Source organism: Coenobita brevimanus, chromosome 63 (assembly GCF_032717465.1).
Source record: "Coenobita brevimanus isolate Jiangsu-jjx chromosome 63, ASM3271746v2, whole genome shotgun sequence".
Classification (NCBI taxonomy): Eukaryota; Metazoa; Arthropoda; class Malacostraca; order Decapoda; family Coenobitidae; genus Coenobita; species Coenobita brevimanus.
In genome coordinates, this window is record NC_137016.1 from 5031668 (window position 1) to 5092615 (window position 60948).

At 41.8% G+C, this 60948-nt stretch overlaps 1 protein-coding gene across 1 annotated transcript; it reads left to right on the forward strand.

Moving 5' to 3' along the window:
* The first annotated feature begins 2482 nt into the window (after positions 1 to 2482).
* LOC145404287 (platelet-activating factor acetylhydrolase-like) lies at positions 2483 to 60189 on the forward strand. The gene is made up of 10 exons (XM_080275807.1): positions 2483 to 2560; positions 3959 to 4022; positions 10080 to 10177; positions 12159 to 12276; positions 12521 to 12680; positions 23390 to 23501; positions 46258 to 46460; positions 47803 to 47976; positions 51489 to 51637; positions 59818 to 60189. The coding sequence occupies exons 1-10, from the start codon at positions 2483 to 2485 to the stop codon at positions 59943 to 59945; spliced, it is 1284 nt and encodes a 427-aa protein (XP_080131933.1). The 3' UTR covers positions 59946 to 60189.
* Positions 60190 to 60948: the final 759 nt, after the last annotated feature.

The following is a 60948-nucleotide window of genomic DNA, read 5'->3' on the forward strand; positions in this document are numbered from 1 at the left end:
TTTTGACCCATTTTGGGAATATTGGATCCTGGGACGATTATGTCTGGTTAGTGGGGATGTTCAGATATTGGGCATTCGGATATTAGAGGGATTACTCCTTTCTGACCCTCCGCCTGGCCTCCATGTACAGTGACCCCCCAAATTACATGGGTTTCATTTATGATTTTTACCATTTGCACGGAGAGATAAACCCTACCCTGATTCTTGTTACACAGGAGAGAGTCTTGTTTGCATGGGAAAATCCCAAAATCAGCACCCCCCAAAACATGGTCTACCGAGTGCCGATACTCCCAAGTCCCAAGCAGTGACATGTCAACATGGCCTGGCACCGAGCATCTGCATGCATTATTGTGTAAGCATATTATTTCCTCACAGGGAGCTACATGCAGTAAGAAAATTTCATTACTGTATTTATCAAAATTGAGAGTGAGGTGCATAGATTGATTTGAGTTCAACCAAAAGCAGCCAACTATGTAAGTTTCATAACACAAAGGAGGCAGCCTGGTGGCATCACCCTGGCACCATTTGCATGTATGTTTGTGGAAACAGTTTATTATTTTCCACAAAAGGAACTACAGACACTAAGAATTTTTTTGTTTATTAACCACTAAAAGATGGGTGTCCGCATATGCTGTCTGAGGGTACTAGGGCCAAAAAGACGGGTGCCCACATATGCAGTCAAGTCATTTTTCAAACTAGTGCAAGCATTGAGGTAGCTTCCCGTGTTCTGTGGAGGAGTATGATGACAATAACAAATCCCCACCACCATCCCTGCACCATATACCTCGTAACTCACTCAGTCTTTGTCCGGCATTGTGACAGTGAAGATGTCACATTGTTGTTCGATCTCTCTCTGCTTGGCCCCCAATGAATCACGTGGATCTGGCACATCCACATCCACACCAATCAAGATCATTCCTAGGAGCTGTCCATAGCCACTCTGAAGAATTATTGATAGTGACAGTAATCTAGTGATGCGACAATAATGTGAAATATTGTAATAATAATATATTTTTATATGTGCATATACTGTATATTGGAAACATATTACTCTCCGTAAGTGCCTCTGTGGAATAGATACATTGCGGTAACATGACACACAGTAATGTACAGTGATGTGATGCAACAGTGACATGAAATAGTGTAATAATAATATATTTTATATATGCATATACAGTATATTGGAAATCTATTACTCTCCATAATAGCCTCTGTGTTATAGATACATTGCAGTAACAGTGATGTTTCAGTGACTCACAGCAATGTACAGTGATGCAACAGTGATGTGAAATAGTGTTAGTAATAATGTAATTTTATATGTACATATATATTGACAACATAGTACTCTCCATAAGTGCCTCTATGTAATAGATACATCGTGGTAACAGTGACGTGAAAGTGACGTGATTTGCAATATTACCTTCATTTATTATTATAATATGGAATGTCCAGTTTATTGTAAAAATGTTATAAAATGGTTTTGCAAATGTATTTCACTGCAAGTATGTGGTATGAGTATTGCATTGGCAGTACAGTGAAATATAATTGCATCAGTACACAGTGAATGTCTGTTGTGGATGCAATGTCAAATAGTAATTATAATGTGAAAATCAGAGTGTTGTAAGCTCTGGGTAATGGTCATGGGAGTGAAAAACAGTGATTTTAGTACACCTAAGATCACTGCCAGTCCAGTGAAAGTTCACATAGTCTTCAGCGCCAGTTCATGCAGAACCTGAAGGTATGTGCTTTCCAATGGTACTGTACGTCATTTTTTACTCTGTCATTACTCATTGTTTTCATAAAGATTTAAAGTTTTGTTTACATTTGGCCGATTATGCCCATCCCGAGTGTATCCCCGTAATTTCCAGGCATCTCAAAATGATCGGATCTTGAATTTGGCTCTATATTGTATTTTGTTTTTTAGGGGTTAAAAATGAAAGTGATATGCGAAGGTGGATGTACCGGTAAGTAAAGCTGAAAGCAGACAGTTAGCTACATAAATTATGTAACACAAAGGAGACGGCCTGGGACCTCATGTTTGCGTGCATGTTTACCCAAAGATTTTATTATTTTCCTCAAAAGAAGTTACAGGCACGAAGAATATTTTATTATTTGCTAAAAGTGGCCGTGTTCCTATGCTCCTCATGGGGTGACATAGTATTGGATGATGGATGGATGGATGGGTCTGGGATGCGTAGATGGATGTGCGTAGAACTGTGAGCAGGTGACTAGCTACATACGTTAGGTAACAAAAGAGACAGCCTGGCACAGTGCATTTGCGTGAATGTTCAGGTAAACATTTTATTATTATCCTCACAAGGAGCTACAGGCAATAAGAATATTTTATTATTTATTAAAAGCTTGAGTGGGATGCTTAGATGGATATGAGTTCAACCAAAAGCAGCCGACTAACTACGTAAATTACTTAACACAAAGGAGGTACACCCCTCCCTGACACCCAAACATTGCTCAATCCCTTGTCATGGTAAGTTATAACCACATATTTACCACTTTATACACTCTAATTAACCCATTTTTGTTCCCAGTGATGTTCCTAGAGGTAGTATGTTTACTACAACAATTATTAGATATGATGTGGACGACTGTGGGAAAATGTTTAGATATCAGCCTACCAATTTCTGTGGTACCATTTGTGCGAATTCCATTTCACGGAACAGTTTAGTGATACAGTAGCCGCATAATTGGAGGAGTCACTGTATTCCTTTCTAATACCACCCCTTCTCCACACCCAGAAAAGTCTTCTCTTCTTTTTAATTGTGGCTTCTACACTCATCCCACCTCCACGTTACCTTATGTCTTGAAGGGCCCCTCGTCCATCTGCACACTGAATCAGCAGCTCACAAAAAATTATTGTTGAGACCTTTGTACTGCTCATTAACTCTACTGTCTACATTCCCCGTTCGACCATCACTCTACTCATCTCACCATAGAAAACATCCCCTACTGCTTGTATTTTCAGCTTACAGCGTATTTTCCTCCTGGGTGCACAGGTCCTCTTCGTCACCACCCTCTCCTTCAGCACCATGTCACATATTGATAATTTGTGTTACTGCACACACTTGTCACATAGCTTTGACATCCTTCACCACCTTCCTACTAGCCCTCCTGACCAAGAAATTCTCAACATGGCTACTTTTTCCCCTGGACTCATATGTAATCAGCATATTCTCTCATTTCCTAAAATGTGTGTTGCATATATCCTTTTCCATCTTCCCAAATTTGAGTATCCTTTCTGCACACGTGCATCCCCCATGCATCCCTTCATATCCTCGAGCTACTTCTCTCACATGAGCATTTAAATCCCTACCCAAAACTACTGTCACATCATCCCCCATACCACGAACCACATGCAGCACGTCTTCCTAGAAGCTATCTTTTCTTCATCATTTCAAGCCAGCCTGTGAAGCATACTACAATATTACGGTCATCATATGTTTACCAAATAATATTTTCAATGCTGTAATCCTTCCAGTTACACTCATTACATTCATGACACATTCCACACATTTCTTACTGACTAGCACTTCCACACCACCGTATCTATCTACACTTCCCTGCCACAATAGCTTATACCTGCAGTGCATTGCAACAAACAAACTGACCCAACCATCTCCTACTCAGAGTCTTCACTACTTCCCCCACCACCCCTCTATCTTTCAGACTATCCACATTCCACAATGCCACTCTAAACCCTTTAGGTGATTTTTTTTTTTTTTTTGTCCGACTCTGGGCATAGACTTTACAGCCTGCTTTTGCTTTGTTTCATTTTTGTCATATCAGATAAATAAATTTTTTAATTTATTGTATGCACCAAGCTCTTACAGTTTTGCCTGAACACTAAATTCTTCTGAGTACATGTACTTTCCATTTTTTTTAAGCAGGAGTAAGGGTGGTGCGGGTGGTGGGTGGTGGAACACGGCTCTTGCTATCTACTGAGGCCTCGCGCCGCTCTCCTAGCACTATGGCTGGCAAATTCTCAAACCACACTCCAATCCCACAAGGTTAGCCATGCATAGGTTGATGGTGTACACATTATGTTGAAAGTAGGGTTTGCCCTACTGTCCAGAATATTTAATCTTAAGTTTCATAAAGCAATGTTTAATATTTTTTATTTTTGCTAACACAGGGTAATTTTACTCGCTTTTGGGAGACCATGTGAGGTGCTAAGGCTAAGACCTTTCTTGATTTAACCCTTAAATGTAGAGTACAAAATGATTTATTCTAGCTAATGCCAGATAAGTTTACTTGCCCCTGCAAGACCTTTAGAAGCCTGAGAGTTAATTTTTTGTTTTCATTATTGTTCATTGCTGTTTTTTTGAAAGCAGTGTTAAGGAATAGGGAAGTGAGCATGGAAGTAAAAAAGACACTGCATGATAGTATGGTACAGTATTGTGATACCAACTCTAACACATGGAAGTGAAGCTTGGACCTTGTTGGAGGGACAGAAGTCAAGAGTGAGAGCAGTGGAAATGAGTTAATTGAGAGGAGCATGTGGAGTCACATGGAGAGACAGACTGACAAATGAGTAAGTGAAGGAGTGTTGTGGTGTGGATGTGGACGTGATAGGAAGCTTTAGGAGAACACATTAAGTTGGTTTGGCCATGTGGAGAGGATGAAGAGTGAGAGACTGATGAGAAGAGTGTATGTGAGTGAGGTGGAGGGGGGAAGTGGGAGGGGAGGCCAAGGATGAGATGGAGGGATGGAGTGGAGAGGTATATAAGAGAGGAGGGTGTGAATTGGAAGTAGGGCAGGGAAATGACAGGGGACAGAGTGACATGGAGGCGATTTGTTTGTGGCCACCCTTTACAGGATTGAGGCGTCTGGCAATATATATATATATATATATATATATATATACACACAGTTACCGCAAATTGACTTAGGACCTCCCCCACATGGTTTTAAAAAACATAGAAATCATAGTATATCACAGTGTTTGTTCATGAAATGCCATTCATTAATATGAAGTCATGCTTCCCTTTTTTTTTTTCAGGACCAGTTGGATGCATTTTGGCATGGAATCAGTTAGATCTCTAAAGTAATCTAAGGACATTTCTTTGCACCAAACATTTGTCAGTTCAGTCTTGAGGTTGTCCACGTTGGGTGTCTTCTCTGCCATGATTTTCATCATCTTTTCCCTGCAGCTTTATATCGGATTTAGATCCAAACTGTTGCCAGGCCAGTCGAAGACCTCAGTCTGATTATCCTGAAGCCATTTTGTCACCTTTCTTGACTTGTGACATAGAGCTGAATCATGCTTGAAAAAGTCACACCCATGAATAGGAAAAAAGTTTAACAAATGATCTTTCAGAACTTGAATGTACTGGCCACCATTCATCATCAAGTTCTTAGGAAGAAAGTAGAGGCCTCCCCTTCTCACTTCACCTGAGAAACACCCCCATACCATTACTGATTGTGAGTGCTTAACAGTCTGCACCGTGTAAGTAGGGTCGCATCAATTACTGGAGGCTGGGCGATGAACCTTGGCAGAACGCACCTGGGACACTTGAAATGTGCTTTCATCGAAAAACATAACTTTTCTCCTCACATACGATGTCCAGTGTGCATACTTCTTGGCAAACTGAATGCGCTGCATCTTCATGCAGTCAGTGAGAAGCGGTTTCTTGGCTGCGGTGTGGCTTGGCAAACCCAGCACCTTCTGCAAGTGGTGTTGGACAGTTCGAATTGAGACGTCTTGTAACAGCAGGGGATGCATTCTCTTCAATTCTGCTGCTGTCCATCGAGGATTCTTGATTACTTCCCTCTTCAGAAGCGTAACAGTACCTCTGGAAGTCATCGTCTTCTTTCCACCGCCATGCTTGTGCTCTGGTACGACATCACGTTGTAGGCCACCTGCTGCAGCAAGAATCTTCATGATGGTCATATTTGCACGTCCAGTACATTCACAGTTCATGTTGATAAGGACATTATCCTGCCTCCATGCAATGATATGGACCCTGTCATCCCTTGAGCAGTACTTTCCAGGCATCACAACTCAACTCTTGGAAAATAACAGGGCAAACAGTAATAAATATGAAGAAGAGGGAGGTACAAGCTCGGAGCGACGGGAACATATACTCCCACTCTCTCTTCTGGACAAGCACTGATGTGTTGAGTGTTTCACCACCTCCGGCCAACACCAGAGGAGTTACCAGTTACTTCTTGCCCAAAAAATTCACTTGGTAGAGGTGGAAACACAAAGCAAAGACTGACAATTCTTCCATAGCAATTCTGTGTGTAGGTCCTATGTCAATTTGCAGTGGGTGTGTGTATATATATATATATATATATATATATATATATATGTGTGTGTGTGTGTGTATAGATGGAAGGAAAAAGAATGGACAGGAAAGGACAGACACCTGGAGAGAGAGAGAGTGAGAGAGAGAGAGAGAGAGATGGAAGGAAAAAGAATGGAGAGGAAAGGACAGACACCTGAGAGCAGCACTATATCAGGTGAGTGGATGGATATATATATATATATATATATATACTCTCTCTCTCTCTCTCTCTCTCTCTCTATATATATATATATATATATAATGTATGTATGTATAGATGGAAGGAAAAAGAATGGAGAGGAAAGGACAGACACCTGGAGAGAGAGAGAGAGAGAGAGAGAGATTGTCCAGGTGCTTGAGGGTGCGAAAGTGGATGTATGTGGAATAACTGAAACAAAATGGAGAGGAGAAAGTGTGAGAGAATGAGAGTATGGATGGGGTATATGTGCAGGAGTAGGTGAGAATGAGAGGGCAAAAGAGGGAGTATGTATAGTTGTGAGTAAAAGATGGAAAAAGAAGCCTAAGACAGTATGGATCACTTGGGTCAAGGATTGTGTGGGTAAGGTTGAAAGTTGGAATACAAATGTGGGCGATTGTGTGTGTGTATGCACCAACGCAAGATCGTGCTAGCAGAGTGAGAGAAGAGTTCTGGACAAATGTGGAAGTGTGCATGGAAAAGTTTGGAAGAAATGAGAGTGTTTTTGATCGGTGATATGAATGGTAAAGTAGGGAATGTGAAGGTGGATGGAATAGTCGGTGAGTGGGGTGTGCCTGCTGAGATAGATGAGAATGGCCGTGTGTTAGTGGACATTTGTGCTGGGAGTTTTTTTTTTTTTTTTTTTTTTTTTTTTTTTACACGTCCAACTCTGGGCAAAGGCTTCAAGGCCTATTTCTTGGGGGCAGTGACCTATCTCAAGGCCCAGTAGTCCTCCTACACCTCCACATGTCACCACTTCAGCGCTAACACCCACCGTCGATATTGAATACATGCTAGGGCTGTCTCATACAGGACTGGTGTGTTGGTATTAGCGGGGGTATTTTTACAACATGTCGGCGGGTCATCTGGTAGATCAGGAAAGTCTGCTTTTAGGAAATTCAGATCCTTAAACTGTTCCCTGCTCCAGCTGGGATTCGATCCTGGGTCCATTAGGACTGCAGGCCGCCTCTATACCGATTCAGCCACCGCCTCCCCCAATATCCTCTTCAGGTATAAAATGATCCGCAGGTATACGTGGCGAGTGATGAGAAGAGTGGGTGGTGAACTGAATGAAAGGATGGCAATGATTGACTATGTGTGTGTGAATGAAAGGATGCGAAGATGTGTAATGGATGCAAGAGCTTATAGAGGTTGGGGGAGTGGACTTTCTGACCACTACTTGGTGGTGGCCAAAATTAGGATCCAAGTAAGATGGAGTAATAGAAGAAGGGAAAGATGAGAGGAAGGAGTAGTTGCAAGGAGAGTGGAAAGGTTACAAGAGGATGAGAAAAAGGCAGAGTATAAGAGAGAAGTGGAGGAACGATTGGGCAAATATGAATTGGAGCAGATGGGGGACGTGGAAGGTTTGTGCAGGATATTTACAGAAGAAATATGTGCAGCATGTGATGTGGTGTGTGGGAGGAAGAGAAGACGGAGGGGGGTGCAAGGAACAGCGTAGTGGACTGAAGAGGTGAGACAGGCTGTGGCACAAAAGAAGAAAGCATACAATGAATGGATGAGAAATAGGGGCGTGGAAGAAGTTGAGAGGCGGAAGAGAGAGTTATATGTAGAAAGAAAGAGAGAGGTGAAAAGATTAGTAAGAGAGAGTAAGAAGAGAGTGGATGAGGAATTTGGAAGGAATTTGAGTGTAAAGTGGAGGGACTGTAAGAAAATGTTCTGGAAAGAGGTGAAGAGAGTAAGACAGGGTGGAAGTGAGGTTAGCAGGGGAGTGAAAGATAAAAATGGTAGATTTCTATTGGAGAAGGGAGAAAAAGTGAGCAGATGGAGAGAACACTTTAAGGATTTGTTGAACATACAGGATGGAAGTAATGCGAGTATAAGTGGCTGGGGAATGGCTGGGAGAAGGAGGGAGGTGAGAAGACAGGAAGAAATCAGTAGGATAGAAGTTGTGGAAGCAATGAAGAAAGTTAAATTGGGGAAAGCCCCAGGAATTGATGGAGTGTGTGGTGAAATGCTGAAGCATGGGGGAGAGATAGTAGTAGAATGGATGTGGAAGATGTGCAGATTGGCCTGGGAGGAAGGTAGAGTCCCGGAGGATTGGAAGTCAGGTATAATTATTCCCTTGTACAAAGGAAAAAGGGAAAAAGAAATGTGTGGTAATCATAGGGGCATTTGTCTTCTTAGTATAATAGGAAAAGGGTATGGTAGGATACATATTGACAGAGTTAGAGAAAGAACAGAGGAATTAGTTGGAGAAGAACAGGGAGGCTTTAGGAAGGGAAGAAATTGTGTAGATCAGATATTCATTCTTAGATCTTTAGTGGAAAAGTTTCTAGAGAAGGGAAAGAAGTTGTATGCAGCTTTCATGGATTTGGAGAAAGCATATGACAGGGTGGATAGACAAGGATTGTGGAAAGTATTAAGAATATATGGAGTAGATGGGAAATTGTTGAATGCTGTGAAGAGTATGTATGATGGTGCTAAGGCTGCAGTGTGTGTGGATGGTGAACTGAGTGAATTTTTCTCGTTGAAGGTTGGGTTGAAACAGGGATGTGTCATGTCTCCATGGTTGTTCAATCTGTACATGGATGGGGTAATAAAAAGAGATACAAGGTAGGGCAGTGGATGTTGGAGTGGCCCTGGTGAGAGAGGATAGTGTTTGGAAACTCCCTGTACTGTTGTTTGCAGATGATATTGTGTTATTGAGTGAAGACGAAGGGGAGCTGCAAGGCTTGGTGGATGAGTTTGGGAGAGTGTGTAAGAAACGGAATTTAAAGGTGAATGTAGTGAAGAGTAAAGTGATGGTCTTTGAGAGAGGTGAAGTTAGTGAATTTACAGCGAGGTTGGATGGTGAGGAATTGGAAAATGTGAGTACGTTTATACTTGGGTAGTGTGATGAGTAAGGATGGAAGTTTGGAGGGTGAAGTGCTTGAAAGGGTACAGTAGGGAAGAAAGGTTGCTAGTTCCTTGAAAGCAGTGATAAGAAACAGGGAAGTGAGCATGGAAGTGAAAAAATTACTACATGACAGTATTGTGAAACCAACTCTAATAATGAAAGTGAAGCTTGGACGTTGTTGGAAGGACACAAGTCAAGAGTGAGAGCAGTGGAAATGAGTTATTTAAGAGGAGCCTGTGGAGTCACATGGAGAGACAGGCTGACGAATGAGGATTATAAAGGAGCATTATGGTGTTGATGAGGATGTGATAGGAAGCGTTATGAGAAACACACAGAGGTGGTTTGGCCATGTGGAGAGGATGGAGGGTGAAAGACTGACGAAGAGAGTGTATGTGAGTGAGGTGGAGGGGGGAAGAGGGAGGGGGAGGCCGAGGATGAGATGGAGGGATGGGATGGAGAGGTATATGAGAGAGGGGGGTGTGAGTTGGGAGCAGGGCAGTGAAATGGCAGGGGACAGGGTGATGTGGAGGCGATTTGTTTGTGGCCACCCCAAACGGGATTGAGGCGTCTGGCAATAGATATATATATATATATATACACACACACACACACACACACACACACATATATATTCACTCTGCATTCAAACCATTAAAATTTTTAATTACTCTGTACATTACACTTTACATATAATGGCTGATCTCAAACTGAGTTTGTGTTGCAGGGCCTCATGTGGTGGGATGTACTGATATCATGGTGGGCCGCACAAAGGAAGGCACCCTCATGCGACTCTACTATCCTTCCAGAACATCAGACTTAATGGTGAAGCAGCCTTATTAAAAATATTAAATTAAGAGAAAAATATGGTGGTAATGTTATATTTTCATGTGTTAGTTTAGGATAGCTAATTAAATATGTGAAACTTGGATATTAAAATATTTTAAATTGATTTTTGAAGAAGATTGCACAAACTGTTCGAAACTGCTAGGTTGGTTTTTGTTTGAAGTAAGTGATCCATACATCCATTCATTGATTTATACCGTCATAATTCTTTGCCCCACCTCACCAACAGGAGGTTTCTACACTGTGCACTTGGTTTGTTTAGTATATTCTTTCAACTCTTTTTGGGTCGAGCTATTCCACTTACTAAAATTTTGAAAGGGGAGCAATGCTTTTCATTAAATCAAATCCCAGTACGTACTTCTGTCCATTTGTATTCTCCTTTGGCCATAGCACTAACTGATCAGGGTGTTGCTCCTGAGGAGGATAGGAATTCAGATGGTAAGTAGAGCTGGAGCTCCTGTTTCACTTGCCATCCTTATGTATATGGGTGCTCGGAGATTTAAGTACTGTAATGAGTTTCCCCTGAATGTTGGTGTGCATCAGGGGTCAGTCTTGAGCCCCATATTATTGATCATGGTGCTTGAAACCCTTTCATGTGACTTTAGAAGAGGACTTCCATGGCAGATGTTGTATGCTGATGATTTGGTGTTGACTGCAGAAAGTGAAAGGGAGGCAGAGGAAAGATTTAAGAAGTGGAGAGATGGAATGGGGCATAAGGGCTTGAAGATATGTGTGGATAAAGCAGAAATGATGGTATCTAGGACTGGTGGCCATTTGTGGGAGGGAGAGTGGCCATGTTTGGTTTGCCACAGTGGCATAGGAAGTAATTGCATCTTGTGCAATATTTGTGATATATGGGCACATAAGAGATGTAGTATTATTAGAGGCAGTCTGTGATATAATGCTGATTTCATGTGTGCAGTGAGTCAGAGAGATCATATGGAGATTGTCAGGCATGAAAGGATTGATCTTACTGGTGAATCTGTCAAGTGTGTGGAAGAGTTTTGTTACTTGAGAAACATGTTATGTGCTGAAAGTGGGACTGGAGCTAGCTCTGTAGCTGGAGTGAGGAGTGGCTAGTTGCCTCTCCTGACATTTAGAGGGCTCTCCCTTCATGCTACGGGATCTTTATATACAATGTGTGTTAGGAGTGTAATGTTATATGGTAGTGAGGCCTGGGCAGTAAAGGAAGAGGATATTCATAGGCCCAAGCATACAGAAATGACAATGATGAGGTGGATGTGCAGTGCATTCTTGAATGTGAGGCCTGGAGGGGCTAGGCTTATGATAGAGGACTTGAAAGGAAGGATGGGACTACAGCGTATTGCTGTTGTCATGAGGAGGGATAGATTGAGATGGTTTGGGCATACGGAGAGAATTAGGGATGACAGTTTGGTGCAGAAAGTGAGAAGTGTGTATGTTGATAGGGTTGCAAGAGGCAGATTGAAAAGACCTGCGACAAGGTCATAGAGTGTGACCTCAGGGATAAGAGGCTAAACAGGGAAGCTGCCAGAGTTCGAACAGTGTATAGAGTTGCAGTTAGGTGACCACGGTCAACGCATGCAAGTATGTTGGAACCTTTATAAATGAAACAAAATTGAACGATCTTCCAGTCCTTGCTCTATCACACATTCATGTACTGTATCATATACAATCTTCCACACCTTTCAGACTCAAATTCACTCTCGTATTCCCTTTTCACTACCTGAGTCACTTTCTTTCCTCATTTTCTCATCGTTTACAAATTTGTTTCCTGTCATGTCTATTTAATATAATTCATATTCCTTAGCTGTTCTGTTTCCATTGTTTATTATAACTTTTATAAATACTGTGCTCCACTGTGGTGTCTCACAGTCCTCACATTAATGTCACCTTCAGTCTCTGTACTGTAGTCCTTACAGTCTATAACATTAATGGAGAGTAGGGTTATGATGATAACGACTTTATGGATATTTACTAGAATCATCGTGACAAATGGACTCCATGGTTCCTTGGTGATGAGTACACTCGAGGGATGGCCACATTCATCGCTCCTTCCATACCGTCTTTGTTTGGGATGCTTTTCAACTGGAAAATGCGTGAGTTACCATAATGAACAAGATGTTGAAAGTAGCTACTCTCGGCAGTATAAGTGGCCTGCTAATTTGTATCATTGTATTTCTCAAGTTTCTAAATGGTGGGTATAACAAAAGTACTTTTCGTAATGTGGAAACAAAAATGTTCTAACAGTTCTTAAGTTTCATGCTTTTTGTGGTATAGGTTAATATATGCATGATAAAACTGCTCTGATGTTGATGTGTGAATGGTTTTGTTTCTTTACAGGAGGTATAGCAATCCCAGCCTTGTGGGATGTGGGTATGGCTGAGAAAAAATTCCCTGTTGTTGTCTTTTCTCATGGCCTTAGTGCCAATCGATCCATCTACAGCACTGTGTGCTCAGAAATCGCTTCACATGGCTTTGTGGTGGCAGCTATTGAGCACAGGTAGGTTCCAGTATTCACCAGTTCTTTGCAGTAGACAGAAGGTTGATATGACCAGGTATGTTTTATTTTCTATACAGTACTGTTCTGTACTGTACTGGCAGGCATTTCTACCCTCTTTCTGGTTATAAGAAAATATGTTACCAACATATTCTGTGCATGTTATAAAAGGAACCTAAAAGGAATGGAAGTAAAAGCTAGATATCCTCCTTCCTCATACTGTCATAGAGTTGTGATCCCATCACCCAGCATTTGCACTGCAGGCAGCCTTGTACCTCCTGTTGCATAAGAGGGGAGATTTCGCATGGGTCTTCCTCTACCCTCTGATTCATGTACCAAAATAGAAGAGAGAGAGCCATGCTCTGGATCTCCCCATCCTGTTAATCATGGGAAACTGTATATGGTTAGGATAATAATGTATAATCCCAGACTAAAGAACCTGGTACTGTCAAAGTGGAAGGTGCAAACTTCTTTTCACCCATACAGGACAGCAGATTGTTGTCTAATATTCTCCACCAGTACACAAGGTAAAACTGTTTAATGATCAAGCTGTGATTCTTATGTGGTGTAATGTGAACAAGGAAACTATAATTTTTTCTATGGCATCTGTTGGTTTAGTGGGCAGTTAAGGCGCTCCAGTCAGATTTAGCCAGTGCAGGTTTATATCCAAGGGGTGGTTGGGATTTGTTGCTCACGTAATACCACTCAGGGATGAGTGAGGCTGGTCACTCTCATCTTAAATGTCAGGACCAACTTGCCTAATCTTGGTCTCCTTCATTCCTCATGGGGCAACACTGGATTAGATGATGAGTTATTTAAAAGAATACTTACCCATTCATGTTTTACATTTTTCAAGATAACAGCACAGTTCATAAAGAAATGATCTTTACAAAGATTACTGTAGGCTATACATGAGATGTGATTAGGTGGTCGAGGGTTTGAGGATGATGATTTGCTTAAACTGATTCACCCAAGCAGTGTAGTCCCTTGCAGTGGTAGTTCAGATACTGTACTAAAATGTACATTAATATGGTGCTGAAAATGTCTCGGTCACCTCTGTAAATATAGGGCTTACCGCATTTGCTCCTGGTTGTTTCTGGACATCTGTGATTTAATGGATGACAAGGACCTCTTACTTGAATGGGGTAGTTTCAGGAAAGACCTCTAATTGAAGAGGTTTAATTCAGGAAAATTTCCCATAGTGATGGGGTTGACTGCCATTCTGTACCGAAATTTAATAAGAGAGAATTTTAAACTTTTCTAAGATTCCACTCAGATTTGTGGATGCAGCATTTTTTCTCGACTCCACAGTGGGTGAAGCATGGTATTTCTTAAGGATGGGGGAGGAGAAAGAGGAGGAGAGAGATCTTAAAGAAAGCCATGTCTTGTCTGGCAGCTGGGAGCATCCGTGACTACCTTGGAAAAAAGTTTTGTATAATAGTATACGTCCCCCTGAACCAGGTTTTAGGCAGGGTGGGGTCCCGGGGATCCCTAGGGGTTGCCCCCAATAGGGGGTGATGGTGGCCCGCAGGGTCAGTCAATTCCGGTTTGCATAGCCTTAATTGTTTTACGTAGGAACACAAAATTATGCACGTTGGTAGACCTCCACTGGGACCAGTTTTCAGGTAGGATTGAACCCCTGAGGGCCATGCTTCATGAGGGGGGCCAACCCTCAGAAATCTAGGGCAATACTGGTTTGCACAGTCATATTCTTTTATCTTTGATTGATTGATTGATTTTTTCCTTAGATTTCTGGGAAATGAAATCCTGCACAGTAGTATACTTCCACCCCAGACTAAATACTAACAGGAAAATAATTTGGGTGGCAGAGAGAAACATCCCCCCTACTGTAAAAATATTAGTCCAGTGATGTCCCGTTTCCCTGGTATGGACTCCCATGTTATTTAACACACTACAGCTCCTTGCAGACTATTAAGAACAATGCATTGTATAATCACTGGCTACATCAGTACCATTCTGACAGCTAACACTGACAGAAGTCCTTCCTGTTAATGAGTATCTCAGTATGAGAGGCATACAATTCTACACAGCAGCCTGTGCTAACACAAAACACCTGTCATTACTCTCAAGGACAGAGTCACACAATACTACAAAATTTCCCCTGCTGATGTCCACTCATCAAAGGTGTACTTGAATAGAGCTGGTTGGGTTCACCTAGCTAGGCTTAGATCAAGACATCACCCAGCCTTCCTAAGATATTAACTTTGATTTGGGTTGGGTGGAATCACATACAGTACAACATATGCCCTGCTCATAAGACAGGTCCACACAGTGTAACATGTTTATAGATACGGAGCACTGGACAGCACATGCTACAAAATTGCAGACACAGCATCAGTGGTGCAGAGAACCTATGGGACAGCCCTATAGGAGTGATTGCTTACTGTGTCTGTGGTTGATGAATCTGCTTAGGCAGGTGGGCTGGGGTTAAACAAGAACAACAACAGCAAGAACATAGGGGTACAAAATTTTGTGCACTGATAGACCTCCAACCAGTCCAGGTTATAGACAGTGAGATCCTTGAAAGCTGCCCTGCATAGGTGAGGTTTTCTCACCATCATGCATGGCCATATTTTTTGTTTTTAAACTTAGGAAAACAAAATTTTGCAGTGGTAGACTTCCACACAGACTAGGTTTTGGACAGGTTGGGATTCATTTGTCCACTATATATGGGGGTTTCCCATGGGGGAGAGATCAGTGCCAGCCTAGCTATACAGTCGTTACCATACTTGTTATATGATGGGGTTATGTCAGGATATACCTTAATGTTTAACGAGTTTATCTTTAATCGGTAGATTGAAATACATTATAAAAGGGGGGTTATGTCAGCTCAACTTCCCAAAGTCACCTACCCAAGACTGAAACAAAAATTGACAGCCCACCTTAATCACTTCGGGTGTTGGTCCAAGTCGTCTCCAAGACCAAAACAAACACTATCACACCAATACAGGCAGCGTTACCCATGTACAGTAAATCATTGCAACAACACAACAATCACACATGCGTAATGTTGACCTGGTGCTACACAGTGTACTGTATAGGCTTACTGTAGTACGATACTTGGCTGAGAGGTGATGATAGCGGGGGGCACACATGAATGAGTGGAAAAGACAGGGCTTTGAAGGGATGGCGAGACCACAACTGAACCAAAACAATGCTTTGCACGCTGGGGCCACCATCTTGCTAGAGACAAGCGACTGTCACCTTGCGTGTGCCTGGTGCTTCATATGAAATTTTCCGATGGCAGTATCGTTTTAGCAGGAAATTCATCGTAAATTGGATTTTGGGGTGTAACTTTTTTGTTATCACTGTAGCGAATTATCGTATACCAGATCAGCGTATAACAAGCAGTGACTCTATATATACTGTATGTGTATATATATATATATATATATATTATATATATACTGTACACTATAGATAGAGTACAGTAATCACTCTAATATCCGGACGCCCAATAACCGAACATCCCCACTAACCGAACCTTATCGTCCTGGGATCAAACATTCCCAAAATGGTCCGAAAATCCAAAAAAATTGGAAAAAAAATCGATTTTTTGCCGTCCGTAATTTGAACTTGCCGCGCGCGCCGCGTGAGAGCATTGTTTTGGTTCGTCATTCCTCCGACGTCCGATAGAGCGCCGCTGCATCCTCCCCACTTCCCGCCTGTCTCTCACCGCGACAAGAGTCACCGCTCGACGTGAGTTTGCGGCTGTCTTCAGAGTCTTCTGTAGTCGGTACGCCATCACCACTACCCACCGATGCACCCCTTGGACGCCTGCCAGTGATACTCTCGGGCTCTGACAGTGAATAAACAGCAAGAACTTCTCCACTAGACCACACGGGAATTTTGAGTGTTGTGCAGTGAAAAAAACGGTGTGTTGTGTTAAGGTTTTCAAGTTGGGAGAAAAGACTAAGTAGAAAAGAAATTTAACGTAACTAACCTTCTTTGTTTTGGCTTTGGAAACTTAAAAAAATTTTGGAAAAGTTTATGTGCAACACTTAAATTTAATGGAACATTATTTGGACTAAAGTGAACACTGTGAAAAGAACGGACTTCTGTGTGTTAGTGACTAAGTTCAGTGCAAGACTTCAGGAAGAGTGTAGTGCAAGTGCTTCAGGAAATCGTTCTTACTGTCAGAGTCCGAGAGGAGGCGGTTATTCATCGAGGTGGCCAGGGACTTGCTGTAAGTAGCCAAAATGTTTCATGTTGTACTATTTCCCATACTATATTTACCAGAATGTTTCATATTGTATTTTTTCCCATACTATACTTACCAGAAAGTGTCATACTGTACTTCTTTCCATACTAAACTTACCTCATGCATGTGCAGTAGGAATGTGTTTTTCAGAGTTCGGTTAGGTTCGGTTAGGTTAGGTTCGGTTAGAGTCCATAAGTACCAGAATGTTTATTAATGTATGAACATACTTCTAAACCCACATTTTATGTGTCTATTGCATTTATTTCAGTCATTTATGTGCCTTATTGGTGTGATTTGGGTGTTAAATAGGTGCTATGCATGTCCGGAGGGAGTTGTATAGGTGTTTCTCTGTGTTAGGGTCCGTAAGTACAAGTCCATAAGCTGGGGCCCAATATCCGGACAAAACCAATATCCGAACCTACCGATGGCTCTATTGATCCGGATATTGGAGGGGTTACTGTATATATTTATATATATACAGTAATCTCTCTACTATCCGACGTAATAGAGCCAAAGGCATGTCCGGAAAGTGATCCCCTCTGGAAAGTGGGCCCCAGCCTCTTGGACTTGTACTTATGGACCCTAACCTACCCTGACTCAGAAAAACACCTATACACCTCTCTACTGGACATGCATAGCACCTATTTAAGACCCAATTCAAAATCACGCCAATAAGGGACATAAAAGACTGAAATAAATGTAAAAGAACCTGAGAATGAGGTTTTAGAGGTGAGTATATACAATATTAAACATTCTGGTTACTCACAACAAGTCCCTGGCTCCTGGACTGGTACTTATGGAGCCTAACCTAGCCTAACTCAGAAAAACACCTCCCCACTGCACGTGCATAGCACCTAAGACCCTATTCACACCAATAAGGGACATAAAAGAGTGAAATGAAGTTTTAGAAGTAAGTATGGAAAATACAGTACAATATGAGACATTCTGGGTACATATAACAAGTCCCTGGCCATCTTGATGAAAAACCCGCCTCCTCTCAGACTCTGACAGTAAAAAGGAGTACCTGAAGCACCTGCTGTACACTGTACATGAAGTCTTGCACTGAACTTAGTCATTCGCACTCAGAATTCCATTCTCTTAACACTGCATACTCTAGTCTTACTTGCGCTCCATTGTTCCTTAATGAAATAAGTGTTGCACTCTGCACTTAAGTCTTTGCACTCATAAATCCATTTTCTTAACACTACACACACCAGTCTAATTTGTGCATCATTGAACATCAATAAAATCAGTGTTGCACTCTGCACTTAAGTCTCTGCAGTCAGAATTCTAATTTCTTAACACTACGCACTGTTTTTTTTCACTGCACAGCACTGTAAATTCCCATGTGGTCTAGTGGTGAGTTCTTGCTGTTTATTCACTGTCAGAGTCTGCGAGTAGCTGATGCTGGTGGCCTAGGGGTGCATCGCTGGGACATGGTGATGGACTACCAACTGCAGACGACTCTGATAAGAGGCGCAAACTCACGTCCAGTGGCTACTCCACATTGCCTGATGTGTTGGGCTGTGGCTCGGAGGATGAGGGCCTGTCTTGGGGAGGCAATGGTGTGGTGCCAGGGCTGGGCACAGCGGGGGTCATGGGTCTGAAAAAGCTGTCAATGGTTGATTGATGCAAGGAACGACAATTTTGGTGATTAATGATGCGCTGCCTGAAAGCGCGCATTTCCTCCACAAGTCCCAAGGGCCCCATCTCCATGTCGCAGTCTGGGTGTTCCAGGCAGTCGAGAACGAACTCTACTAGTTCTCGGAGTGCGCTCAGCTTAGGGATGGCTGGAGTAGTGTCACGCTGAGAGGAGTCCGCATCATCGTCACCGTCCTCATCAGAATCTTCAAGCTGGGTACTGACGCCTGCAACTGAAGATGCGATCCCGATATCAGACATGGTCTGATACCCAGGATCACCCTCGTCGTCATCTAACCACTCACGCACTTCGTCCCCATCAACATCATTGCCATGCGCACATAGACGTGCATGAAAATCATCCACGTCAAAACTTAGGAAATCGTGTTCCACATCTGTTCCAAGAAACAGACGAGACCATCCATTTTCTAGAGTCTTGACAGGGACTTCCTTCCATGCATTGGCCCAGTTGTAGATTGCAGACTTGATGTTGTAGCGGCAAAAGTTTTCCAAAGTCCGCTGGCCTCGTGTGTCCCATCACTCTCTGTGCTCGTCCTCGTCCTCGAGAACAACCATCACCTCGTCCGGGAACTTCCTTCGGTACAGCCTCTTCATTGCCACAGTCACTCCTTGGTCCATTGGTTGAATGAGAGCAGTCATATTAGGTGGCATAAACATGCACCTAATGCGGCCCTTCTGAGCCACCAAGTCCTTGTCGCGCAGGTGGGCAAGTGCATTATCGAGGAGAAGGAGGGCCTTTACCTGGTCGTGCAGGTTTCCCAGTTTCTCTGTCTGGTTATGGATGACCTCCTTGACGAAATGGCATTGGAACCAGTCTTTGAAGATCTGGGCAGTGAACCATGCCTTCAAAGAATGGTACCAAATGACAGGAAGGACATCCATCTCCCCACGAAGACACCGAGGCTGCTTTGCATGGCCAACAGTAACGGGCTTAAGCCGGTGCATGCCATTAGCATTGGCACAACACAAAGCAGATATCCGTTGCTTGGAGAGCATGCGGTCAGGTACACGCTTCTCCGTCTCCTCGGCTAGAGTGTTCGTTGGCAAAGAGTGATAGAATAAACCAGTTTCGTCAGCGTTGTAGACTTGACCGAGAGTGAGGCCCTCCCTGTCAATCAAGCCCTTCACCTTGTTCCAAAACTCCTCTACTCCATCCTCGTTGGCGTCCAAAGCTTCGCCATGAGACTTATGGTTGGTAAGGCCATGTCGTAACTTGAACGCAAAGAGCCAACCCTCGGATGCCTTGAAGTCTAGGGTGTCGTGAAGCTTTGTGAACTTCTCAGCAGCAGCCTTCAGCTCCGTGCCTCGCACCATTACACCAGCAGCACGTTGTTGTCAATACCCAATCAGCGTGGAGCGGTCAACTTCAACATACCGGGGAGTAAACATCATCTTCCTCTCCACGTTGCGTTTGTTCTTCGACGAGAAGTCAGCCATGTACTGCATGAGATTGTCATGGGATCTCTTGATATCAAACAAAGTAGATCAGGCCAGGTTGATTTCATGGAGGATGCTTGAGGTTGACCATCCCGCTTCCACCTTGTCCAATATCTCCCTCTTCTTCTCCAGAGTCAAAACCACTCTCTTCCTCTTTTCAGGTGGCAGGGCCATCATCACACACACAACAAGAGGCAGGAGAGCAGCAGCAGAGCCTGCAGCAAGTAGGGCACCACCATAAAAGCAAACACGTGGGCGGCCATGATGACAAGTATGCACTCACACAAGAGATGGGCGGTAAGTGAGGAGGATGCAGGGGCACTCTAGTGGACGGCGGCGGAACTACGCACCAAAACACAGCTGGCCCGCGCCATGCGCGCAGAGTTCAAATTATGGTGGGAAAAAAGTCAGATTTTTTTTTTTTTTTACTTCTTTGTGATTTTGGGGCAATTTTGGGAATATCGAATCCTGGGTCCAAAATGTCCGGTAAGTGGGGTGTCTGGAAAGTGGGCGTCCGGATAGTACGGGGATTACTATAAAGATATACTGTATATATATATATATATATATATATATATATATGTACATATATATATATATATATATATATATATATATATATATATATATATATATATATATACAGTATATATATATATACTGTATATATCGTTCATTCACTCGTTCGTTTTTGAAGACTCCAACATGCTTGCATGCGTTAGCCTTGGTAGCCTAATTGTGGCTTTCCATGCTGCTTGATCTCTGGCAGCTTCCCTTTTCAGTCCCTTCTTCCTGAGGTCACATTCAATGACCTCGTCCCAGGTCCTTTTTGGTCTGCCTTTCACAACCCTACCCTAAACATTAAACACTTTACACTTTCTGCACCAAGTTGTCATCCCCCATCCTCTCCACATGCCCAGACCATTTCAATCTACCTCTTCTCATCACAACACTAATACACTCCAGTCCGATCCTACCCGTCAACTCATCCATCGTAAACCCATCCCCTCCAAGGCCTCACACTCAAGGATACACTGCACATCCACCTAATCAGTTTCTTTTCTGTGCATTTGAGCCTGCAAATATCTTCTTCCTTTACAGCCCAAGTCTCACTAACATACAGCATTACACTCTTAACACATGCTGCATACAAAGATACCTCAGCATGGAGGGAGAGCCCTCCCAATGTCAGGAGGGGCAACAGCTCCCTGAGACTCCACACTCTAGTCACAGAGCTAGCTCCAGCCCCACCTCCAGCACATAACATGTCTCCCAAATAAAAGAATTCCACACACTCAAGCGACTCGCCAGCAAGTTCAGTCCTTTCACGCCTGACAATCTCCACCTGCACTCCCTGACACACTGCACACTTGAAATCAGGATTATCGTGCAGTCTACCTCTAGTACCACTACATCTTTTATGCACCCACTTATCACAGACACTGTACTAGATGGAATTACTTCCCACACCCCTGTTGCAAATCGTACATGGCCACTCTCCCTCTTCTTTGACAGTACTACCACCAGCCCTAGATACCATCACTTTTGTTTTATCTACATTTACTCTTAAGCACTTGTTGCCCATACCATCTTTCCACTTGCTCAATCTTTCCTCTGCCTCCCTTTCATTCTCTGCAGTCAACACTGCATTAGCAGTATACAACATCTCCCATGGGAGTCCATTTCTGAAGTCAGGTGAGGGGGCTTCAAGTACATGATAAACAACAAGGGGCTCAAAACTGACCCCTGGTGCACACCAACATTCACAGAAAACTCATCACTCAAATCTCCATTCACCCTTACATGGGTATGAGCACTGACATACATGGTCATAACGATGCAAACCAGCCACTCATCCATCCCAAGTTTCTCATTGCCCACTTCACCATTTCTCGAGGGACTCTTTCAGAGGCCATCTCCGAATCAACAAAAACAAAGTACTGATCCCTCTTCTTTCCTATATATTTTTTCTGAAGCTGTCGAACAATGAATGTGGCATCAGTGGTCCCTTTGCCTGCCATAAACCCAAACTGCATCTCATCAGTATTCACTCATTCTCTAATCATACTGTTTCGAACTTTTTCCATTACCTTCATTATCTAGTCTAAAAGCTGTATGTCTCTATAATTTCTTCTTACCAGGGCATCACCATTCCCCTTGTACACATATACAGTTAAACTCTTCAGCTAGTCATCTGGGCCAACACATTCATATGTAATCATAATTATCAGGTCAGTGACTAACTCCACTCCTATATCTCCTGAGACAGAACATCAGCAGCCAACCCAGATTACACCAGATTCCTTCCCCACCTGCATCTTGCCTATTGCCCCACTCACAGAAGCAGCTTTAATGTCCCCGATGTTCACCACTACCCTTCCATCTTCATTCTTCACACACTGCTCACCTATGATATCCCTATTCTCCTTCATCATCTGATGTGCCACCTTAAATATCATACTCTTCCTTTCCGCATGATTTAGGTTGTCAAGTAAAAGTGTCTGTGACTCAGACTTCACCCTGTAAACCTCTTTTCTAACCCAGTGCTTGGCAGCCAAGTATTCCTCTTTGTTACCAGCCTTCTTCCATTCCCAGAAAAACCCTCCCCTTTCTCCATAACTGCAGCTTCCACAAGCAATTCATCAGTTGTTACATAATGAATTGCTTCCCTAGTGTAATTATTGCTGCTGAGGGTTAAAGGGAGTAATTAATTCCTTGAGGTTATTGTTCTCTGGAGGGGAAGGAGGATTAATTATGACTGGGAGAAAAGAGCTAGGGAGTAAATATTCCCCCTACCCCGATGGGTTGAATACCCCCTTACCCTGAGGAGCAATTGCTCCCCACTATTTTGTCCCCCAGGGAGTGATTACTCTACTTACCCCTAATGAAGTAATTTCCTCTTAATCCCCTCCTGGGGGTAGTCCTAGCAATGCTTGTTATGCTATGGAAATAAAACACTCAGAATTGTGTAGGTGGGAGTGTTCTGGTGATGATGCTTAGCATCACTAACATATTGGTTAAAGGCAGCTTTTCTTGATCCAGGTGTATTTTTTCAGTTGCTGCTACAGTATCATGACCAACCTCAATATGGTGATTCATATAGAAGGAAGCGTGCTGATATTTGATTAATTGATTGATTATATTTGATTACTATGTTGAGTTTTGGCCTTGGATCATGTGTTGATGTACTAGAAATAAAAAACGAAAACTAATTTATTTTGCTGTTATTATAATGTATCGATAACTGATAAACATCATTAATAAATAGATTGCTTACTTTATCTCTGTAGTGTTATCAGATTACTACAGTTTATATGTTTTTTGAAAGGTAGTGGTTGTAAGTAACCTTTCCTGTACACTGTCAATGAAACCATTTTTATATTTTTCACAGAGATTTGTCTGCATGTGCCAGCTTCACATTAAATGATGCAGGAGAGAGAGAGTACTTACTCTTCAAAGCTCTCCCTCCAGACATGAAGGAGTATGACCTTAGGAATCAACAGGTATTATTGCATAAGCATTTATTTTGCTGGATGTGTCAGTGATTGCTTTGTATTAGTTAAGAAAAAATAATGAATGCATTAGAAATTAATACTGTACATTAATGCATGTGTATTCATTGTCAACCCTTTACCTGTGAAATTCCTTCTTTCCGTTATATTTTGGCTGATATCAACTTATTTTCTATTGTCTGGAGAAGCCTGCACCACTAAAAGTGTTAAAAATTATCAAGATTAACATTTTGATCATGAATAAGAACGTTGTTTTATTCCAGTTTATAGCAGACTGTTTTATTCAGGTCGCAGGTTAACTCCACAAAATCAAAGAGTTAATTGGCTGAAGAATTTGATATTCAGTTAAGGGGATCGTCCTGTTGGTACTCTGAATGTGCCAGGATATTTTGTCCGATTTCAATGAGATTTGGCACACATACAGAGGACTATTAGAGATAATGATGGGTACCTCACAATTGAAAATCCGTAGGTTAGTTTTCGAAGTACAGTGGACTCACACAGTGCGCGAGAGATTGGGCAGTGCACGAGCTTGTGCACTGGGAATTCGCGTACTAGGAATACATAATCTTATGGGAATAATTACATATGGGCGGTACCCCCTCATACCTGGACATTTTTTGGCCCTTAGAGACATAATAAAGGTCATATGTTTCAGACATTGTACTAAAGCTATAGCTACAATAACAAAAATATGGGTAGTCACCTTAACAACAGTAGACAACAGGCCTGATGACCTTAAATAACAGGGGTTCCGAGGCACGGCAACACTTGCAGCGCCGCACTCCCCACCGCATCTCCCACCGCACTAACACTTCCCTCCGCAGACTCCTCTTGATCACCTTCCCCAGGAGCATCAAAGTCACTCACTTCGGCCATAAACCCTTCAAAGTCCAATGCTGACACTTCTGACGTTGCATCCTCTTCATCCTCAATAGGGAACAGGAGCAGACGATGTCGATGGTTCCGCAATTTCACCAACTTGAGCCTGCTGTGTGTAGCTTGTTATGAGCGTCTGTCTTCTCCTGTTTATTTCTTCCCTGTGCCTGTCTGTGTAGAAACGGAAGAGTTTGTCGATATCAACCAGAAGTTCCTCCGTTCTTAGGTTGCTCACTTCCTGTTCCTTCACCTCTTCCTTGAGCTTATCCACGGCAGCAAGGATCTTGCTAATGTTTGACATACACAGCTCAGTCCTGCCTTCCATCACTCTAGGCTGCTCAACTTGACTCTGTCTGGCGTCGGGCTCTGCGTCAGCCTCATCTATCCGTTGCAACACTTCCTCGGGAGGCTGTTCCTCAGTAGCAGCGTGCACTTCTTGTATGTCCACCAATGTAACGTCCTCGAAACCTGGTACAGCTTGTGCTGCTGTCAATGTTGCTGCCTCAGCATCGGCCAGTGGTTGAATGGCCGTCTCCTGGGTGATGCATAGATGAGGCACGAGCATTCGCCACGCATGGTTCACTGTTGCAGGTGTAATCTGGTGCCAGGCTTGAAGGAGAAATTCAACTGCATCCTTCACTGTAAAGTTACGCCAAAATGCCTCAACAGTCATGGGATCTGTGGTAGGTCGGGATACAGGTGCTGGTGGAGATGGAACGGGAGCAGATGCCTCATCAAGGTCTTCGTCGTGATCTTCTTGTAGGGCATGAAGCTCCTCTTGTGTGTCGGTCTTCCTGCGTAGGTAGTCGTACACTTGCTTATGGTAGAAATGCTTCACTGTGGCGATTAGTTCTTGATCGAGTGGCTGCATTAGTGACGTTGTGCGGGGTGGCAGAAACACAACACGACAATCCTTGTGCAGATCTTCCAGGTATGGAGTGTGACTTGGTGCGTTATCAAGCACAAGGAGCATCTTAAATGGAATGCCCAGTTCCCGATACTTGGCCCTCGCATCAGGGACACACCGCCTCGTTAACCAGTCTGCCATAATGTTCCCGGTCATCCAACCACTTACGGACTTGTATCAATACGTGCCACTTGCATCCATGTTCGTGAGGTTTTTGTAGCACCTTGGATGTGAAGCTGTGTGTACAACAACTGGCCTCATCTTGTGGCTCCCAGACAGGTTTACGGCGAACATTACCGTCATCTTACACTTCTGGAGCTTACGACCAGGGGCTTGTTTCTGTCTTTTAGCAATGTAAGTTGATTTTGGCATGGCCTTGTAATATAACGACATTTCATCGATGTTGTAGATCTGGTCCTTGGTGTACTGTCCCTCTTCAATAATTGCTTTAAATATCGCAGGATAGTCTCTCGCGGCCAGCTCATCGGCAGAGGCACGTTCACTAGACACTTTTACGTAACAGGGTTCCTTGCTCTTGAGAAAACGGTTCAGCCATCCAACCAATGCCCTGAAAGGTTTTTCCACTTTTAACGTTCGAGATGCAGCCTTGTAAAAGAGCTGAGCTTGGTTCCGAATAAATCTTCCATTGAGTGGAACACCTTCCTTTTCTTTCCGCATTATGAAGATGGCAAGATAGCGCTCCATTAGTATCATAGCACGATTTCCCACCCGCGAACGGCCGTCTAGGTCGGAGGCACCGTATGTCTTCACTACAGCCATTATGGCTTCACGGTTCTTCCACACAGTTCTCACTGTAGATTCAGCCAGTCCCAGGGTTCTCCCGATAGCCGTGTTTCCTTGACCCTCCTCCTTCATCTTAATGATCTTGAACTTGGTGGCGCGTGTCAGAAGTTTCTTAACTCTTGGGGTTGGAGCCATGGTGTGGCGAAGTACAGGCAGCACAAAAAACACCACACGTTGTTCACGACAGATTAGCTGCAGAGAGTGGATCCGCACAGTGCACGAGCCAGGACTGTTATGGCGCGCCTGCTCCCTTGTACCCCAAGCTGCGCAGTAAAATGCCCAGGAATTTCTGTGCATCAACATGACGACACGTGACGCGCAGTGTGAGGGGTGGTTGCACACTAGTAGAAAATGGCATTTTTGAGCCACTCCTTGCCTCTGCCTCGCGTTCTGTGCGGTAAACTCGCGCATTATAGGGTTTTTGGTTATGATTTTTGGTCACTCGTGCACAAGGCGAAATGCGCACTGCGATGACGTGCACTGTGCGAGTCTACTGTACTTACAAATTAGGGTAAACTGAATACCATTGCTAAAAATTGATGTAGTCCTAAAAAATGCCTTGTATCATCTATTTTTGGTGTTCACCCAACTCACAGAAGGTGTGTCTTGAAATGAAACTTGTAATTGTAATTTCATATCTAATTATGACACTAGGTGATGGGGAAATTAGGTAAAATTAGTTCCCTCCTAATCAGATTTTGAAGAGATGCTGTGCATGAATGGGGAGGAGCATATAAATTTGACGAGTTGAATTTACAGAACTTTTTATGTGTTTTTGATTGGTATATAAAGGATCCTTGCATGACCAATAATAAATGAGCTTATCGACCTGAAAGGTCACTAAATTTCATTTCGAGAAAACAGCCCTCAAAGTTTCCCCAACTTTGCAAACATGCCGTGCATGAATGGGGGGAGTAGAATAGACTGCCTGGGATACCACATAGAACTTTTATGCTGTTTCGATTGGTATATCAAGGAACCTTTTACAGCCAATAGGTACTGAGCTTATCAAAAAAGTTTGAGAACACATTGTTGCCAGCTGGTCTACTGAGAAGGGCCCAACACTGTTGTCTGCCTCGTTGTCTCCAAGGTGTCTCAGAATGCCCCATCACTGTTGTCTGCCTCGTTGTCTCCAGGGTGTCTCAGAATGCCCCAACACTGTAGTCTGCCTTGTCTCCATGCTGTTTTTTGGAAGGGCCAAACACTCTAGTGGGCGTCATCGTCTCCAAGGTGTCTCAGAAGGCCCCAAGAACGAAGTCTGCCTCGTCTCCATCCTGTACTGAGACGTCCCCAACATTGTAGTTGGCCTCATCGTCTCCAAGTTGACTCAGAAGGCCCCACCACTGTAGTCTTTCTCATTGTCTGCGCCCTTCTTACTCCGATTCCTGACAGTTTTCTTGGGGGTATGTGATCTTATGCGGTCATTTTATAGGCCCCACCCACTCACCCTGTCTTGTACCACTTCCAGACAACCCACGTAAGTTTTACTCAGTTTTCAGCAGTAATATTTCACAGGCATTTGAAGGAATGTTGAAGGATTATTTATATGGGTATAACACAGCTTTGCCCGGACCCGCCATTTTTGGCTATTTTCAACAGGCCAATCCCCTTAAGATGTAGGAGTGGTGTATTTCATGTATAGAATAGGCAGTATTGTTTTAACCAGGCTATCCTATTGATTGTATTGAATTAATGCTATTGGGCTCTTGTTGATTAATTTTACTTCAAAATTAAAAGCATCCCCAAAAAACATATTTGTTTTAAGCTATTTCATAATTTTGTACAACTCTGCATCCTCCAGCTTTACAGGTATTTGTGTAATTTGTCCCAAGTGTTCTTTCCCATTTCTCATTAATTTTACTGTCATCATCATCACTCTCATTGTCGTGATTGGCATCATTGTTTTTGTTCATTATTATTCTTGTTATTGTTATTATTTTGTCGTAGGTGGAGGCACCTGTCATACATTCAGTCGATGTAATCCCCCCCTCTCTCTTTCTCTCTCTGTCTCTCTCTCTTTCTGTGTGTGTGTGTGTGTGTGTGTGTGTGTGCGTGTGTGTGTGTGTGTGTTCTTACCTAATTGTATCTTTACAGGAATGAGTCAAGCTTGTACTGTCCCTTGTCTTAAACCAGTTTTATCGTACATATCCTTAAATTTATGAATTGTTTTGGCACACTTTCATTCGGTAGTGCATTCCACTGATCAGTTGCACTATTTGGGAACTAGATTTCCTTAAGTCTTTATCGCATCTCTTTTTATGCAGTTTTTTGCAGTATCCTCTTGCTGATGCATCCCCATAGGTTATGTAATCATTTATGTTTATTTTCTCCTTCCCTGATATGCATTTATATAGCATAATCATGTCTCCTCTTTTCCTTCTCTCTTGTAGTGTAGGTAGATTCAGTTTTTCTATGTCTCTACTACAGATTTCCTCTGACCCTTCAATATGTTCATTACATTTGCCATCTCCTTTTTTTCTCTCAAAATCTTGTTTTTTATTTCTTCCTCCTCTATACCAGTGATTACTATAGATTTGTTAATGTCTGCTGAATCTTTGACCTGTTTTGAAATGTTCTGGATTATTTTCTTCCCTTCCTTTTTAATGCTGTTTTCTTCGATCTTGTTTCTAAATCTTTCTTTACTTTCACTATACCAGCATATATGGTTTCCACATCATTTTTGTAGCTTTGCATCACTTCATTTACCTGGGTTATCTTCTCCTCAGTATCACTGCTATGATCTGTCAGAGTGCTTGCCTGCCTTATTGTCTCTGTATCATTTCTGAACTCTTCTATAATACTCTCGTGGTTGACAACTGTGCTTGCCATTTCACTAATCTTCTAAGTGCACCCATCTCAACTGATAATTCATCTATTGTTGTGTCTTTCTTATTAATCTCCATTACTAAATTTTAATTTTCTTTCTGTATGTGCAACTGCTTCTTAATTTCATCTGTTTCACTCTGAAATGCCTTCACTAATCTGTACACTCGTTCTACCAGCTTCTTATGCGTCTCCATTTCCACCAGTTCCTGGTAGAAATCATATTCCTGCTTTCTACCTTTGTCCCTTTTCTTAACTCCTTCCAGAGTTGATTTGCTAAAGATGCTGATCATCTTCTGGTACTAACAGAAAGCTTCTATGTCACAGACTATTCAGTCAACACTGAAACAGCTGATTTGCTTGTTCTGCGCTGCTTCCTACTTCGTTCTATTGTGTTATTGGAACAACACTTTTACTTAAACTTTCTCTTTTATATTAGAACACTATTTAGTTGGACCTAGTACTTAGCTTGACTCATATAAAGATACTTTTTAGGTATAGCCATTTGAGGGCCGAGATTGGCCCGGTGCAGAGCATTGCACAGGCACGTCCTTTCACTCTCGTGTCTTGTGTGTGTGTGTGTGTGTGTGTGTGTGTGTGTGTGTGTGTGTGTGTGTGTGACTCTACACTGACTAAGAAGCCAAACAGCTTTCTGTATCACAGGAGACAATTTACTGCCCTGGATGGTAACCATATAGCCCTTGCCCAAACACTCCTTTCTTTATGGTCCAAAATATTGTTGCTGATGATTGTAATTTTTATTATTATTGTAACTGTTATTATTTTATTACTATTACCGAAGTTATTATTATTTTTGTTACAGGAGTGAGAGAGAGAAAGGTTTTGGATGAGCTGGAAGAAGCACTGGGAGAAATGCCCAAGAGCTATAAAATGATCATTATGGGCGATTTGAATGGAAGAGTAGGCACTGGTCCTGAGGATGACATAATGGGTTGTAATGGAGTATCAGGAGAAAATGATAATGGGAAGCGACTGAAGGGATATGTGTCAGGAATTGAGGTTGTGCATTTGTAACTCTTATTTCAAACATAAAGATGTACTTAGATGTACATGGTATAGAGGGAACGGGGATCGTGTTGAAAGGAGCCTAATTGATTATCGTTGATGCTTGGAATGGTTGCTGATACAAGGGCCGTGAGAGTACAGTATGGAGGTCTGTCAGATCATATGATTGTAGTATGCAAGATCAAGCTGAGAGGAGTGAGGTGGACCAAGAGAGAGAGGAGCAGTCAGGGAGAAAGACAGAAAGTCAAGAAGCTGAGGATCAAAGAAATGGCATATGAATACAGGACCAAAGTAGGAGAGGAGTTAGAATCAGTGAATTGGGATTAAATGGATCTGGAGAGCCTGTGGAATGCATATAGGGATTGCTTAGTTAGGAATGCTAAAGCCATGTGTGGTGTGGCAAGAGGAACAACAAATAAGAAAGGTGTGGCATGGTGGGATGAAGAGGTCAAGAGAGTAGTAGAGGAAAAAAGGAAGAAGTGGTTAGAGTGGTTACAGGACAGGGGTTCAGTTGCTATGAGAACTGAATATATTGAGAGCAAGAAGCACAGAAACAGATCAGTGAAGAGGAAAAAGGAGGAGGTAAATGATGATCTAGGAAGAAAATTAATGCAGATTACTCTGAAAACAGGAAGTTATTCTGGAAAGAGGTGTGGAAATGTAGTAGTGACAGTGGAAAAAAATGTGTAAGTGTGAAGGATGTAAGTGGTGGATTTTTAACCCCTGAGGATGAAGTGAGGACCAGATGGAAAAAATTTTTTGAATGCCTGATGAATGGGAATAGAGAGCAGAGTGGCTGTAAACATAATTGGTTTCGAGGGTGTGCAGAGAAGGAATGCAGTGCCAGGAGACGTAACACTTGCACAGGTGAAGAACGCTGTGAAGCAGCTGAAAAATGGGAGAGCAGCTGGGGTTGATAGGGTGTATGCGGAGATGATTAAGGCCAATGGGGAGAGCAGAATGAAGTGCTTGTTAGAGATATGTAAAAAGGCTTGGATGAGTGAAACTGTGTCAGCAGTGGAAAAAGACTGTGATCGTACCCCTGTGCAAAAATACAGGTGAGCAAAGTGAGTGCAAGCATTATTGTGGCATAAGTTTATTGAGTGTGGTAGCGAAGGTATATGGAAGAGTTATTATAGAGAAAGTAAGAGATATATCAGGTCCTAGTGAGTGATACACAGGATGGCTTTAGGAGTGGTAGTGGATGTGTGGATCAAATATTTCTACAGTAAGACAGATAGTGGAGAGGGCTTGTGAGAAGGACTATGAAGTGTTTATGGCATTCATGGATCTGGAGAAATCATACAAAAAAGTAGACTGAGAAGGATTGTAGACGGTTTTGCTCATATGCGGTGTAGATCATAAGCTGCTAGGTGCCATCAAGATTTTTATAATTGTAGTGTAGCATATGTAAGGGTAAATGTACATCTAAGTGAATGGTTCACGATCGGTGTGGGTGTGCAAAAAGATTGTGTAATGTCCCCATGGTTGTTCAATATATACTGTATATGGATGGGGTGCTGAGAGAAGTAAAAACACATGTAATGGAGAGAGGGATGGCTTTGGTAATGAATGGTGATGGATGGAATATCTCAAATTTCTTGTATGCTGATGATGCAGTACTACTTGCAGATGCCTCATAAGATCTTGGTAGACTAGTGCAGACTTTTGCTAATGTCTGTGAGCATTGTGCCTTGAGAGTAATTGTAGAAAAGAGTAAAGTGATGGTTATTGAGAGTGAAAGTGAATCCCAGTGTCACAGTGAATGGAGAGACTGGAATTGGTGAGAGTTCAAATACCTGGGTACAGTGATAGAAAAGAGAGGAAAATGCACAAAAGAAGTGGAAACTAGAGTGACACATGGAAGGAAAGTAGCTGGTGCTATGAAGGCCTTGATAAGAAACAGAAGCTTGAGTGTTGCAGTTGCATGAGGCTTACGTGAAGGAGTGTTAATGCCAACTTAAACATATGGATATGAGACTATGGTGTGCATAAAAATGAAAAGTCAAGATTAAGAGCAGTGGAGATGGGACTGCTGAGGAATGTATGTGGAGTACAGAGAGTGGATAGGATATGAAATAATGTGATTCATGAAAGGTGTGGAGTGAGGAAGTCTGTGGACACCAGAATCGAAGAGAGTGTACTGAGATAATAGGGTCATGTGGAGAGAATGGATAACAATAGAGTGGTGAAAAGGTATATTTGCGTGAATATGAAGGAGGAAGGAGAGGTAGGCCAAGGAGAAGGTGGAAGGATATGGTGGATGAGTGTGTAAGGAGGAGAGGTATGGAAGTCGGTGAGTCTCGGGGGTTGATGAGATCGAGCTGGCTGGATGAATGTTGTGAGAAGTACATGATCAGGGATTTGGCACCCTTTTTTAATGTGACATCATCCGAATTGACTCTATCGGATACATTCATGTAAAGCTCCAAAATGTGGTGGATATTTTCGGCATATCAGATGGAACTAGGATTCTGAGTGCTTGATGAGTGAATGGAAGCATGGCCCATTGGATTGGGCAAACTTAGGTTGTCTGGACGTGCTACTCCTCACCCTGCCCTAGGGTGGGAAGGGAGGTCCAGGTAATGATGATGATGATATATAAAGATATATATACTGTATATATATATATATATATATATATATATATATATATACTGTATATATATATATATATATATATATATATATATGCATAGACTCTATTGGATACGTTTATGTGAAGCAACAGAATGCGGTGAATGTTTTTGGCGTATCCGATAGAGCCAGGATTCCCGGGGCTTGAATGATAAGTGAATGGTAGCATGGCCCAATGGATTGGCAAACTTGGGCTGTCTAGACATTGCTACTCCTCACCCTGCCCTTGGGTGGGAAAGGAGGTCCGGATGATGATGATGATGATGATGATGATAATTATTAATTGTATTAGCGGTGGAGGAAAAGTGGAGGAAAAGAGGAAGGAAAAGTGGAGGAAAAGAGGAAGTAGTGGCTAGAGTGGATACAGGACAGGGATTCAGTTGAAATAAGAAATGAATATATTGAGATCAAGAAGCACATAAAGAGTCTAGTGAAGAGAAAAAAGGAGGAGGTAAATGATGATCTAGGAAGAAAAATGAGTACAGATTACAGGACTCTGAAAATAGGAAGTTATTCTGGAAATAGGTGCAAGAATGTAGAAATAACAGTGGAAAGAAATGTGAAAGTGTGAAGGATGTAAGTGGAAGATCATTAACCCCTGGGAATGAAGTAAGGACCAGATGTAAAGAATATTTTGAAAGTCTAGTGAATGGGAATGGAGAGAGCAAAGCAACATGATCAGGGTTGGGGGTGTACAGAGAAGGAATGCAGTGCCAGGAAATGTGACATTTGCAGAGGTGAAGAACGCTGTGAAGCGGCTGAAAAATGGGAAAGCAACTGGGGTTGATGAGGTGTATGCAGAGATGATTAAGTGTAGTAGAGAGAGCAGAATGAAGTGATTGTTTGAGATATGTAAGAAGGTATGGATGAGTGAAATTGTGCCAGTGGAGTGGAAAAAGGCAGTGATTGTACCCCTGTATTAAAATAAAGGTGAGCGAAGTGAGTGCAAGAATTATCGTGGCATAAGCCTATTGAGTGTGATAGGGAAGTTATATGGAGAATTATTATAGAGAAAGTAAGAAAGAGATCAGCAGTCATAGTTAGTGACGAACGGCATGGCTTTAGAAGTGGAAGAGGAAGTTTTTGTTTTCGTTTTTGAGGGCTACAACACGCTTGCATGCGTCGGCCTTGGTTACCTAATGGTGGCTCTCCATGCTGCTCAATCTCTAGCAGCCTCCTGTTTAGTCCCTTAACTCCGAGGTCACACTAAATGACCCCATCCCAAGTCTTTTTTTTGGTCTGTCCCTTGCAACGCCACCCATAATATTAGTGCTTTTCACTTTCCGCACACTATTATCATCCCTTATCCTCTCCACATGCCCCCACATGCCGAAACCACCTCAGTGTGGATCAGATATTTGCAGTAAGACAGATAGTGGACAAGGCACATGAGAAGGACTATGTGTTTATGGCATTTATGGATCTGGAAAAAACATGCAATAAGGTAGACAGAGAAGCATTGTAGAAGGTTTTGCACATGTTCAGTGTAGATGATAAGCTGCTAGTTGCCGTCAAGAGTTTTTATGATGGTAGTGAGGCATGTGTAAAGGTAAATGGGCATCTAAGTGATTGGTTCATGATCAGTGTGGGCATGCGGCAAGGTTGTGTGATGCCCCTGTGGTTGTTTAATATATATATATATATATGGATGGGGTGATAAGAGAAGTAAAAACACGAGTAATGGAGAGAAGGATGGCATCAGTAATGAATGGTGATGGATGGAATATCTCTGATTTTTTGTATTCTGATGATGCAGTGCTAGTTGCAAATACCAGACAAGAGCATGGTAGATCAGTGCAGAGTTTTGTAGATGTCTGTACATGTTGTGCCTGTAAAGTAAATTTAGAAAAGAGTGAAGTGATGGTTATTGACAGAGAAGATGATTCCCAGTGTGATGTTACAGTGAATGGAGGGAGATTGAAATTGGTGAGTGAGTTCAAATACGCAGTTACAGTGATAGAAAAGAGAGGAGAATGTGCAAAAGATGTGGAAAGTAGAGTGACACAAGGATGGAAAGTAGGTGGTACTATGAAGGCCTTGTTGCAAAACAGAGGCTTGAGTGTTGCTGCTGTGCAAGGCTTACATGAAGGAGTGTTAGTGCCAGCATTAATGTGCAGATGTGAGACAATGGTGTAGCATGAAAATGAAAAGTCAAGAGTGAGAGCAGTGGAGATGGGACTGCTGAGGAATGTGTGTGGAGTACAGAGAGTGGATACTATATGGAATAATGTGATTTATGAAAAATGCAGAGTGAGGAAATCTGTGGACACCAGAATCAAAGAGAGTGTACTGAGATGGTTTGGTCATGTGGAGAGAATGGATGACAATAGAGTGGTGAAAAAGGTATATCTGAGCAACTCTGAAGGAGGGAGGAGGTGAGGTAGGCCAAGAAGAAGGTGGAGGGATATGGTGGATGAGTATGTAAGGAAGAGAGGTATGAAGTTGGTTAGGCTTAGGGACTGACAAGAGACCGAGTTGGCTTGATGAATTTTGTGCGAAGAAGCGCATAACCAGGGATTTGGCACACTTTTTTAACGTGGCAGCGTTCAGAGTGACACTATGAGATAGGTATATGTGAAGCAACAGAATATGGTGATTTTGGGGGGGCCTGTTTGATGGAGCCAGGGTTCTGTGGGCATGAATAATGAGTGAATGGAAGCATGACCCATTGAATTGGGCAGACTTGGACTTTCTGGACGTTGCTACTCCTCACCCTGCCCTAGCGTGGGAAAGGAGGTCCGGATGATGATGATGATGATGATGAATTTCATTATTATTATTATTATTTTTATTATAATTTTTTAACCTATGTCAGTCATGAATGGAGTGTGTAGGATCTAAGGAAAGAAATGGGAAAGATCAAAAGTAAAGTTATCAGTTTTGTCATTCATTCATCATTCAGTACTTCAAAACATTGGATCTGTCCAACAGACAAAAGGGTTCCTCTCTAGGTGCGTCATATGATGAAACCATGCTTGCAGTACTTGGATAAAAACCAGTAGGATAAAAACCAGTATGTTAACTGTCAAAATAAAATAATGGAATTTTTAGTGCAGTGTATTGCTTTATGTACAGGTACAACATTGATTTTCCAGCACTCATGGTTCCAGAACCTTGCTGGATGAACCATTTTGCCAGACTAACGGAGGTTTCATGTCACATGTAATAATTCAAGAGGGACCACTGGAGATCATGTATAATAATAATTCAGCAGTACACCTCTGACCCTCCGTCCTCCAGTGTAATCACACTCCTATTCTAACTTGAATTCTTTATGGAATTAGTGAGCCTACTTCCCAATCATGTTACCCTGAGCCTACTTCCCTATCATGTTGCCTGTGAAGTCCGCTTTATTACTCCAGTGTTGCTGAAACTCTTCCATCATCGCTTGAGTATGCTCAGTACTTTTTCCATCTTTCTTAGGTTTTCTTATGTTCATTTGCTTTTTTTAATCACTGTCTGCATAGTATTTCATTAATTTTCCCTTTGCTTCTTTATATCATAAACAGCTGATGAACCAGTACCATAAAATTGCATTACTTCTACACAGGAACACCATGAGCCAGTTTTTTCAGCAGTTCTACCTTATTCTGTTTTATCGTTTTTGTTGTTAGCATAATAAAAATGTCTTACAGCATTAAATCCCTCCAAACTGCTGTCAGTACACTATGCTGTCCAGACAGGCAAGTGAAAGTGAAGATTTGGGTAGCCAGTGCATTAGGTCACTGGATAGCTACGTATCAGTTACTATGGTGATGGCATGCCTTGTGGTGACTGGTTTCTGCATGCAGACATCACAAAACATAATGTTTTATGCACTCCACACTCACTTATAACGTATCTCTGTAGTTACCAGTGATAGAAACAAGCTTTTAATTTGACTGGTAGTAATTCAGAATACATACTCTGAAGTGGTAATAATGCATTTAATGGTAAACTTAACCAAAAAAACAAGAAATATTATGAGAAATTTTGTGTTCACAAGAACAGAAACTGATGATTAGGAATGGTTACTTGTGAGAATTTCATATTCACAGACAGAATACATTGATAACAATGCTGGCTCACAAAGTTAGTTAGGAGAAATGTGAGAGAAAAGGGTCATCTGGTTCATGATCAAGAGTAACAGAGTCAGTGCAGACAGCTGATCCAGCCTCTCCAATCTTTTTAGGGGTTATTTTCCAGGTTTTAGGCAAAAAATGAGTGTAAACTTGTGGACCCTGAACCGCATACTATTTATTCTCAGGCAAAGGGACCACTGACAACATTTTCATTGTTCAACAGCATCAAGAAAACTATATAGGAAAGAAAATGGATCTGCACATTGTTTTTGTTGGTTTGGAGAAGGTCTTTGACAGTCCCAAGGGAGGTGAAGTGGGTAGTGAGAAGGCTTGGGATTGAGAGTGGCTGGTAGAGTGGTTATGGCTATTTGTGTGGGTGCTCGCACTCAGGTGAGAGTTAATGGAGATTTGAGTGATGAGTTTTCTGTGAGTGTTGGTGTGCATCAAGGGTCAGTCTTGAGCCCCTTGTTGTAGTAATAGTAGTAGTTGTTCCCTAGGCAGTCTGGCCGAACAGCCCTGAGTCCCTTAGGAAGGCCACGGCCGAGACCAGGCTTTCCCACAGAGCTCTCAAAGAGTGTATGTTGTGTTGTTGCCGTAGGTGATTGTGTGCAACCATAATGTGCTTGATAGCATGGGGTGCTGTGTAGCATCCTGGACAGGCATCAGCAACAGAGTCATCCAGCCTCTTCTGGTAGCTTAAGAGGGCTGGATGGTGCCCACATCTCAGCCTGGCCAGGTGGACCCTCTCCTCACGAGGAAGATAGGATTCAAAAGGGTGGATGTCAGGAGGCCGTGCATGCAGCTGTGTGTTGTCTTTAAGTGACTGAATGGAGCGGCGAGTGCTCTGAGTGTGGATATGCTTCTGGAAGCTGGTCTGAGGTGGGCGAGGGGGGAGAGATGACAGTATTTGTGCATGGTATCGTGTGCTGGGTGTTGTTTTGATGTTCCTTGGTGTGGGTGGATGTGCTGCCATGTACTGTAGTGGATGTTGTGGGTTTGTGGAGGCTGCAGCAAGAAACTGGGTGCCTCTCATGTCTAGATGATCCTTGACTTTGAGGACTTTGGTTTCTTGATGTAAGTGGTCTGTGGGTGTAGTAGCTGTGCAGCCTGTGATTATTTTTAGGGCCTTGTTCTGTATGGTCTGTAGTGTTATAGTGTGTTTTGGTGAGGTTTGAAGCCCAGGCAGGGCTTGCATAATTCATCACTGAACGTATGTATTGTTTGTATACTACGGTGGTGGTTTCTTTGTTGTGTCCGAATGTTGTATAGGCAAGTGACCTCAGAGCATTGAGTCTTGGTGTTATTTTATTTTTAATGTTAGTGATGTGTTGTTTAAATGATATTGATGTATTGTATGTTACACCTAGGATTTTGGGTGTGTGTGTGTGTGTGTGTGGTAGGGGGGTGTTGATATGTTGGTGAGTGCTTGTATGCCTTTATAGTGAGGTGTGGAATGTGACTGTGTTCTGCTGTCCAGTTTGTGAGAAGAGTCTCTGTAGGTTTGGCTGGGGCTATTTTGAGCCTATTTGTGGTGAGCCATTCGTGTAGTGTATTGAGGTAAGGTTGAATGATGTGTGCGGCTGTGTTTGCGTTTTGGTTCGTACATGTAAGTGTTATATCATCTGCATAGGAAGCTATGTGTATCTGTGGTGTGTGGGGTGTGGGTACATCATGCATGTATAGGTTAAGGAGTGTAGGGGACAAAACAGATCCTTGGGGGACGCCGTTTGTGAAGTTTCTGATGTTAGAAGACTGACCAGCAAATGTTACGTGTGCACATCCGCCTGCTAAGTGGTTTGCCAGCCATCTTTTTGTGTTATTGTGCATGTTTGCGTTGAGTATTTTGTTTATGAGGTTGTGGCAGGGGATGGCATCAAAAGCTTTGCTAATGTCTAGTGTGACTAGGAGCGTTCTGTGTGGTGGCCTAGCTGAATTCATGCCATCAAAAACTCTCTGTGTAAGGTCTGTAAGAAGGGTGTTTGTAGAGTGTAGTGGCCTAAAGCCATGTTGTGACTGGGTTAGGGGAATGTGAGGTATGACTAGTTGTAGTACCAGTCGTTCAGTGACTTTAGAGGGGGTGCAGAGGAGTGTGATGGGGCAATGTGAGGATTGTAACGTGGGGTTTTTGTTGAGTTTAGGGATAGTGATGATAGTGCCATGCTTCCAGATGTTGGGTATTATGTTGTGTGAGTAGCTGTAGTTTGATATGTTGGTGAGTGCTTGTATGCCATGTGGTCCTTGTTGTGTATCATGGTGCTTGAAGTCCACTCATGTGACATCAGAAGTCATGGGAGATATTGTATGCCAATGACTTTGTGTTGATTGCAGAGAATGAAAGGGAGGCGAAGGAAAAATTTAAGGTGGAAAGATGGTATGGGGCACAAGGGCTTCAGAGTAAATGCAGATAAAACAAAGGTGATGGTACCTGGGCTTGGTGGCAGTACTGTTAAAGAATAGGGAGAGTGGCCATGTACGGTATGCCACAAGGGTGTGGGAATCATGTGCAGTGTTTGTGATAAGTGGGTGGATAAGATATGTAGTCGTATTAGAGGTAGACTGTGAAACATTGCTGATTTCATGAGTGTAGTGTGTCAGTGAGAGCATTTGGAGATTGTCAGGCATGAAAGGATTGATCTTGCTTATGAGTCAGACAAGTTTGTATTTAGTTATTTGGGAGACATGTTATGTGCTGGAGGTGGGGCTAGAGTGAGGAGTGGTTGGAAGAAATTCAGAGAGTTGTTGCCTCTCCTGACGTTTAGAGGGCTCTCCCTCCATGCTATGGGATTTTTGTTTATAGTGTGTGTTAGGAGTGTAATGCTGTATGATAGTGAGACCTAGTCAGTAAAGGAAGAGGATATACACGGGCTCAAGCATACAGAAATGACAATGAGTAGGTGGATTTGCAGTGTGCCCTTGAATGCAAGGCCTGATGGGGGGCTAGGTTTACGATGGTAGAGTCAAGAGAAAGGTTGGGACAGGAGTGTGTTGGTGTTGTGATGAGGAGAGGTGGATTGAGGCGGTTTGGCATGTGGATAGGATGGGGGATCACAGCTGGGTGCAGAAAGTGAGAAGTGTTACTGTTGGAGTAGGATTGCGAGAAGCAGATAAAAAAATACCTGGGACAAGGTTATAGAATGTGACGTCAGAGATAAGGGACTGTCTACATATGCTGCCAGTGATCGAGCAGCATGGAGAGCCGCCATTTGGTGACCAAGGCCAGTGCATGCAAGCATGTTGGAGTGTTTGTAAATGAAACGATATGCTTTATTTGATTATTGAGGGGTTTTGTCATTGTGGTTGTTTGGTGGACCAGTTAACCATGATAAAAAATGTTTGAGTATATGAAACAAACTGTTGTTTACACTTGACACCACCACGTACATTTTCATCATTTTTAGAAGCCATAGCTAGGGTTAATTATAAGTAAAATAAGCTGAGAAGCAGACAAAATATAGGGATTATCACAAAGACATACAGTGTAAGCAAGCCATTTGAGCATGTGCTACACTTAACACCATTTGTGGCCACCTGGTAAACTAGTCAGGTCGGCTTGGGAATTTCAAGTGGACTTATCTAATTTTGTCCGGATTAAAAGAGGTGCCAGACCACCCGATGCTGGAAAATTGGTGGTGTACCTGTATACTGTATACTCTAGCTAGCCATTTGTCATATCAGTTGATTTGGTTCCTCAGATTCCATACATCACTTTCTCACATATTCTTTTACCTTCTCCAAACATCTTGACCTTCATATCCTCCTGTCACCATCAGACTTATTCATGTATTCACTTTTCAACACATTATTCATGTTTTTTCTCACATTATAAAAGTAATTAGGAATAATAATGCCATGGCTGTCAGAGAACATGATATATTATCCCATAGCTTTGGGGAAATGAACTGTATTGGATTAGGAAAGAGATATGAAGTTGATGTATATTGAAGAGTAGCTGATGTATGTAGATGATAACTGTGCTGCTTGTAAATAATGGAGAGGATTATTGCAGACTAGTTTAAAGTTTTGTTAATATCTGTGAGAAGCATTTTTGAAGGTAAATGTAAGATGGAATAAATTGATGGTTGTTTAGGGAAAAAGTAGCTTAATGTGATATGCTGGTGATTAGAGAGAGACTTGAATAGGTGAAAGAGTTTAAGTACCACAATGAAGAAAATGAAAGAGAAGTAAACTTGTAAAAGAGACTGGAGTTGCATAAAGAAGGAAAGTGGACAGTGCTATGGAGATACTGATACAAGAAGACTGGTTTTTGATGCTGCAAGATGAGTACTTGAAGGCATGTTAGTCAGTTCTACCTTGATATATAGGTGTTACAGTTTGGTATGGCCTAAGTGGGGGAAAAAAAAAAAAAAAAAAAAAGTCATGAACTAGAGGCTCCCCTAAGAGGGGAATCACACCAACCGCGAGTTGATGCATATCTAGTGTGACTCGGAATATGACCTTGACCCTGACCTACTTTCACCAGTTTCGAATTTGTAGATGATTTTCATCCCTACTACACACCTGTAAAATTTTATGATGATATCTTGAACAGTTGCAAAGTTATTCTGGTAACAGACACACAGACCTTGACCTACTTTAACCAATTTTGAACTCATAGGAGATTTTCTTCCCTGTTACACACCTGTAAAGTTTTGTGATGGTATCTTGAATGGTTGCAAAGTTATCGTGCTAACAGACGAGCAGCCGGAGAGAGAGGTCGTCCCAGGCATCGCTCCTAACCTTGAGTAGTTTCAGGAATTTTGTCTGTCCTGTCTCCTAGGGTCTTTCTTTAAATTTAAAATAATGAAAGTTGGTAGACTACCAAAAATGTAAAGATTTGTTGGCAATAGTATACATGAATGTTTGTGGCTTATTCGGTAACAGCTGTTTAGGTACTTTACCGGTACGTTAAAGATGGCCGAAAATGTAAACAATGAGGGAATGGAATTTCAAGGATTTGATGCTAATGCTAATGTCATGGACCCGGTGAAAACATTAATTATGAGGATTAGTGAACTCGAAAAAAAAGTAGAGAATCTAGTGATAAAGGATGTGTCAGGAAATACGGAAACCACCATACAGAGTCTAATCCAGTCCAACGAAACAGCCAATGAAGAGATTAAGAATTTGAAGAGGGAAAATGTTGAACTGAGGAGGAAATTTGAAGAGAGTACTAATAAAACGGAGAAGGTGAGTAATGTACTAGAAGAACACAAGGCAAAGTGGGCACACGTAGAAGAAGAACAGAAAGAAGTGGTCAGCTTAAGAGAAATCATCCAGGAAGAAAGGGAAATGAACAAGAAAGAAATGGAAGAAAATGTAGTGAAAATACTGAAGAAAAAAGAGAAAATAGTGAGAGAAACTGTAGAAAGGAACAGATGTGTGGTAGTATTTGGAAACAGGGAAGAGGAAGAAAAGGTTAGGTTCGCAAGACTTGAGAGAGACACGAACATGGTGAGAGGAATATTAGGCAAGATTGACCCCGAAGGAGACAAGTGGGTAAAAGAAATTGAGGAAGTAAGGAGGATAGGGCCTTATAAGAAAGGGGAAACAAGACCAATGAGAGTCAAGTTTACATCAGAAAGTGTAATAAATGAGATACTTAAAGTGACCTGGAAATTAAGCAAAGAGGCGGGGATGGAAAATATTATAATAAGAAAAGATCTGAATGAAGAAGAAAGAGAAGTTTTAAAATCATTAAAGGAAGAAGTAAAGGAAAAAAATGATAAGAGGACAGAGGAAGAACGTAATACTTTTTTTTGGAGAGTATTGGATATGAAAGTAAGGAAATGGTATTTAAGGAAATAGAAGTGAAGGAAACTAGGGGGGATGGTTGTAAAACATCAGAAGTTGAGGAAGGGGTACGGACAGAGAGTAGGAGAGAAGAGGGTATTAATAATGTCAAAAATAATTTGAAGGTGATATATACTAATGTTGATGGTTTCATATCGACAAGGATCGAAATTAATGATTTCTTGAGAGAACATGAACCTGATGTCATGTGCTTTGTAGAGACCAAATTAAGAGAAGATATTGATGTTCATTTGGGAGATGGTAAATACAAACTGTGGAGAAAAGACAGAAAAGAAAAAAAGGGAGGAGGAGTGATGATAGCAGTGAAGAACAACATAAATGTAGATACTGTGGAAATGGGAGAAGGCAGGGCTGAAGTGATATATATGAAATTAGAAACTGGAGAGAATGTTAAGAGAGATATGGCGGTAGTGTATGTTCCCCCAAAGACGAGAGCATGGAAGGATGACGAATACCATGAGATGTTGTCAGATATGGCTAGCTACTTGCAAAAAATAATTGAGAAAAGCAATAATATAATTTTGGTGGGTGACTTTAATTGTAAAGAGGTGAACTGGGAGGAATGGTACTCGGGAGGCGGCGAGGATTCGTGGGGTACTATGTTATTAAATATAATAATGAATAATGTGATGACGCAGTGGGTCAAAGAAGAGACACGGTTTCGAGGTGAGGACACACCAGCAAGGTTAGATTTACTGTTCACCAAAGAACCCGATGTAATACAATCATTGGAATATTTCTGTCCTTTGGGAAAAAGTGATCACTTGGTCATTGAGTTCCAGATGTTAATAGGAAACGTCGAGCCAAGAGACGAGCTTCATAGACAGGGAAGATACAACTTTGAGAAAGCAAATTTTACAGGATTGAGAAACTTTTTTGAAAATGCGGATTGGAGAAAATTCAGAGAAACAAGAGAGATACAGAGGAAGTGGGATATCTTTCTAGACCTCTATAATTTGGGAGTGGAAAAATTTGTACCAAGAGTAAGAGGGAAAGAAAACAGGAAAAAGGAGTGGTTTAATAGAAGGTGTATGATAGCCAAAAAAGAGAGAGATAAGGCGTGGAACAATTGGAGAAAGAGAGGTAACGACAGAACAAAGGAAGAATATAAAAGAACAAGAAACGAATACACAAGAATACGTAGGGAAGAAGAAAGGAATTTTGAAAAAGGTATAATTGACAAATGCAAGGATGAACCCAAACTGTTTTATAGATTTGTTAATGGCAGACTGAAACAAAAGGAAGGAATCACCAAGCTGAAAGTAGATGGAGAGGTCTTTAAGGATGCGGCAATGCAAGCAGAAATAATGAACAAATGTTTCCAGTCAGTTTTCACTAAAGAAAAGGAGCTTGTGGAAGGGGAGGGAGTGATTAGAAATGTTCCGGTGATGAAAGATATAAAAGTGGAGGTGCAGGAAGTGTATAAATTACTGGAAACTCAAGATGTAAGGAAAGCCCCAGGACCTGATGGAATTTCTAATTGGGTACTGAAGGAATGCAGAGAACAACTGGCGGATAAAATTCACAGCTTAATTGTATGCTCACTGGAAGAGGGGAAAGTGCCAAAAGAATGGAAGAGGGCAAATGTGGTACCAATTTACAAGGGAGGAAACAGGGAAGAACCCCTGAATTATAGACCAGTGTCTCTAACCAGCATGGTCGCAAAATTGTGTGAGAGAATCCTGAAAGACAGATGGATAAGATATCTGGAAGAGATGAATATTTTGGCTGAATGTCAGTTTGGATTCAGAAGTGGAAGGTCATGTGTTTCAAACTTGTTGAGCTTTTACTCAAGAGCGATTGATGTGGTACAGGAGAGAGATGGTTGGGTGGATTGTGTGTACTTAGACTTAGAGAAGGCCTTTGACAAGGTACCTCATAAGAGACTAATGTGGAAACTAGAATATATAGGAGGACTAAAGGGGAAACTTCTGGAATGGATGAGAGACTTTTTGAGAGACAGACAAATGAGGACAGTAATAAAGGAAAAGATGTCTGGATGGAGGGAAGTAACAAGTGGAGTCCCTCAAGGCTCAGTGTTGGCGCCAGTAATGTTCCTGATTTACGTAAATGATATGGTAGATGGAGTGAACAGTTATGCGAGTCTGTTTGCTGATGATGTAAAGATCTTGAGGAAGATAGAGGTTGAGGAGGATTGTAAAATACTGCAGGAGGATTTGGATAGGATACACAATTGGAGCCGGACGTGGGAAATGAAATTTAATGTAAAGAAATGTAAAATATTGGAAATGGGTAAAAGTAGCAGGAGACCATCACTGAATTATTTTTTGGGTAATGAATTAATCACAAAAAGGAGAGAAGAGAAAGATTTGGGAGTGCTGGTCCAAGATAGTTTGTCACCAGAAAAGCACATTAACAAGATAGTTGGAGAGACTTATAAGCTCTTGACTAACATAAGAGTAGCATTTCATTATATGGATGAGGAAATGATGAAAAAATTGATAGTGGCCATGATCCGCCCCAGGTTAGAATATGCAGCGGTAGTGTGGTGCCCACACAAAAGAAAGATATAAACAAGATTGAGAGAATACAAAGAACAGCAACCAAGATGGTCCCCAGTCTGACAGACCTGTCATACAGAGAGAGGCTGGAAAAACTGGATTTGCCTTCGTTAGAGGAAAGGAGAAAGAGGGGAGACATGATTGCGGTGTTCAGGACCATGGTGGGAGTAGATAAAATTGACAAAGAAGATCTGTTTGTATGGGATAAGAGAGCAACAAGAGGACATGGAATGAAATTGAAAAAGTCAAGCTGCTTGAAGGATATCAAGAAATATAGCTTTCCTTACAGAAGTATAGACTTATGGAATAGCCTGGACAAAGAGATCGTCCAGTCTAAAAACTTAAACGAGTTTAAAGTTAAATTCGACTTATTGAGAAACAGCGACGGAAACCCACGAGCATAGTACATTCCGTGTATATCACAATTAGGTATATTCTTAAATATTTGGAACGACTTAGACAAAGAGGTGGTGCATGAGAAAAACATTCATGTGTGTAAAGGTAGACTTGATAAATGTGGATATGGAGACAGGACAACATGAGCATTGCTCAATTCCTGTATACTACAAATAGGTAAATACAAATAGGTAAATACAGACAGACAAACAAACTGAAAAAAATACTTGTAGGAGATTTTCATCCCTACTAAACACTTGTAAAATTTTGCAGTGATGTCTTGAGCAGTTGCTAAGTAATCATGAAAACACACACACACACACACACACACACACACACACACACACACACACACACACACACAAATTGAAAACAATACCAGCTTTGCTACCGTGGCTGGTAATTATAGGAGTGAAAATGGTCGTGTTGATGAATATCGAGGGTGCTTGCTGAAATGCATTTATGTGAGTGAATTTGAAGGTAGAAGGAGGTGTGGGAGATCATGAAGATTTTCGTATGAGAAGTGAGTGAGTGACTAAGCGAAGTATGGAACTTGAAGCAATCAAGAATGGATGGATGAAATGCATAATGAGATGCATCCCATTTTAACTTTGTAGTCTGTGGAATTCATTTATCCCACAGGTGTATGTGAATAATAACTTCTAAAAAATACATAGTGCAAAAAAACTATATAAGATACTTTAACACAGAAGGTTGATGTGAGTGATTTTTTGGTCAGTTTCATTGACAGATGTGCTTTCTCCTTCTTTGTTTCTGGAATTGTCTCACTCAGTCACATAGGTGGGAACTAGGGTTAGGTGATAATGGTTATGTGGCATTAGATAAAAGATTTAATAAAAAATAATTACTGTATCTTACAGATACAAATCCGTGTACAGGAGAGCATTCGGGCACTTGATGTATTGCACAAACTTAATGGTGGTCAAGTCAAGAATGAACTGGTGTCAGGATTCAACCTGAAACAGCTGTGTGGTCGCCTGGATTTATCTGAGCCCATCATGACTGGCCACTCATTTGGAGGAGTCACAGCCATCTCAACCCTCGCAAAGGATAAACGCTTTAAGTTGGTGGTCATGGAAATTATTTTAATCTTAAGTGCAGTATCATGCTTTAACCCCTGGATGAACTTTATTGAAGAAGTAACTCCTTTTGGTTTATTCTCTCTCTCTCTCTCTCTCTCTCTCTCTCTCAGTCAGTACATTTCTGGATAGATTAAATGAAGAAAGAACATATTCTAAGGTAAAAATTCCCCACCTGAAATGTATTGAAATGGCCTTGCCTTCCAGGTTTACAGTTTGTCTTCCTTATAGTGCTTTGCTTTAATATCATGTGCTATGCATTGTATTTCTGCACCACTTGTGGATTCTCACTCCCCACCTCCAATCATTATTTCTGATTGTGGGCTCAACTGTTTGACTGTATGTTGCTGATCTTTTTCTGTGTAAAAGATCCATTTTTTTTTCTTTTCCATGATAAATATTTTAGGACGTGCAGTATGTGAATATTATGTTACATAATTTCTTTTTCATTATATACCAGTTGTAGGATGTAATGACCATTATCCATTCACTCAGTGAAGTGCTGCCAATTTCTTAGGTGACTGTACACTGAGTGACAAGCTTAATGGTTTCCTGTAACCCAGGAAACCATTCACAACACTGGGGTGGAGATATGCATTTGCGGTGTCCATCCAGAAACTGAATCTCCACACTCTTCCCCGCACCTTATTGTGGCGAGGCACTGTCCATTGCAAGGGAACATCTGTTCACTGCACAGGATAGCCTTGCAAGGGCGATTGCTTGCATGCGAGTGATGTATCTGGTTGGCCAGACACACCTGGTTACTCTGCTACATACCATCATCTTAATGATAAGTTTCTTCTTGATTTGCTCCAGATCCCATCCTGTATTTTATTTTAATGTATAACATTAATAAAGTGCATTCACATTCAGAGTTAATCACTGTGTCATCGCATTTAGCTGCTAACCTCTTCCTCAACTCCTTCTTTGCTTCAAAAATAATTATTTGCTGGACCAATGAATACTCACAATAATGCAAATTTTCTGAAAGGTGTATGTACAGCCTGTAAGCAAGGTACAGTCAGGGACAAAATTTGGCTGATATTTTCTCTCTTCTTACTTTCCTCAGCTGGCAAATATTCCTAATCTGAAAGAGGCTTAAGTGTTTCTCTGCTCATACATGATTCTTTTTATATGATATATCAGAGAAGAAAGTGACAGACATGTCCAAAAGTGTGAAGTAGACACAGTGGAGTGGTATGTGAACATTTGTCCCTGACCTTACTACTGCTTCTTTGGTGGTTATGCTAATCTTTTTTGATAATACAGCGCTGTATTTTGTGAGTGATTCATATACAGCATTGTAACTACGTCTTCTTTTCGTAGGCAAGGGGTGTCATTGGACCCGTGGATGTTCCCAATTAAGGATGATGTTAAAGCAATATGCTCAAATGTTTCTCAGCCACTGCTTTGCATTTCCACGGAGGCATTCCAATCAGACTCCAACTTGCAGGCCATGAATCACCTTAACTCAGAAACCACAGTGTTTGTTACAATCAAGTAAGTCATTTTGTGCATGTCTTAGAGACATAAACAGATACCGTAAGTGTGGAAGATTGACACCTGTAGGATGGAGCTGAACTTTGAATTCTGAAATGATGAGTGAGTTGATGCTTTGTCCATTTTAATAGACACAATATTAAGTGTTATATTATTGTTGTGGTTTTCATGTTTGCATTTATGGAATGTATCCAAGTCATTTATTCGTGGGCAATATAGCAATGATATATAATCTGTTTTTCATTTAATATAATTTTGCATGATCTTGCTCTTTCCTGCTTCACAGTGGGAATGATTATATCAGTGGTGGTGACCATCATCCACTCACTCAGTGCAATGTTGCCTACTTCTTCCTTCCCCTTTCTTATTATATCTGTGAATGAGGAGTTTGAAACAGGGAAGGTTTGGAGTCAGCAGATCCAGTGTTTTGTATGTGGTCTTTGATTGATGCTGCAGCTGTGAGCAGAGGAATAGGCAGGATGCAGTTGGGGAATGTGGCAGGTGTGTCTGGGTTGACTACTGAAATGCTGAAAGCCTCAAGAGATATAGAAGTGGGTTTCGTTACCGATTTGATAAATACCATTATATATGGTATGTGTGTCTTGTCTCAGATGACTGGATGAAGAATGTGGCTGTAAATGTGTACAAGGGGAAGGGTGATACCCTGGAAAGAGGAAATTATAGAGGCATAAAACTTTTGAACCAGATAATAAAGGTAATGGAGGGAGTCCTAGAAGGCATGATTAAGGAAAGAGTGAATATGGATGAAATGCAGTTTGGGTTTATGCCAGGGAAAGGGACCAGTGATACTGTGTTCATTGACTGACAGGTTCTTGAAAAGTATATAGGAAAGAAAAGGGAGCTTTACTTTGTCTTTGTTGATTGGAAAAGGACATGACGGAGTTCTTAGGGAAGTGGTGAAGTGGACAGTGAGAAAGCTTGGGATCAAGGAGTGACTGGTTAAGGTGATATGGCTATGTAATAAGTGTTCACACCAAGGTGAGAGTGAATAAAGATATGAGTGATGAGTTTTTTGTGAATATTGGCATGCATCAGGGGTCAGTCTTGAGTCCCACATTGTTGGTCATGGTGCTTGAAGCTCGCTCACGTGACTTCAGAAATGGACTCCCGTGGGAGATGTTGTATGCTGATGACTTGACGTTGACTGCAGAGAATGAAAAGGAGGTGGAGGAAATATTTAGGAAATGTAGAGATGAATGTTGTTCAAGGGTTTCAGAGTAAATGCAGATAAAACTAAACTGAAGATATCTAGGGTTGGTGACAGTATTATCAAGGCAGTGGGAAAATGGCCATGTGTGGTTTGCATGAATGGTATAGGAAGTATGTTCCATTTTGTGCTGTATTTGCGATAAATGGGTGCATGAGAGATGTACGGTAGTGATATTAGTGGTAGACTGTGAGATAACGCTGATTTTGTGTGTGTGGTTTGTTGGGGAGTGCATGTAGAGATTGTCAGGCTTGAAAGGTCTGATCTTGCTGGTGAGTCTCTTGTTTGTGTGGAAGAGTTTTGTTATTTGGGGAACATGTTATGTGCTGGAGGTGGAGCTGTGGCTAGGAAGTTCAAGGAGCTGTTGCCTTTCTTGACTGTGAGAGGGCTTTCTCACCATACTAAGGTATCTTTGTATGCAGCATGTGTTAGGAGTGTTTTGCTGTATGGTAGTGAGATCTGGGCATTAGGAAGAGGATATTTGTAGGCTTAGAGGTACAGAAATGACAATGATTAGATGATGTGTAGTGTGTCATTGAATGCGAGGCCAGGTGGGCTAAGTTTACGATTGAAGATTTGAAAGAAAAGATGGAACTAGAGTGTATTGTCATGATGAGGAGGGATAGATTGAGAGGAAGGTTTGGGCATATATAGAGGATGGAGGATGACAGCTCGATTCAGAAAGTGAGAAGTGTGAACGTTGAGGGTAGGGTTGCAAGAGGCAGACTGAAAAAGACCTGGGATGAGGTCATGGATTGTGGCCTCAAAAATAAGGGACTGAACAGGGAGGCCACCAGAGATTGAGCAGCATGGAGAGCCACCATTAGGTGACCAAGGCTGATATATGCAAGCATGTTGGAGCCTTCTTAAATGATATGGTTCAAACAATCTTTGTGTCTGCCCTCCCCTCTTCCTACTTCTTCCTTTCCTTCCTGTCACATTTAATTTCTCTTTCTTCCACTTCAGGTGGCTCAATATTTTGTGACCAGTCTAATGATTTCCTGTAACCCAGGAAACCATTTACAACTCTGGCTGGTAGCCATATGGGGAGACAAGGGGCTTGCTATAGTACAGTACCTCTGTTAAATTGAAGGACAGACGCAAGAGTGGCATCCATCCAGGAAACAAACCTTCACACTGTTTACCCCACCTCACTGTGTTGAGGTGTGATCAGTCAGCCACAAGGGAGCATTGGTTCACTGCATGCGACAGCCCTGCAGTCAACTGCTTGTCTGTGGTTGATGGGTCTGATCAGCTAGACAGAGTGGGGTTGTCAGCAAAAACAACTGATATGCATGATGCTGTGGCACACCTGACCTTTGACTTGGCTGTTAGCTATGTCTGAACGGGGGAGAAGAAACCTTGTTATTTTTAATGTATCAAAAATGATGTGACAATGTATAGCTTATTTTACTGGGGCAAATTGTTAATTATACATGGAATCTAAAGGTGAATGTAGGGAAGAGTAAAGTTATGGTCTTTGAGAGAAGCGAAGCCAGTGAACGTACAGTGAGGTTGGATGAGGAGGAAATGGAAAATGTGAGTACATTTAAGTACTTGGGTAGTGTGATGAGTAAGGATGGGAGTTTGGAGGGTAAAGTGCTTGAAAGGGTACAGCAAGGAAGAAACGTTGCTGGTTCCTTGAAAACAGTGATAAGAAACAGGGAAGTGAGCATGGAAGTGAAAAAGTTACTACATGACAGTATTGTGATACCAACTCTAATGTATGGAAGTGGATCCTGGATGTTGTCGGAGGAACACAGGTCAAGAGTGAGAGCAGTGGAAATGAGTTATTTGAGAGGAGCCTGTGGAGTCACATGGAGAGACAGACTGACAAGTGAGGATGTGAAGGAGCATTGTGGTGTGGATGTGGACATGATATTGAAGTGTTAGGAGAAACACACTGAGGTGGTTTGGCCAGGTGATGAGGATGGAGAGTGAGAGACTGATGAGGAGAGTGTATGTGAGTGAGGTGGAGGGGGAGAGAGGGAAGGGGAGGCCAAAGATGAGATGGAGGGATGGAGTGGAGAGGTATATGAGAGAGGGGTGTGTGAATTGGGAGCAGGGCAGTGAAATGGAGGGGGACAGGGTGATGCAGAGGTGATTTGTTTGTGGCCATCCCATATAGGATTAAGGCATCTGGCAATAGATAGATAGATAGACTTCAGTTGTTGTTCTACAATGCTTTTATGCTTTCCCTCTCATTAGTCTGGATCTTTTACCCACCCCATTTATTAATATAAAGTAGGGTTTGATTTTTTTTTTTTTTTTTTCTCACTTGCAGAGGCACAGTGCACCAGAACCAGTGTGATACTCCATTCCTGGTGGGCCATATCGGTAGAGTGTTTGCCGGTGCCTCATCTCCTCTTGACCCTCACACTGCCATGAATATCAACAATCGACTAATGCTGAATTTTATTGCCAAGAATCTTGGTAAGTTATGGCTGTTTATTATTGTGTACATGTGTGTGTGTGTGTGTGTGTGTGTGTGTGTGTGTGTGTGTGTGTTTTTCTTTGAGTTACAATGAATTACACTGTTTATATACATATTCATCATTCATTCATCATCCAATCCTACATTGCCCCACAAAGAACATAGGAGCCCAGGGCTAGGCAGGTTGGTCCTGACATTTAAGATGAAAGTGATCAGCCTCACTCATCCCTGAGTGGCATTATGTGAGCAAACAAGCCCCAACCTCCCCTTGGATATAAACCTTCACCAGCTCAATGCGATTGGAGCACCATAATTACCCACTAACCCCCAGGCCCCAAAACTTAGTTATATGGTTACCACCCAGCATAGTAAATGGTTTCCTGGTGTACAGGAAACTGTTTGGCTTGCCACACAGTGTTTCAAGATCTCTTATATTTCAGTTTGCTGCCACCATATTTTTTTTTCTTTCCCCTCTCTAGTTTTGTCACTACATAGTGTAATACACATAAAGCTAACGACGAAATTAAATCTGACCTTCTTCATGTAAAGACTGGGTGGATTATTGTAGGGAGTATTGGTCATGATGTAGGTTACAAACTGCCACTGATGGAGTGGCAAGAGAAAGGGAGATATAAATTATGTCAGCAAGTAACCTGAGCCAGTTCTGACATAGCTGTCCAATTAATGGGATTACTGGGAGCAGAAGCCACAGCAGGCAACGTGGTAGATAGGTGGGTCTGGTTAGTGATAGCCCAAAATCAAACCCTACATGTCCAGGATGTTGGAGAGAGGAATGGGAGAAAAAGCTGACAGTGAATGAAGCCAGGTATGCGATTGAGAACCAGGTTTTATTCCCATGTTGAACTGTGGATTTCTTAAAGGGTCACCAAGGGAGTATACAGTACTTGTGGTTGCATTAGGTGGAGCATCAGCAACATCCACCTGGAAGACAAACCTTCCTGTATTTCTCTGCACCTTGATATGGGAAGGATTCTAGTCCAAATCTGGTGAGGTGCTGTCTATCACAAAAGGATGTTGAATCCCTATATGGTGTATGTAATGTACTCTATGTGTAGGGCTGGCCCACAGAAGGACAATAATCCCCCATTTGTCCATCATAAATTCAGTCAAGACCCTGTCAAATAATGCATTTTGATGGGTAGTGATGTACCTTCACCTCCTCAACCTCTCTTCAAGGGTTATAACACCTATAAAACCCTAACCTGCATATACCAAACAGAAAAAACTACCAAAATCAAGTTTACCTGGTAAAAAAATGTCATGGTACAGTATGTTATACTGTACAGTACCATACAGTCTGGTCTCGCTATGCAATAGAGTTGCGTCAGGCAAAAGCCTATTGCAAAGCAATTTATTGCATAATGAGATCAATATAACATGGGTTCAGTAGGGTTAGGGAGGGTGATCTTGACCATGAAACATCTATCTATCTATCTATTGCCAGACGCCTCAATCCCGTACGGGATGTCCACAAACATATCGCCTCCACATCGCGCTATCCCCCACCATTTCACTGCCCTGCTCCCAACTCACACACCCCTCTCTCATATACTTCTCCACCCCATCCCTCGACCTCCCCCTCCCTCTCCCCCCCTCCACCTCACTCACATACACTCTCCTCATTAGTCTCTCACCCTCCATCCTTTCCACATGGCCAAACCACCTCAGTGTGTTCCTCCTAATGCTTCCTATCACATGAAACATAAAATATAAAAAATTTTACCCTCTTCAGCTTGCCTTCGAACTCGTCAGTAGCACTGCACTTTCCACCAGGGGTAGCATGCTTGCTAACCACTACAGTATTTCCAAATCAATTTTTTTTTCCCCTTCTTCCAAGAAGGAACCAAAGGCTAGAAGCTCGCAAGATTGTTCCCTCCAAGAAAAATTAAAAGCAAGGTAATAGAGAACCAAATTCAAGATTACATATAATATAAGTGCCCTTTTGTAAACTCAGCTTTCGTCAGTTTACTCATCTTTGTATAACATAGTGACAAAACCTAGGCAATTTTACTGGAACCATCCATAAAGCAAGATAACAGTGATTAAAATATTTGTCATTCATTAGTATCCACAAAAGAAAATAGACATGAAGCCACAGATTTGGCATCGCCTTTTGATATGCCGCCCTGCTTGATGTGCTGCTCTCGGGTGCCTGCCCTTTTTCGCCATCTGTTTGAGCTTTCGCATGTTGTACCCCGAATATGGCACACCTCTTTCTTTGAGAAACTCCTGTAATTCTGGAACGGTCCATTCTTTTAAATGTTTCCCTGACTCCATTGCACAGTTTATTAAGTGTGCTACACCCAAGTCCTCCCCACACTCGGCTGTGGTTAAAGTGTCGCACTGCGCTGCCATTTTGTTTTGTTTCGTGTGCCTGATTCACTAACTAAGCATTCATTAAATACGTAATTTTCAGTGGAACAGCTTACTTCTTTAAAGCATACTAAAACACACACATCACAAGTCCTGAAGGTAATCTCCTTTTACTAATTGCACACGATTTTATTCAAATAAATGTAAATAGACAATACGCTATTTTAGTCCCCAGTCTAAGATTCTCTGAAAGCCTGGATATTCTTTCTTTACAGGTACCATATATATATGCACTTGATTGATTTAGGAAGTGGAGAGATGGTATGGGGCACAAGGGCTTAAGGGTAAATGTAGATAAAACAAAAGTGATGATATCTAGGGTTGGTGGTGGTAGTCAAAGAAGAGGGAGAGTGACCATGTGCAGTTTGCCACAAGGGTGTGGGACGTAATTCCATCTTGTGCAGAGTTTGTGGTAAATGGGTGCACAAGAGATGTAGTGGTATTAGAGGTAGACTGCGAGATAATGCTAATTTTATGTGTGCAGCATGTCGGGGAGAGCAGGTGGAGATTGTCAGGTGTGAAAGGATTGAACTTGCTGGTGAGTCTCTTGAGTGTGTAGAAGAGTTTTGTTATTTGGGAGACATATTATGTGCTGGAGGTGGGGCTGGAGCTAACTCTGTGGCTAGGGCGAGAAGTGGTTGGAAGAAGTTCGGGGAGCTGTTGCCTCTCCTGACATTGAGAGGACTCTCCTGACTTGCTAAGCTGTCTTTGTTTGCAGCATATGTTAGGAGTATGATGCTGTATGGTAGTGATACCTGGACAGTAAAGGAAGACGATATTTGCCAGCTCAAACGTACAGAAATGACAATGATTAAGTGGATGTGCAGTTCCCTGCGTACAAGGCCTGAGGGGACTGGGTTTACGATGGAAGAGTTGAGAGGTAGGATGGGACTGGAGTGTATTGGTGTTGTGATGAGGAGAGGTAGATTGAGATGGTTTAGGCATGTGGAGAGGATGGGGGATGATAATTGGGTGCAGAAGGTGAGAAGTGTTAATATTGGGGGTGGGTTTGCGAGGGGTATACCAAGAAAGACGTGGGACGAGGTCATTAAGTGTTACCTCAGCATTAAGGAACTGAACAGGGAGGCTTCCATAGATCGAGCAGCATGGAGAGCTGCCAATAGGTGTCCAAGGCCGACGCACGCAAGCATGTTGGAGCCCACAAAAACGAAAACGAACAAAAACTTGATTGAATAGGAAAAAAGATTCCTATAAATAGTATTAGGTACAGTTTCACAGGTCTTTAAAACCCCGCAAAAATATTTAATCTAGGTTGGGCAATGCTAGACCACCTGGTGGCGCACCTCTGAAACAAGGTTTGGTGAAGCCTCTAATTTTGGCACTGTTTTCCAGTCATTCTGCCATATTGAAATATCAAAACACACATAGGATTATCTATACTAATGCTAAACACCAAGAAAACTATGAAAAAAACACTGAAAACCAAAAAAAAACACTCAACTTACACATTACTCTACTGTATGTAGCTTACAGTATCCCTTTTAATTTTGGCACTGTTTCTGGTCATTCTGCCATATTGAAACATCAGAACACATAAGGTTATCCATGTTAATGTTAAACATCAAGCAAACAATGCCTAACTAACAAAAATCCACAAAAGCCCTGACGGCAGTTTGAAAATCTGTTGTCTGTGACGAATGATTGTTCCCAGGACTCAAAAAAAATTCCACAGCCAATTATGCCACCGGAAATTTGTTATATTGGCATAAATGATATACCAACATCTTCACTGATGTTTATGCTATAAGGTAAGCTAATAAAAATACATAAAACTGATAAATAAAAGGACAGAAATGCATAGAGGATAAAGTGTTCAGGAGTAGAACTTATCTTCATATAACTTCCCATCATCCTAGTGCAAAATTTTGCCAGCACCTTCCAAGAGTTAAGCACATGTCTAAATGCAGAATTTCATAAGTTTTTTCATGGATTTTGCAGAATTTCGATGCGACCAATAGTAGTCGAATAAATCACAAAAACCTTTGAAAACTCACGAGTTAGTGTTATCACCCCGGGGGAGGTAGGGACTGAGGGAGTGAGGGGGGAGCTGGGAGGGTATGGAGGAGGGATAGGAGAGGGGAAGATGCAAGGCTGTGGGCACGATTCTCCCCCTTCTGTCGACAGGAGGATGGGTGCTTTTACCTTACATTTACTCTTAGCTTGCAGTCTGTTAACGCCAAGTGGCCATGCGGAAACACAACTCACCTTGACCAGGGGACTTTTGACGTATGGTAGAGAGGTAGACAGCCGCTGTCTCCGAGCATGTACTCGTGGCTTGTGGCCTGTGTTCGATGGTGGTGGTGACTGGGAAAGATGTAGCCCGGTGGCCATGCGATATTGGACATTTGGTGGGGATGCATACAGATGTTTTGACACTTGTGGGTTACAGCCGTATTATTCGGATGCTGGAGGTTCGTTGGGAGTGATTGGACGAGCGTGCAGCTTTGACCATTCAGTACAGGGGCAGATGGACATTTCAGCTCTGGTTGTGGGTTATGAACTAATTCCCGCTCACGGCTCGAACCCAGCGGTCATGATACCGAATGTTTGAACATGCCGGCTAGCCAGCCGAAGTTCTCTGGGACTTTTACATCCGGGTAATAGCAAGTAAATTTGGATAATGGTTTAATAGGGCCAAGGTCCATCATCCAGATAATGAACACGTCCGGATACTGAGTGTCCAGATAAATGAGGGACTACTTATCTGTCTGTGTCTATCTATCTGTCTGTCTATCTATTTATCTGCATATATATATATACAGTATATATATATATATATATATATATATATATATATATATATATATATATACAGTAGGCTCGCACAGTGTGCGTCATCGCAGTGTGCGATTCGCCTTGTGCACAAGTGACCAAAAATCGTAACCAAAAACCCTTCAATGCGTGAGTTTACTGCATAGAACGCGAGGCAGAGGCAAGGAGTGGCTCAAAAATGCCATTTTCTACTAGTGCGCGACCACCCCTCACACCGGCGTCATGTGTTGTCATGTTGATGCGTGATAGAAGGCAGGACTGAACTGTGTATGTCAAACATTAGCAAGATCCTTGCTGCCATGGATAAGCTCAAGGAAGAGGTGAAGGAACAGGAAGTGAGCAACCTAAGAACGGAGGAACTTCTGGTTGATATCGACAAACTCTTCCGTTTCTACACAGACAGGCACAGGGAAGAAATAAACAGGAGAAGACAGACGCTCATAACAAGCGACACACAGCAGGCTCAAGTTGGTGAAATTGCGGAACCATCGACATCGTCTGCTCCTGTTCCCTATTGAGGATGAAGAGGATGCAATGTCATAAGTGTCAAGATTGGACTTTGAAGGGTTTATGGCCAAAGTGAGTAACTTTGATGCTCCTGGGGAAGGTGCTCAAGAGGAGTCTGCGGAGGGAAGTGTTAGTGCGGTGGGAGGTGCGGTGGGGAGTGCGGTGCTGTAAGTGTTGCCGTGCCTCGGAACCCCTGTTATTTAAGGTCATCAGGCCTGTTGTCTACCGTTGTTATGGTGACTACCCATATTTTGTTATTGTAGCTATAGCTTTAGTACAATGTCTGAAACATATGACCTTTATTATGTCTCTAAGGGCCAAAAAATGTCCAGGTATGAGGGGGTTACCGCCCATGTGTAATTATTCCCATAAGATTATGTATTCCTAGTACACGAATTCCCAGTGTGCGAGCTCGTGCACCGCCCAATCTCTCGCGCACTGTGCGAGCCCACTGTATATAAATACTGGTATATATATATATATATATATATATATATATATATATATACTCTGTATATACAGACACTACATAAAAAGTTATGTTGACCTGTACAGCATTACAGTACATTTGCATGAAAGACAGAGCAGTAATTTGTCTTCTTTAGCCTTTTTCTTTTTTGCTTTGTGCTCTTTTCATGGTTCTTACGGGAAACAGAGGTACAGCATCAGCATCCTTGTTCACATTGCCTCAATGTCATATTATTCTTCATTAGGGTTCTAGTTTGTAAGGGATATTGAAACTTTAGGAATTGATCATTATAACCAAATATTGTACAGTAGAGACTCTCAAGTCTAGAATGCTTGGGGCCAGATGCTTTTACAGAAAGTGGAAAGATTTGGAATCTAGAAGCATAGTGACGGCTGTGAGAAAATTATGTGATAAATAGCCTACAGCACTACTGACTGTAAATATAGGAAAGTACCTTGTGTTAGTAATTAATCATCTGCTTTTATTCTTGCCAAAAAACTATGTCTTCAAATATGCATTGATTGTGTGAGGACTGGTGATGTCATTGCCCTCCTATTGCATTAAAAATTATTTTGGAATGTGGAGGTATTTGGAAATATGATTTTGGATTTTATTTTGTTAACCCTTTGAGTGCTAAAGTTTTCTTATGACAGTATAATTATCTGGCATCATCCATAATAGAATAGCAAAAAATATCCATAGCAGTGATTGAGTTAAAGAGTTAATGCTTAACCCCTTGTATTACTAAGGATTTCTATCATGGGAATAAATTTGCATGGCATTAGGCAGACATCAGTAACTAACTAGTTTTTGTATGCATAAAAATAGGAAGGTGTAGCTAGTGAACAAATATAATTAGAGTACATGTACTTCATTTCACAACTGATTATGGACAGTACATTTTTCCAGTATTAATTTTATGATGATGGTGTAATGAAAACTGTCCAAACATCGGCATTGTGTTGATAATACAGTGCTATGTTAAAATATCAAATGCATTGTTCGGGGCTGGCCTTGGGGTTTTCCAAATGCATGTTTTTATCCAATTCTGAACCTTCTTAATAAGTATCTAATAATTATTGAACTTACTTCAAATGGAGTTTAATATTGATAGATTCATTTTTCAGTTCCATTGTACAAAATTCGTAGTAGAATAGGGTATATGTTAGTGTTGGTCCTAAACTCAGTGTACCAGATTGATACATTTATGGTAACTTTTGAATGTTTTAAGGAGGATTCAGTTGGAGCCTGGAACCTCCTACTTGGACTCTCTCAATGACTCTGGGTTAAGACCCAATTTTTTTTTTTTTTAATTTAGATTACAGTATATCGTGGAGAGGTGGTGGCTGAATCGGTAGAGAGGCGGCCTGCAGTCCTAATGGACCCAGGATCGAATCCCGGCTGGGGCAGGGAACAGTTTAAGGATTTGAATTTCCTAAAAAGCAGACTTTTCTGATCTACCAGATGACCTGCCGACATGTCATAAAAATACCCCCGCTAATACCAATACACCAGTCCTGTATGAGACAGCCCTAGCATGTATTCAATATGGATGGTGAGTGTTAGCACTGAAGTGGTGACATGTGGAGGTGTAGGAGGCCTACTGGGCCTTGGGATAGGTCACTTCCCCCTAGAAATAGGCCCTGAAGCCTTTGCCCAGAGTCGTACACATAAAAAAATAAATAAATAAAAAAAGATAATGATAACAAATTACCCCCTTCGAGGTGGAGGAACCTGAGACTAGGTGTATGTAGAAGTAGTGTACTGTGTATTTAAGTGTAGGTGATGGCAATGCTTGATTGAAAAACCTCTAGTTGTCACTTGGGCATTTGAACTGGTGCTGATACTAATGGGTAATTGGCCATGTGACGTATTTTAATTTACAATATCATTCAAGGAAATAGCTTTTTTACTGTACTAACCCTTAAAGCTATGTAGTTCTCTCTTCTCCCTGTATGTTGGTATTAAAGCAATACTTTTCCTTCTAATCTAATGCTTCCTACCATCCCTCCACAGGTGAGGAAGGTTCTTCGGTCAACACTTATGTCACTTATCTTGAGGAAGAGAAGGAAAAGATGGTGTACGGGCTGTATGGTAAAGGGAAGGCTATGCTTGGCTGGGATGCAGGCTACCATGCTGTCTGATTTCCTTCCCTCCTTCCCTCTTCCTTTTTCCCTTCCTTCTCCTCCTCCTCCTCCTCCTCCTCCTCCTCTCATCTGCTGTAAATAATACTGAGGTGTTGGAAATAGAAAATGTAATGCACTTTTTGTAGAATTGTCTTACATAATGCTGAGGTAATGGAAAGTAGAAGTGTACCGCGTATTTATAGAACTGCTCTTCTGTGCACCTCTTAGTTATAGAACTGCACCTCAGTGCATCACTTATTAATAGAACTGTTCTTCTCTGCACCTCTTAGTTTTAGAATGGCTCTTCATGTATACTGTTGTGTAAATGATGGTGGTGGAGACAGGCAGCCAGATAAGCATACTAAAGCTGTATAGCATACCATGCAAAATATCTTGTATATTTAAAAAAAAAATAGTTAAAATGCAAAGTCTCACTCAAGTAGGTTTTCTACTGATAAGGACATATTTTATGCCACATCCATTTATAACAGGTAATCCATCACTGAAGTTGTATTCCTTCACAGGAGGAATTGTAGGACTTCAGAATAGTATCAAGAGATTCCTGGATGACTGGCAGAGCATGACAGTGTATGGCTTGTATGGAGTGAGAAAGGCTCAGTCTAAGCTATAACCTCATGGCATCCTGCACCAGCATCTGAGCCATGCAGTTTTGAGTCATTACCTAGTTAATATGTTCAGTACATTGTCTTTTTTCTTTCATTTTTACATCTGGTGTACAATTTCACTGTAAGAGACATCCCTCATTCGGAAGGTTTTTCACAGAAGTTTTATAAGATTGTTTTAGATATATATAGGTGCTGTAGAATTTAGAATACAAATTACCCATTCTAAAGACTGTAGCAATTGCAGCCTCTTCAATTTTGCCATAAAGGCCATGTACAGTAGCATTAATATTTACTCTAAAAATTCTTCAGTTTTTCTGATATATAGTATAACAGTATATTAAGTTTGTGACACTTTTCAAGTTAGTATATAAATAATTTGCATTTTGCTGAAAAAG

What these genes read in the sequence shown, in the direction of transcription:
- LOC145404287 (XM_080275807.1), top strand. Translation starts at nt 2,483, where the DNA reads ATGGTAAGTTATAACCACATATTTACCACTTTATACACTCTAATTAAC. An exon ending in ATGACCTTAGGAATCAACAG is followed by an intron (nt 23,502 to 46,257) that starts GTATTATTGCAT and finishes TGTATCTTACAG; the next exon opens with ATACAAATCCGTGTACAGGA. An exon ending in ACAGTGTTTGTTACAATCAA is followed by an intron (nt 47,977 to 51,488) that starts GTAAGTCATTTT and finishes TCTCACTTGCAG; the next exon opens with AGGCACAGTGCACCAGAACC.